Below are 72089 nucleotides of genomic sequence, written 5' to 3' on the forward strand. Positions count from 1 at the left end.
CAGTCGACTCATAACCTGTTTCATTTGAATTTTGTTACTGTGGGTCTGAACAGGTCGAGTGGTCGCTGATTTCACTCATTTTTCTGTTGTGTATTTTTTATAAAAGTTTGGCTGTGTTTTCACTTGGTCCATACATCATATATATATATATATATATATATATATATATATATATATATATATATATATATATATATATATATATATATATATATATATATATATATATATATATATATATATATATATATATATATATATATATATATATATATATATTCTTGAGTCTCATTTTCATCTGGGTAACAAGAAAAGTGAAAGATATACAATAAAGTCCCTCTTCATCTTCATTCTTCATTGCATCTTTCAACAACTACACATAACAACGTTTGTTGATCATAGTGCATTTTTGTGGTGATAACGTCCAAATAGGAATGTGTATATTGGTTTGGTAGAGGTTTTTAGTGGGTGTTTCTTGAATAAAATTTTAGGGTTTTGTCCTCCAAGATTTTGGGTTTTTTTTGCATAAATCTTTGCTTCATGGATTCAACCGAGTGAAAGGTTTGAAGAACGGTGAATTCATAATTGGTAACCGGAGGATTCTAAAGAAAGTTTTGGGTTCAAGCGTGTCGTGATCAAAATCATTCGAGCTAGAGTTTTGGAGAACTTGGAGTTCTTGCAATAAGGTAGCTACAATCGGAGATTTATTCGGAATGTTTGAAGCATTTAGTTCAACTCCAACCAAGGGGAGAGAAGTGAATAGGATCTATAACAACACTTAGGTTTACTTGGTGGTGATTATTTATTCTCTTGTATAAAATTTGCAATTGATAATAAGTATCTCAATTCGAGTTTTTGAATTGGGGGCAGATGTACCCGAAGCTAAGACGAAAGGGGAACTGCCTAAGCAAATTTGGTGTTGTTCTCTCTTTTTATAACTCTTTAATTTATGCATAAATTGAATCTTGTGTGAAACTAATTGGTAACTTCATCTCGCTTAATTGTTGTGCATTAAAGTTGTTTGATAAATTGTTGCAATCAATTTGGTTGTAACTAAGGAAAATTCTACACAATCAATTCTAGTGAAATTAAGACTTGGTGTAGTATGCACACCAAGTGTTTGCTAAAATTAACTTCACACAAGTTTATCAATATTTTTCTTGTTTTCTCATTGTTTTAATTCATCATTGGTGGTAGCTATATCAAGGATTTGTGTATTTGATCGATTTAATAAGATTGTTATTGATTAGCTTTATCTTAGTCATTCCATTAGGTTTCACGCATATCCGATCTTTCCAGTAACTGATCATTTAGACGATCATGGTCTAGGGAGCTTTCGCAACCTTTGAAAATAATTTTAAAAATCGCCATTTTTTTTAAATACGTGATCTATTCAACCCCCCTTCTAGATCTGTACTATCGTCTAACATGTACCTCACCCGACACTAGTATGAAAAATAAGGAATATAGTGAATATGTTGATTCTCATGGGCCCAATTATGATGGATAGTTAATAAGCGCATGCTCCAATACATCACAAAACTCTAGATGATGTTGTCTTTAAAAGGACCCCTCAGAATAAATGAAGAAGTTACTCTGAGGTTCAAACTCAGAGAGAAACAATTGAAACAATCTTGTGTGGAAGTAAGATGAATAAAGAGTGGAAAATTTCTCTTCCATTCTTTTTTTGTAGAAAGAAGCAGTATCTTGCATGACAAAACACATCTCTTGTTGATTGCATATTTCAAGAAGATGAAGAAGTTACTCTTAGGTTTTCATTTCTTTTTCATTATGTGCTTAAGAATGTTTAGCTTAGGAACTAGTATTGATGTATTTACTGAGCTCATCATGAGCTAAACTCTCTTATGTTGAGCAATGTGAAGTTAATATGAATTAAAATATTTTGTGTCAAAAATGATCTTCCTAACATTAATGGTGTTTTTGAATCTTCAGACGTGTCAATAATTATGAAATAAACTAGAAACAATATTCCCTCAACCCTAACCAAGACATCTTCAAGCACTCCATATGGATATGTGATCAAACGATCAGCCAGTGTCAAATCATATATGTTTTGGTTCACCACACTTTAACTTTCTCATCATGGATAACGACATCAGATTGATGCTAGCACCTAAATGACATAATTCATAATTAATGGTTATTAAACTAATGGAGAAAGGAATAGCGAACCTACCTGGATCAGTGAGTTTTAGTGGAATCTTCCTCTAGATGATTGTATGACACTCTTCCTCCAAATCAATGTTTTCATCTTGCTTTAACTTCCGCTTTCATGAACTTAGCATAAACAGGCATTCGTTCAAGGGCTTCACAAAATGGAATATTGACATGTATCTTGTTCAAAATTTCCATAAACCTTTTAAATTAACTCACTTCATTTTCTTTTTTAGGTGTCTTCTTCAGAAACAAATAAGGTGGTTTGATGTAATCGGGTAGCCTGGGGTTGGACCCATTAAGGATTTGGTTTTTGGGTTTTTTGAGTGGTGAATTTTTATCAATGAATTGGTCAAGGGTGTACAATTTACTTTCATCCTCACTCTCAAGCTCATTTTTTTCTCCCTCAAAAGTATTCTTAACCACTATTCCTTTTCCTTTCTTGTTTTCAACTTCACTCAATTTTTTCTTCTCCATACTAATGACTGCTTCGTTAGGCACCACCCTATTTCTCAACTTAATGGCGTTGCATGTTTCATTTTTCGGGTTATCTACTGTATTATCTATAAATCCTCCACTTGAACTCGACAATTCTTCCTTTTGTCGAGACAATTGACCAACTTGCATCTCTAAGTTTTTGATGGATGCTTCGGTGTTCTTATTCATCAGGATCTGATTTTGTGCCATCTCTTGCTGAGTTTTAGCCATGTTCTCTTATGCCTTACTTACTCACGCAAAACTTTCTTGAGTACTCCTCATGAAATTATACAATATCTCTTCAATAGGGGATGGTTTGTATTGAGGCACTTGAGGAACTTGTTGAACACCTTGATTAGCATTCAAATTCTGATTGTTGTTCTACTTGAAGTTTAGATGATCTTTACAACCCGGATTGTAGGTGTTTAAATAAGGATTATTCTTATGAAAATTAGCATACCGAACTTTTGCACTCTCAACCTCTATAGTACAATTACCATTTTCATGTTCTCCATCATATAAATCACAATGAATTATCTAAATCTGACTCGCATTAGCTTTGACTAGTTGGGCTGCGACTAACTATTTAGTATGTGCTTCTATCCGAGTCGAAAAAGTTATGGTCGAATCAACTACATGAATACGTTTTTGCTTCGCAGTGCGCCCGCTTGAACGATACTCGTTCTGACACATGTTCTCAATCAATGTTTTTAACTCTTTGTCAATCTTTAATCTCAATGTACCTCCAACCGAGAATCGAGAAGAATTCATGTTTGTGTTCTCAATCCATCGATGAAGTGTGTCATCTGTTATGTGGAGCTCATGTTATGATTCGAACAGTTTTAGGGTAGCCACTTGAATATTTCTCATGCATTAGATAGTGACTTTGACTCTTCTTGATCAAAACTGGTAATTGCACTTTATCTTCCCACAAACTGAGCATTAGAATAATATCTTTCAATAAACTTGTCTCCGAGCTCTTTCCAAGTATGGATAGTGCCATTTGGAGTGCACTACAACCAATCCTTCGCGTGACCTATCAAGAAAAAACCAAACAAATATAATTCTACCTAAACATCGATGATTTCATCGGCCAAATTGCACATCAAGCAAGTCTCGTAGAATTTAGCGAGATGCTCCTAAGTGTTGGTTCTAGTGTTGGCAGCAATTTTGGTAAAACCTAGAGTGTTCACAAGATGTCACATGTGTTGTCTTAACATAAAATATCATGTACCTGCTGGATGTTTAAAATGTAATTATGCAGGATTGTTCCAGGATGTCAGACCCGATGTCATGACATCTGTATACAGAACATTCAGTCTGAATGTTATGTATTATGTGATTGCGTTTTTAATGCAAATCTAGGTATGATTGAAGATATGATTTACACGCACATTCAACATTAATTATAACCAGATTTACTTATTTTCCAAAGAGATCTAATCAGCTGTCATGAGAAGATTTGAATGGAAAATAGTTTTAGGGTTTTATGATGTCCAAGCCCAGCCAAATGCTTCTATAAAAAGGACATGGAAAACCTGATTTTATACACAAGAAATAAGAAACGAAATATTGAGAGAGAATAAGGGTTTTAGTCTTGTATGGTCGTGTGATTTGTAAGCCATTCAATTCATCCATAGATGATTGAATTGGTCTGATTTTTGAGTTGTAATTTGTCACTCAAAGCTTTTAAGCATGAGTGTGTGTCTACTTGATTGAAGTTGTTAAGTAAGATCAAGTGTGTGTCTTTGAAGAGTGTCTTCTTTTCATTGTAATTCTTGTTTATATCACTGGTGTGATTGAGGGGGAGTGAGTGTGATCTCATATCTAAGAGTTCTTAGGTAGAAGTCACACGGGTAGAGATTTGGTGAAAAAGACTGTAACTTGTGTTGTTTACTGAGAGTCTTTGAACTGATTCTATTTTAGTGGATTTCCTTTCTGGCTTGGTAGCCCCCAGACGTAGATGAGTTTGCACCAAACTGGGTTAACAATTGCTTGTGTCTCTTGCATTATTGTTCTTTATCTTTTATCTTGTTTGTATTGTTCAGATATTAGTGTCGTGACATTACCTTCGATATCTCATATCTGATACCAGAATTTCAATTGGTATCAGAGCAGGCATCCTGCTCTAGTTCTGGGTGAGATCTAGGGACGATACTTTCTCGTACTATGGAGAGAGATGGAGGATCTGTTCACAGACCACCTATTTTGGATGGATCCAACTATGAGTACTAGAAACCTCGAATGGTAGCTTTTCTAAAATCTCTGGATAATAAGGCTTGAAAGGCTGTGTTAACAGGCTGGGAACATTCAGTTGTTACCAAGGATGGAGAAGCTACTACTGATAAGAAGGCTGAAGAACAATGGACCAAGGAGGAGGATGACTTAGCCCTTGGGAACTCTAAAGAATTGAATTCTATATTCAATGGAGTAGATAAGACTGTCTTCAGATTGGTAAACAACTGTGAAGTGGCTAAAGATGCTTGGGACATTCTTAAAACCACTCATGAAGGCACCTCTAGAGTGAAGATGTCTAGACTGCAGCTGCTCACTACCAAGTTTGAAAATTTAAGGATGAAAGAAGATGAAAATATTCATGAATTTCATATGAATATACTTGAAATTTCTAATGCCTCAGGAGCCCTGGGTGAGAAGATGTCAGATGAAAAATTAGTGAGGAAAATACTCAGGTCACTCCCTAAGAGATTTTCCATGAAAGTGACATCCATAGAGGAGTCTCAAGACATTTCCAATATGAGAGTTGATGAGCTAATTGGATCCCTTCAAACATTTGAGATGGGAATGTGCGATGGATCTGAAAAGAAAGGCAAAAGCATAGCCTTCATGTCAAACACTGAGGAGGAAGAGGAGGAAAGTGGTCAAGATATTAATGAAGATCTGGAAAATGATGTTGCAATGTTGGGAAGACAGTTCAACAGACTTATGAAAAAGATGGATGTAAGATCTAAGGCTAATGTCAAGAACATCGCATCTGACATCAGTAAATCCAACAATGCTGGAAGAAGAACAAGGTCAGATGAAAAGCCCAAAGAAGGAAAAGGAGTTCAGTGCCATGAATGTGATGGGTATGGACACATTAGAACTGAATGTGGGACCTACCTCAAGAAACAGAAGAGGAGTCTTGCTGCCACTTGGTCTGATGAAAGTGAAACAGAAGAGTCTGTAAATCGTGTGACTGCCTTGACTAGAAGATGGGGTTCTGATGAAGATTCAAGTGATGATGAAGTAACCTTTGAAGAGTTGGCCACTACCTATAGAGAGTTGTTCACAGAAGTGCAGAAGTGTGTCAACAAGTTGAAAGCCAGAAGAAAGTGATAGCACAGCTGGAGAATGAGAAGGCAGAACATTTGGAAACCATCTCCAAGTTGAAGACTAAAGCAGTATTCTTGAATTCTAAACTAGATGAGATGACCAAGTATGTAAGAATGCTGAACAATGGATCTGACACCTTATACAAAATTCTCCAGACTGGACAAATAACAGGAGACAAGTCTGGCATTGGGTTCAATGAATCTAAACCTGAGTGCAACCACACTGGTAGAAAATCAAAGCTCAAACCCAAGTGCAGTCACACTGGGAGCAAACCAGAGATGTCATGTCATATGTCACAACATCATAAAGGAAGACAGCAGAAAGGGAAAAATCAAAGATGGAGATGTCACTACTGTGGAAAATTTGGCTACATAAAACTATTCTGCTATAAGTTGTATGGCTATCCTAGTCCCTCTCATCATCCTAAACCCAAACATCACAAACCTGTCAACAAAAAACAATGGGTTCCTAGGACTGATGTTACAAGTCTAATAGCTCACACTTCCTTATGAGTTTCAGCCAAAGAAGATTGGTATTTTGACAGTGGGTGCTCCAGACACATGACTGGAAACAAAAACCTGTTAACTGGCCTTCATCCTCATGCCACCAGTTATGTAACCTTTGGTGATGGAGCAAAGGGTGAAATTAACGGAATTGGTAAGCTCAACTTCCCTGGAGTTCCTAATCTTGACAATGTTCTACTTGTTAAATGACTGACTGCAAACCTGATAAGCATCAGTCAACTATGTGACCAAGGTCTAACTCTAAACTTCACCAAAACTGAATGTCTGATTACTAACAAAGAAAATGAAGTGATCATGAAAGGAGTCAGGTCTAAAGACAACTGCTACATGCGGAGCTCTCAAGAAACTGGTTATTCTTCAATGTGTACTTTAGCCAAAGAAGAAGAAGTGAAGATATGGCATTAAAGATTGGGCCATCTGCATCTTAAAGGTATGAAGAGGATTATATCTGTTGAAGCTATTAGAGGAATTCCCAACCTGAAAATTGATGAAGGAAAAGTCTGTGGGGAATGTCAGATTGGAAAACAGACAAGGATGTCACTCCCGAAGCTCAGACATGACACCACTTCCAAAGTATTGGAACTCCTCCATATGGATTTGATGGGACCCATGCAGGTGGAAAGCCTTGGTGGGAAGAAGTATGCATATGTAGTGGTGGAAAGGAAAAATAGAACCCTTCAAGAAACAACAAGAGCTATGATTCATGCTAAGAAATTGCCCTACCACTTTTGGGCTGAAGCTATGAGCACAGTCTGCTATGTTCACAACAGAGTAACCTTGAAGAAAGGGACTCCTGCTACCTTATATGAAGTCTGGAAAGGGAGAAGACCTACAGTCAAATACTTCCATATGTTTGGTAGTAAATGCTATATCTTGATTGATCGTGAGCAAAGAAGGAAGATGGATCCCAAAAGTGATGAAGGAATATTTATGGGCTACTCAACAAACAACAGAGCGTATAGAGTCTTTAATTCCAAAACAAAAGTAATGATGGAATTTATCAATGTTGTGGTTGATGATTAACAGACTGATGTCACAGACGATGTTGAGACATCTCCAACTGATCCCCCAGTTGATTTTTTCAGACAAAAATAATGAGACTGAACCTCCTCAAGCTGAACCTGAAGATGACAAAATCAGTAAGGGACCCTCCATCAGGATTCAGAATGATCATCTCAAAGATCTTTGTCTCAAACTTCAAAGAGAAAAGGAAAGTCAAGTTATCAAAATTACAACTAGATCAAGGGAAGTGATCTCACATGGTTGCTTTGTGTCCAAGATTGAGCCTAGGAATGTCAAGGAAGCCTTGACTGATGAGTTCTGGATCAATGCCATGCAGGAGGAGTTAGGTCAATTCAAGAGGAATGAAGTATGGGAACTGGTTCCTAGACCTGAAGGAATAAATGTCATAGGTACAAAGTGGGTGTATAAGAATAAATTTGATGAACATGGGGTGGTTACTAAAAACAAAGCAAGATTAGTAGCACAAGGATATACTCAAGTTGAAGGAGTAGATTTTGATGAAACATTTGCTCTTGTAGCTCGCCTTGAGTCCATTAGACTATTGCTTGGAGTGGCATGTATTCTGAAATTCAAACTGTTCCAAATGGATGTAAAAAGTGCCTTCTTGAATGGCTACTTAAATGAGGAAGTATATGTTGAACAGCCTAAAGGATTCACAGATCCAAATCTTCCAAAGCATGTGTACCGATTGAAGAAAGCACTCTATGGTTTGAAGCAAGCTCCTAGGGCTTGGTATGAGAGACTCACAGTGTTCCTCACTAACAATGGATACAGGAAATGAGGTATTGACAAGACCCTATTTGTGAAGAATGAAGGAGGAAAACTCATGGTGGCACAAATATATGTAGATGATATTGTGTTTGGTGGGATGTCAGATCAGATGGTCGAACATTTTGTTAGACAAATGCAATCTGAGTTTGAGATGAGCCTTGTTGGAGAGCTGACCTACTTTCTTGGGCTACAAGTCAAGCAGATGGAAGATTCTATCTTTCTATCTCAAAGAAAATATGCCAAGAACATTGTTAATAAGTTTGGCATGGAGAATGCAAGTCATAAAAGGACACCTGCTCCTACACATTTGAAAGTCTCCAAAGATGAAAATGGTGTTAGTGTAGATCAAATTATATACAGAAGCATGATAGGAAGTCTGCTATATCTCACAGCAAGCAGACCTGACATTGCATTTGCTGTAGGTGTTTGTGCTAGATATCAAGCTGAACCAAAAGTCAGTCACATAAACCAAGTGAAGAGAATACTGAAATATCTCAATGACACCAGTGACTATGGGATGTTATATACTCATGGATCTGGATCTATGTTGACTGGTTACCGTGATGCTGACTGGGCTGGATGTGCTGATGATAGGAAAAGCACATCAGGAGGATGTTTATTCTTGGGGAACAATTTGATATCAGGGTTTAGCAAGAAACAAAATTGTGTGTCCCTATTCACTACTAAAGCTGAATACATAGTAGCGGGAAGTAGTTGTTCTCAACTGGTTTGGATGAAACAAATGTTGACTGAATACAATGTCACACAAGATGTCATGACATTGTACTGTGACAACCTGAGTGCTATAAATATTTCTAAAAATCCTATTCAGCACAGTAGGACAAAGCACATTGATATTCGTCATCACTTCATTAGAGAACTTGTGGAAGAGAAAATCATAGCACTGGAGCATGTTACTACTGAAATGCAATTAGCTGACATATTTACAAAGGCTTTGGATGCTAATCAGTTTGAATGTTTAAGAGGGAAATTGGGGATTTGTATCCATGAGAATTTATATCAATTAATATGGAGTGGAAAAGGTAATAAAAATATTGTCTGCCCACTTAAAAGAAAGTTCCCCATTTATGGAAAATCATTACCAAATATTGGAACTACCATCTATACCATTTTCACACTCAACCTCAGCATAACCACTTCCATCTTCATCAAACTGTATCAATCATCTCTTCTAGGGCAACAAAAATATTTTCACAAGTTCAACAAAATGTCACAACATCCGTCTTCTTCTGGTTCAAAACCCACTCACAAAGCAAGGACTCCCTCCATGGATTTTCTGGATAAAGATGTTTTAGAAGTTATTCCTCTTTCAGTAATCCCAAGAGACGCCCCTGGTCCATCTTCCACGGAAGGAAACACTCAAGGTAACAATTCTGACAACCCTCCTCCTAAGGATGACATGCATTATACAGATCATGTCATTAGGAATCTGGTCACAAAGATCCTAAATGAAGGACACTCAGTCAAGGGAGTTTCGACTCCTCTGTCTAGAAGGGACCCCTCACCGGAGGTGGAACCTCAAAATGAGAAAGATGATAATTCATCTAGGTCGGAGAAAGATATTGCTGCTGAGGGACTGTGTTCTCTAAGATAAACCTTGCCTAGTAAGAAACCTATAGATGCTTCTCAATCTAATAAGCATGACACTGCTTAGAAAGTGATTGATTTGGAAGAAGAAAGCTCAGATGAGGAAGATGACACCTTACTTCATCACTCGGAGCCAAGTGTTGCAAAGAGAATGAAGACCAGGAAAAGGAGGTATGTGGCTGAGATGATGACAGCCAGAACTAGTAAGAAGGCTGCTGCTGTAGGTCCTTCAAAATCATGGAGTAAAGTGGAAGTCAAGAAGAGAAAGGTCAGAGAAAGTTCTGACTCTGAAGATGATGTCGAAGACGATGTCCCAGACATCTCTCCTGTTAAAAAGCAAAGTGTTAGAAAATCTCCAACTAAGGTTGCTGTTGTGCATTTAGATAACATTTCCTTTCATTTGGAAGATGGTGCAGCCAAGTGGAAATTTGTTATACAGAAGAGAGTTGTTGTGGAAAGGGAGCTAGGGAAGGAGGCTGTGGAAGTGAAGGAGGTTATGGAATTAATCAAGTCTGTTGGTTTGATGAAAACAGTTAGTGCATTGCCCTAATGTTTTGAAGGTCTGGTGAAGGAGTTTGTGGTAAACATCCCAGAGGATATTTCTGACAAGAATAGCAAAGAATTTTGCAAGGTGTTTGTGAGAGGAAGGTGTGTAAGGTTCTCCCCAACTGTAATCAATAAGTTCCTATGGAGAGGAACAGAAGGAGATGTTGAATTAGAGGTTACAGACAATGAAGTCTGTAGGACAATCACTGTTGCTCAAGTCAAGGAATGGCCAAGCAAAAAGCATCTATCAGCTGGCAAATTAACTGTAAAATATGCTAATTTGCAAATTAACTGCAAATTAACTGTAAAACCACATCTCAACAATCTCTAATGTTCTTGGAAGGCTAATATATGCTATTGGAACCAAGCTCAACTTTGATTGTGGAAGGTTCATGTTTGAACAAATTGTTAGACATGCTTCCACTAATGCAGTGAAGCTGCCAATTGCCTTTCCCTCAATCATTTGTGGAATAATTTTAAGCCAACAACCTGATATTTTAAGCACAAGTGATATCCCCAGTAGAAGGAAGCCTCCATTGTCAATTCATTACAAGTTATTTGAAGGAAGTCATGTCAATGACATTGTCATGACATCTGCAATGAAGAAGCCAACCTCTCAAGGTGGCCTGATTGCTCAATTAAAAGAAACCCGTAAGGCGTTGGAAACTGGGATTAGGGTGGCTAAGGCTAGGAAAGAGGCTTTAGAGGTTCTCATTAGTAGCTTGGTGTAAGAAGAGATGGATAAGGTTGGTGAAGCCAAGGAAACAGATGCTCACACCTCAAGTGAGAAGTCTAATTCTCAAGATCAATCTAGTGGCAGTTCTGGATCTGAAGGTGAAGAAGATGCTACCTCCTCAGACTAAGTTGTGATATTGATGGTCCCCCTGTTATAATGTTGTGTGTTCTGGATGCTTGGATGCTTGGATGATTTGATGTTTTTCTGTTTGATGTTTGTAGTTTTTTTTGCAGTCCTTTTTGATGCCATGATGTAATTTTTGGGATCTTTATGAGTTCTCTGGATTTCTGATTATCTCAGCTAATGTAGCTGTGTATAATTATGGTTTTGTACCACCTGACATTTATGTTTTAACATTTTATATGTTATAACATCCTTTGTGACATTCTCAGCTGGACTGATTGACATTTATTTTGTCTAATTGGTCACTTTGGTCTATTTTGACTAAAAAGGGGGAGAAGTTAATATGTGGAGAGCTGCAGTTAATGTGTGGAGATGTGGAGATCTGCAGTTAGTATGTGCTGAAGTAGCTAGCTAGGCTAAACAGGTGACAACTGATGTTGAACAGAATAATATTTTGTGTTGTTACAGATGTTGAAGGAGATTTCAGAATGTGATTTTGAATGTTACAGATGTTGAAGGAGATGTTAGAGTGTGACTCTGAATGTTACAGGTGCAGTTGTTGTTGAAGGAGATGTCTGTGTTGAACAGACTTAGGGGGAGAAGAAGCACCCATGTGTTTAATGTGTGTATTACTAGTTGCTATTATAGCTAGTAATTGTGTGTTTATTGCTTCTGCTGCTGCTTAACTGCTGATATGCATTTACTCTTGTGAACAAATGGACTGATATATGTTTTAGCCAAAATTTGCCAAAGGGGGAGCTTGTTGGTTCTAGTGTTGGCAGCAATTTTGGTAAAACCTAGAGTGTTCACAAGATGTCACATGTGTTGTCTTAACATAAGATATCATGTACCTGCTGGATGTTTAAAATGTAATTATGCAGGATTGTTCCAGTATGTCAGACCCGATGTCATGACATCTGTATACAGAACATTCAGTCTGAATATTATGTATTATGTGATTGCGTTTTTAATGCAAATCTATGTATGATTGAAGATATGATTTACACACACATTCAATCATTAATTGCAACTAGATTTACTTATTTTCCAAAGAGATCTAATCAACTGTAATGAGAAGATTTGAATGGAAAATAGTTTTAGGGTTTTATGATGTCCAAGCCCAGCCAAATGCTTCTATAAAAAGGACATGGAAAACCTGATTTTATACACAATAAATAAGGAACAAAATATTGAGAGAGAATAAGGGTTTTAGTCTTGTGTGGTCGTGTGATTTTTAAGCCATTCAATTCATCCATAGATGATTGAATTGGTCTGATTTTTGAGTTGTAATTTGTCACTCAAAGCTTTTAAGAATGAGTGTGTGTCTACTTGATTGAAGCTGTTAAGTAAGATCAAGTGTGTGTCTTTGAAGAGTGTCTTCTTTTCATTGTAATTCTTGTTTATATCACTGGTGTGATTGAGGGGGAGTGAGTGGGATCTCATATCTAAGAGTTCTTAGGTAGAAGTCACACGGGTAGAGATTAGGTGAAAAAGACTGTAACTTGTGTTGTTTACTGAGAGTCTTTGAACTGATTCTATTTTAGTGGATTTCCTTCCTGGCTTGGTAGCCCCCACATGTAGGTGAGTTTGCACCGAACTGGGTTAACAATTGCTTGTGTCTCTTGGATTATTTTTCTTTATCTTTTATCCTGTTTGTATTGTTCAGATATTAGTGTTGTGACATTACCTTCGACATCTCATATTTGATACCAGAATTTCACTAAGGATCTTTGATTTCTTGCACGTTGAACCTGTTCTCCTTCAAACATGTGAGTACAAAATTTTTAATGTCAAAAGTAACTAGATTAGCTGGTTGAAACCCTAAACAAATATGTCTCGATTCGGTCCTCCTGTAATAGTCTCCCAGCATTTGACATTGTGGAATGACTATCTCTACTTCCTCTTCTTCTACTTCATCGATAACATTTAGTGCTTCTCATTTTTTCTATGAATTGTGCGTGTTGTCCTTTCGATTTTAGGATCAATCGGTATCAACGTTGAATCAGTACCTTGTATAAATAAACAAGAAATACCTTAATAACACCGCACCAAAAAGAATAGTAAAAAATAGCAGCACCGCACCAAACAGTGAGGACCCTGTCTTTACTATATGTTTGGGGGTATGGCAACTTCCGTCATGACTTTAGTCAACTATCTCATATTAATCATTATTTTTATGTTTTAGTTTTTAATGTCTTTAATGTTTCAAGTTTAGTAATGAAATTTAAGTTTTTATGTTTGCCTAAATGTTTGTTTTTAATAATTTAATATAAAAAAAAACATATCCATCATCATCTCAAAAATAGCATAATTTCTAAAAATTTAGGAGATTTCTAATTGGACATCTGACAATTCTGGAAATAGGGTATTGATAAGAACCAATGCACCCAATTGTGGCTTAATGATAAACCCTGTCATGCCAATAGAAGTTAGAAAAGTAGGTATCCTCTTAATAAGTTTGAATTGTTCTAAAGTATGAAATAAGATTTATTGTAGGACTTAGTTTAGGGGAGGAAAACACTTGTAACTAAGGCTAGCATAATGATTTGCTTCATTTACTAAAAAATTACAAAGAAACACATAAAAGTGTGTAAAGAGAATGAAAAATGCCAAAGAGCATTATAAATAAAGTTCATGTGCTCGAAACTGGAGTAACAGTGGATGTCTTCACCAATAGTAACATGTTGGACTTATTACAAGTGAGATCCAATAGGTGAAAAGGTGGAGCATCTAGCAAAACCTATTAAGAAAAGTGATGCAAGTAGAATCCTCAAATTCAAAATGAACTAAAAAGCCAAAGCAAAAAAGCAATCTAGTTAATCCCCTCAACTGAAATTGAAAAAAAATGAAATCTTTGACCATATGATAGAATAATCAAACTAGGATTTAGGCTAATTATCTTGACTGGAGACTTCTTACATGACAAGTAGCATCATGAATCACACACACATACACTAACAAGACTAAAATGTGAAAGACCAAGTTGTTCCAATTTTTGGATGTCATCCTTTTATAGAAATTTTGGGTTATAGGAAATGCACTGCTAGAGTAAGAGATGGAAGGAAGTAAAAAAAATTATGATATTCTATGTCGCATCACCTGAGGACAGGTAATGGTTCAAGTTTGGGGTGTGATGACGCATATAATGTGAGATTTTTAAGCCCTTAACACTTGAAATTGTATTGCTTTATTTGAGTTTAAATTGAGTACTAAGTTGAGTTTTTCCTATGTTTTGATTTCCTTTTCATTACGTGATTAAGAATTTTTAGTTTAGGAACTAGTATTGATATAAGTACTGAGCTCATCATGAGCTAAACTCTTTTGTATTGAGTGTAGCGGTAAATTCATGACCATTAAGTTATGGATAAACTTAATGTCAATAAAACCAGAGTCGACACCGCGCTTTTATTATTTCCAAAGGAAAAGGGAAAAGTACAAACAAAACCCAAAGACAAGAAGATTTCAAATCAAAACTAATAAACTGACAGAGATTACAGGTAAAGGGGTTGGTTACACAGAGGGAAGGTGTTAGCACCCAAAGTATCCTAGGTACTCCTATGGAGCCTTTTTTTTATGTGTGTATGTGTTTTGGTATAAATATGTTTGAAACAAATAGAGTGTGGGGATCAGAAAAGAATCCATTAATTATATTTTAATGTTTGACAAGACCTTCGGACTTGTGCCTACGTACCAACATAAAAATGAGGGATCAAAACCTCGTAGTTCGTGGTATCGATTTCAAAATAAGTGGATTATTTTTAACAAAAGTTTAAATTTAAAAGAGGCACAAAGGGCCCAAAAGTTTGAATGAGTGTTAGTTCTTTTTGTCTTTTGAAATTTTAAGTCAATATGATTAGGTTCATTTACAAGTTTGATTTAAGAAAAGAGTTATAAAAATACAATGGCATAAGGCCAAAGTTTCTAATTTGAAATAAGGTCTAAGTTTTGAAATCACAAACAAAGAATTTTTTTGAAAAGGGGGAGAGATTTTGAAATTTAAGAAGTGGGAGGAGATGAAGATACTAATACTAAGCATAAAATTAAAAGTTAAGAGTTGAAAAGATCTGACCAATGGGATGCAATCCAACAGACAAGAATGTCATATAGAAAAACCGCTTTCCCTTTGGACTTTGAATCAAGCAATAATCAGCAAGCAATTAGAAATGTGAAGATCAAGGCATCAAATAAAGATGACCACATCCAAGCAAGCAGATCCATAGCTGACAGCCTTCTCATGTATCAGATGAAATACTTCTTGATTTTTGCTCAGAATAAGGTGTAGCATGAGACCAAAATTACAGTTTCATCAAGATCATGTAGCAGATGAATTCAAGTGGATCCCAATACTTGCATCATTTGAAAGCTCAAATCACAATAATTGGGTCTCAGATATGTTGGCATTGGCCAAGTCCTTTCGCTCATGGAATGTTGCCTAATTCTAAGTCCAAAGCTCAGATCAAACCCAACAGTCCACACAAACATTTTTTAGGGGTTTTGTTGTTTATTCAGTATTTTAAGGTCCTAAGACCACAAACACAAACAAAATACACAACCAAATATATACAATCACAATAAATTGCTCAAATGAGCAAAGTGAAAAATGACATAAACATAAACAAATTAGAATGCTATGTAAATGACAAATGAATGGTAAATGACTTGAATTTTAAATTTCATAAAGTAAGTGACTTGAATTTAAGTATTAATATAAGTTAGTCAAATGTCAGTTGATTAGATGTTAGTGATGTTTTGATTTTCAATTGATTAAGTCATTCTTTGGAGAACACTCAATCATCTATTCACAAGCATGGATCCTTGAACCAAGACATCTTCCAAATGAAAGAAAAAAGGCCAAGTTTCCACATAATACCATGAAAGATGGGAGGCTTACAATCTCACTTATTAGAATGCTATGTTTTCAGGGTCAAATTTAGCTCTATGTTAAGGCATCGTACTTGGACTTATGTAAAAGTCACAACAATCTGAGGTCGGGCAATAAAAATTTAGGTGCTAATGCATGTTAGAGATTTGGTATAATGGACCAAACTCCTAAAACATACCACACACTGAAAGAAAAGATCAAAAGGATGGACCTATCTCATTCATACTTGTATTGGTTCATCTAACACAAGGTTATTTATGAACCAATTAGCCTTAGGATATTGAGATTTCATTGGTCAATGAAAGGGATGGGAAAGAATGGGATTGAAGATGAAAGAGGGAGGGGAGATGAGAGAAACACAAATTGGTAATGGGAGGAATTTTATCAAATTAAAATCATTCATTCATTTTGGAAGATGAAATGTGCATTTCATCAATCCCCTAAATCCAATGATTTTAACTTAACAAAAGTCAAATTAACCTTGACAAAGGCCCAAACACATAGTCAAACATCACAAGTCAATAAAATTAGCTCAAAATAATTTCAATACAAATAATCAATTAAAAATCAAATTAAAAATGCATTTAAATTAAATTTAGTTTGGTCAAAACCTAAAACCTCTTCAAAACACCAAATAAATGGCCAAGAGATTTATCCTAGGTCAAACAAGGTCAAAGGACCTTAGACAAAAAATTTCCTGATTTTTGAAAAGTCAGAAGTATTTTTAAACAATTAAAAATATGCACAAAAACAATTAATTCATGAAAAATATCAAAATTAATCTAAAAAATAATTTTAACTCAGAAAATGAAAGAGGAAATTATTTAAAGATTTTTGGTGAAAGTCCCATATCTTTTGGATTAAAAATGAAATTAATATGAATTAAACAAAATAACATAATTAAATGGAAAATCAGAAAATATGGAAAATCAGGGGCCATCAGATCTTCCTCATTAATTGAGGTGGCAGATCTGATGGTCACGCGTGTGCGTTCCACCAAAGACCAAGTCAAACGTGCTGCAGGAATGGTAATCCAAACCAAAGGATGAGATTAAAATGTTTAAACAAGATCTGATGGCTGAGAGGCGTGACAACACACCACCGGAGCTAGGGCTCCGGTCTTCTTCTCCGGTGGACCTCACCGGACTGGTCCACCATCAACCATCACTAAAATAAAAAACAAGGACATGGATTCAAAGAAAAAATGCTCAGGAGCTCGAATCTGGCATCAATTTTCTCAAATTCTAAGTATATAAAAAGATACAGGGATTTGAATTTTGAGGATCATGAACTGAGTTGCTTCGATTTGACCTCAAAGCAACTCAATCTTCTTGCCTACATTGGTAGGATTTCAGCCAACCAAAAATCACAAAGAATAGTGAAGAATTGAGGGAGAATCGAAGAGATGAAAATTCTGAGAAATTACCTTCGAGGGAGCTTCAACCTTGCTTGATCTTGATTCCAATTGTGCTTGGCTTTGTTTCAGAGGCTTGTAGGAAGTGATTAGAATCAAGAAATGGCCTAGACTGTTGGAGTTTTAATCTCAACAAAATGAGATTTGAAGCTCGATTTTCAAATAAAAACCTTCAAGATTATCCTTTAATGGTGAGGGTTTGTATTGCAGGTTCAATGCTTGGGCATGAGGTCCTTAATTTTGAGCAATGAGGGTTGTATTTATAGCCAAAGATATTCATTTCCACACACTTCTAAAAATTGTCAATTTTAGTAATTCACCTTGCATGCTTGCTTGCATGATTGCAGGTTCAAAGCTTGGGCATGAGGTCCTTAATTCTGAGCAACGAGGGTTGTATTTATAGCCAAAGAGATTCATTTCCACACACTTCCAAAAATTTCCAATTTTAGTAATTCACCTTGCATGCTTGCATGGGCATGTGAAAATCATCCAAATGGTACCTCACATTGCACCCATGTGCAAGTCCTTCATTCTTTGGCCAAATAAGGCGATCTTGGACTTTTTAGAAAGGTGAGATCAAGGGGAACAACTTTAATATTTAACACTTTTTCATTTGAAGCTTGGATCATGATGAATTTTGAGGTGAAAGTTTGGGAAATCAAACATATTTAAAAAAATTCTAAGTCCCAAGTAAAATGTTCACTTCTTCCACCTTGAATAACTTTTTCTATGGACTTCAAATGAAAAAAGTTACTTCATCAAAGTTGTAGATATTTCAAACCTTTTAAATTTGGTCACAAATTTTACCTCATTTGGATTTGGCATAAAGGAGTTATTCATTTTAGAAGTTGAGAAAAATCATTTGTTCAATGGTATTGGCCCAAAATGACCTATAATCTTTCCTCGTGGAAAATGCATTTGAAAGTTGAATTTCAACTCACTCCAAACATCAAAGTTGAAGTAGAAATTTTTAATTTGATCATGGAATGATAATGGCTTTAATCTCATAATAATTGAGCAAGTTATGGTCTTGAGAAGTTGACCTCCTAACTAGGGTTCAGACAAAATGACCTATAATCTTTCACCATAAAAGATGACTTTACAAGAAAAACTATCTCTTGAGAAGTTGTTTGGAATGTCATTTTGAGTATATTTTATCTTGGAATCATTTTCATATGACAAAAATTATAGGAGATAGGGTCTAGGGAACCCCGGTTTTGACTAGTTGACTTTCTCTAGTCAACCACCATGAACCATCTTGCTAGCTTGATATTCTCTTGACTTTTGGGACTCATGGAGGATCATACATGTGTAGGATGATGTAATATGAAGTACCCCTTGAAATACTTGATCAAATGTTGAAGAAACTTGTTGAAGAAGTCACACAAGATACCCAGATGAATTAGGGTTTCCAAGGCAAACAAACTCCAAACTCTTGATGATTTCTTGATCAAAATGTCATGTGAAGATCATGGGGATCCACATATGATGCCTAAAACCAATGTGAACCATTTCTTGATTGAACTCCTTGCATTGAGAGTGCAAACCCTAGATGTGAGCTTGATAGAACATAGGTGAGCACACACTACCTACAAAAGAGTTAAACTATACATTGACATATTTTTGGTATTTTAGTTAGTAAATAATGAAAAACAAAGTATGATACAATCAATAGTTCTTGGTGATCTCTCCTAATGCAAACCCAATTAATGAGGGGTAAGGAGGCTACCAAGGTGTGATCCCAATGCTAATGCATATGATGAGATAGCATGAGGGATCTTAGGGTCAAAATTGGGGTCTTACAGCTGCCCCTATTTAAGGACATTCTAGCTGAGGAGATGGAGGTTTAAATATTCGTATCGACTCATTAGAATTGACTTAAATAACAACATATATAAACAAATTTTGGTCCCTAAGAGACCTCATGATGCATATGATATGAATGTTAAAAGGAATCTCTGTGGGGGGAAATATTGCCACAAAGAAAAAGAATCTAGAGAGACTGAAAGTCCACAGGAGCATAATGCATTCCATAAGCAAACTCACTGGGAGACAGAGACTCTAGGGATAAGAAGTTGTGCATAGGCCAAGCTACGACTTAAAACTGCTAGAGACACAAGGGGATTCCATAAAAATAAATCAATGGAAGGACTCGGTCGGGGATAAAGAGGAATCTGCGGGGGAAACAGGTAGATCAGAACAGAACTAAAATACCTGAACCAAACTCAACTGGGAAAGCATGAACTTCAACACAGGAGCACCAGAAATATATCATCTATTACCAGTTACTGGGTCGGAAGATAACATAATCCGACAAAGAGGCATCTGTTACCAGTTAGAGTAAACATATCAAGGATAACTCGCTGGGGAAAATGAGGTGTGTTCGTTACCGGTTACTAGGTAAGGACAAACTGTTAGGGAAAATATCAAATAGGATTTACAACTACCGGTTACTGGGAAGAAGACCAAAGAAAGAGAATATTTGTCACTGGTTAAAGTGAACATATCAAGGATAGACTCAAGGGGAGAATATTTGTCATCGGTTAAGATGAACATATCAAGGATATACTGCCAGGGAAAAGTAGGAATTATATCTACCAGTTACTGGATAGAATACCGAAAAGAGAATATATGTCATCGGTTAAGATGAACATATCAAAGATAGACTCAGCAGGGGAAAGAAGGATTTACAACTACCGGTTACTGGGCAGAAGACTGCAAAGGGGAGAAAATCTGTCATCGGTCAAGATGAACATATCAAGGATTAACTCTCTATGGAATGAAATAGGGATTACAACTACCTTTTTACTGGGTAGAAAACCAAAGAGGAGAATATCCATCATCGGTTAAGATGAACATATCAAGGATAGACTCAAAAGGAAGAATATCCTTCATCAGTCAAGATGAACATATCAAGGATAAACTACTTGGGGAAACGTAAAACGAATCCACTGGGGAAAATAATAGGAAGTAGATTTTACTATTACCGGGTATTGGGCAAAAGTAAGGTACTCACAAACCGGAAAAAAAAAAAGAATATTACTAGTTTCTGGGTAATAGACTTTCGGGGGACCAAAAGTATCCATCTAGGTAAGAGCTAGAAATAAAGAATCAAATAAAGACTCGTCCAGATGAGAACATAACTCAGGGGGAGCGGTTCCATCCAGAAAATCAACTAGGGAGGAAGCTGAAATAATAATCGTCCATGAGGAAATAACTCAGTGGGGAATGAGAAAGGTTAAATTCTTTCTACTTAAGGGGCTGACACTCTATCATTGAGGGAGGACAGATGCATCAAATCTGTACGGATAATATAATATCACCATAGCAGAGGATCAGAAAATAAGGAATCAAATGTAATAACAATGCATAATGAAATATCTGATGTATGAATGTATATGTATATATGATTGATGATTATGCTGACAAACAATCACAAAGGATACAAATGTCACTGATCTGAATCATCGCTATAACACTCGGTTAACTCGACAGGATGGAAGCATCGACTGGAGAAAAAAACTGGGGATGAATATAAATCATCCATCCCTGAATATCTCACGCCCTACTAAGGAAGGAGAAAATATCTGTTGAGGACCTGGCTTATCAACTCTGCGGGGAATTTTAGGTCAACATCATATCAAATGGGAGACAACCTTGTAGAGGACCAAAAATACTGCTCAAGAATCAGTGTTGGCGGGGGATCAGGAGTGAATTCCGCTGGGGACTTGCGGGAAACAAAACTATGTGCCGAATCTGTGCAAATTGTTGAGAATATACGCTTACAACTCAGATAGGGAGGTGATTAACCAACTCGGTTGGGGCGACTGATTTGTTGTTGGCGAGGAAAAAGTGATCAAACCAATCACTTGGGGAAGACCAACTCAGTTGGGGCGACTGATTTGCTGTTGATACTCCTTAAATTGATTGCTTTTATTATTTTAAGAAAAATGATTTTATTTTTTCAAAATTTCAAAATTATCATCATAAAAATTCAATTCTATTTAGCTGAAAAAATGAATAAGAGTAGAAACAATTGGATAAAAATCCCAACTTTATTTAATAGAATGGTAGTCTGTAAATGACAAGTCCCCACAGATCTTTACAAAAGTTGAAAAATGATAATTTACATGGAAAATGGCTACATTGAATACAATGATCACTAATCCTTTTACCAACTTCAATATCCATTGTGCTGTTGGCTTAGGTTGAGGATGAATCATAGTCGACTGACTTACTCAAAATTACTCTCAAGACTGGAGATCAACCGAATGCAGTTACTTGCCATAATCCCTAATTTTTGCATAGATTGCCCCATGGTAGGGTACTCAATCTATCGGGATAAATTTCTATTTTATGTCTCTAATTTTTGCCTGGATCGCCCTTTCGGGTTTTTAATCCACGAGACGCTCATTTTTGCCTAAGTCGCTCTTTCGGGTTTTCAAATTAGCGAGCTGTTCTTTTCTTTTTAGGCGAAGTATTTCTTGACTGCATCGGCATTCACAAGACGTGTGAACTTTTCACCATCCAGGTAGAAATTGTCAGCTAATCTCCTCAAAGTCTTCTTATCTTTCAAAGATGCCCCAGGCGGGTAAATCTGACTTTGGAGCAAACACTTGATATCAAAATACCATGGCTTCTTATCCTTGACTTCCTCGACAGCAAACACATGAGTCGGCCTATCAAGACGCTTCATAGTCAAATTGGGAACTTCATTCTAGAATTTCACCATGATCATTGAAGCCAACATTTCAAGAGCATCTATCATCCGATTTTCATCTCGAGGGATATGATGAAACTCAACCTTTGTAAAGAAAGTTGAAATCCTCCTCGCATAATCTATGTACGGTATCAAATCGGGTTGATTCATATCTCATTCACCTTGGATCTGATTCACAACCAAAGCTGAATCTCCATAGACGTCAAGATATTTGATTCTGAGATTGATGGCCTCTTCAAGCCCCATAATGCAAGCTTCATACTCAGCCATGTTGTTTGTACACTTGAAAGTCAATCTAGTTATAAACGGAAAATGAGTTCCTTGAGGAGTAATGATCACTGCCCCAATGTCATTACCATAAGAATTAAAAGCTCCATCAAATACCATGCCCCAACTGGAACCAAGTTCTGGCCCTTCTTCAAGCAATGGTTCATCGCAATCTTTCATTTTCAAGTACAAGATCTCTTCGTCAAGAAAATCATATTGTACGGACTGATAATCTTCAATTGGTTGGTGAGCTAATTGGTCATCCAAAACACTACCTTTGATATCTTTTTGAGATCGGTATTCGATATCATACTCGGATAACAACATCTGCCAACGGGAAATCCTCCCAGTTAAAGTAGGCTTCTCAAAAATATACTTGATTAGATCCATTTTGGATATCAACCAAGTAGTATGATTTAAAATATACTGAAGCAGACGCTTAGCAGCCCAAGCCAATGTGCAACAAGTCTTTTCAAGCATAGAATAACGAGTCTCACAATCGGTGAATTTCTTGCTGAGGTAGTAAATAGCATATTCTTTCTTTCCATTTTCATCTTGCTGACCAAGAACATAACCCATACTTTCATCAAACACAATCAAATACATGATCAACAACCTTCCTTCAACAGACAGAGACGGAATCGGAGGCTCAAGCAGATACTCTTTGATACTGTCAAAAGCTTTCTAGCAATCCTCGGTCCAATCACAAGACTGATCTTTCCGAAGAAGCTTGAATATAGGCGCACACGTGGCATTCATATGCGATATAAATCTCGAAATGTAATTCAAGTGGCCGAGAAAACCTCTGACTTGCTTCTCAGTTTTGGGCGCATGCATTTCTTGTATTGCTTTGACCTTGGCAGGATCAACTTCAATACCTTTCTCATTGACAATAAAGCCCAACAACCTACTAGAACGAACACCAAACATACATTTATTGGGATTCAAGCGGAGTTTGTACTTCCTCAAATGCTGAAATAGCTTCATTAAATGCTCAACATGTTCTTATTCATCACTTGATTTAGCAATCATATCATCAACATAAACCTCGATCTCTTTATGCATCATATCATGAAAAAGAGTGGTCATTACTCTCTGGTATGTTGCACCAACATTCTTTAAACCGAAAGGCATCACTCTATAACAGAATGTTCCCCATAGCGTAATGAATGTGGTTTTCTCCATATCTTCGGGTGCCATCTTGGTTTGATTATAACTGGAAAATCCATCCATAAATGAAAAAACTTTGAATTTAGATGTATTGTCTACCAACATATCAATGTGTGGCAGAGGGAAATCATCTTTCGGACTAGCTTTGTGCAAATATCTATAATCAACACACATACATACTTTTCCATCCTTCTTCGGAACAGGCACAATATTGGCCACCCACTGCAGATATTCGGAGGTAACAAGAAAACTATAATCAATCTGCTTCTCCACTTCTTCTTTGATCTTCACTGCCATATCGGCATGAGTTCTCCTCAACTTCTGCTTGATTAGCGGGCATTCTGGCTTCAACGGCAATCTATGCTCCACAATATCAGAATCCAAACCAGACATGTCTTGATAGGACCAAGCAAACACATTTGGATACTGTCGAAGAAGATCAATCAACCCCTTCTTAACTTCTGGACATATCTGAGACCCAATCTTGACATCCTTTACATCATCTGCAGAACCCAAGTTGACTAGCTCAATCTGCTCTTCGAACGAGTGAATGGCTTTTTCCTCATGCTTAAGTAGACGAGATAATTCATCAGATACCTCTTCATCAGTCTCTTCCTCAACCTTAAACACAGGGAAATCAAAGTTTGGAGAGGGAGTAGGAACATTGTATTCAATAGGTTTGGGAATCAACCTACATAATGATTTGATATTTTGATTTTAGAGAAGTGATTTGTGACCAAATATTATGCAGATGGACAATTATTATTTATTTATTTATGTTTTTTATGATTACCATTTTCAGAAAGGCAAAAAGTAAAAATGAAACATCATATATGTGGATGAATAGAATTGCCTTTTATTAATGATAATTGAAAATGCCTAACAATGTTCACTTCTCCCTTAGGCATAGGAGAAGGATTTTTCTCAAAACATGAAAACAAATTACTTATAGCGGTGAACGATAACAAGAATATCAACAGCAACCCAATTATTGCAAGTCTCGCCATGCGTCACAAAGTTGGCACAGTCTTCGTCTTTATCACCCTCAATCACAGCAGTTGAGTGTTGTTCATTACCATGGATGAACCCTCCATTGCGGAAACTCGGTTGCACATCTTCAGCATTGACATTGAATGGCCCTTGTTGAGATCCCAATCCGGCCCTACTCTTATTCTCGGTAACTTCTACCATGCGGCCCCACTGATCAATGCAGCCAACCTCAATAGCTTTCTGAGCATCCTTGAAAGAAGACATGGGTGCCCCAGCTTTCTTCACTTCAGCAATGGACAAGGCTTGGAACGGAGTCCCAACCTCCTCCTTAGCTTCAACATAAGAAAAGGATGACATATGGCTCACTAAAAGCGCCTTCTCTCCACCAACAACGACAAACTTTCCGTTCTTCACGAATTTAAGCTTTTGGTGCAGAGTAGATGTCACAGCTCCAGCTTCATGAATCCATGGCCTTCCCAATAAACAGCTATAGGCTGGGTGGATATCCATTACTTGAAAAGTAATTTGAAAATCACTACCTATCTTGACTGGAAGGTCCACTTCTCCAATGACGGTTTTGCGAGAACCATCAGACGCTTTGACAATTATGCCATTATACCTCATCGGGGCGGCTTGGTAGGAAAGTCTGGACAGAGTTGATTTTGGAAGCACGTTCAAAGAAGAACCAGTATCAACTAACACATTGGATAATGCATCCTCCTTACAATTCATCAAAATATGTAGCGCCAGATTGTGATTTCTACCTTCCTCAAGAAGTTCTTCATCACAAAAGCTCAAGTTATTGCAAGAAGTAATGTTAGCCACAATGTGGTCAAACTGATCCACAGTAACATCGTGCTCAATGTAGGCTTGTTCCAACACTTTCTGCAATGCTTCTCTGTGTGCTTCAGAATTCATCAACAGAGACAGCACTGAAATCTTTGATGGAGTTCGGAGCAGCTGCTCCACCACATTAAACTCACTCCTCTTAATCAATCTTAATACCTCATCATCATCATTAGGCTTCAGCTTGCTAGATTCACCAGACTGACATACTGGAGCACTAACTAGATTCACCACAGGCACATCCACCTTCTTAATGACTGCAACCTCTTCTACCTCCATCGGAAAGACCGGACCGAAGACACGACCACTATGGGTCACCTTTGCGATATCAGCTATATTCACCACAGAATTTGCCACAGGAAACGAGACCTCTTGACCATTCTCCACCATGGTGGCATTATACTGATAGGGAACAGCTTTATCGGATGCATATGGGACAGGGCCCTCTAACCGTATTACCAACGGTGATACCGATCTATTGACGTTGTTGCTACTGCTGCTATGAAATTGAATTACTACCCGCTCAGGGGTCTTGAACACTGGAACTATCACATTGACATCATCTATATCCCTTGAATGGCAAATTTGGATAAGCCCTTCATCCATCAACCTTTAAATATCCCTCTTGACAATGACACATCCTCGAGGGTTCACACTGCATATCACACAATCATCATGGTCATGCTCACAATCATTGACCAAATAAATATCTCTATGAATTGCAACCAAAGACTGTCTGATATGGCGAACATTATAAACTTTATACTCTCCAGAACAACCATCTACCATGTTGACTAAAGCATTACCATGAGCGGCCAACGGATTGGCTTTCACATTCAGTGCACGGTCCTCAAAGGACACCATCCCACTCTTTACAAGCTTTTGTACCTCATATTTTAACGGGTAGTTGTTCTCAATGTCGTGGCTAGGAGCTCCCTGGTGAAAGGCGCAACGGAGTTCAGGTTTGTACCACCATGGAAGTGGCTCTGGAATTTGAGGTGGATTTCTGGGTTGAAGTAAGTTCTTGACAACCAAGGATGGATACAGTTCGACATACGACATAGGAATAGGGTCAAAAGAGACCTTCTTCCTCTCGATGTTATGTTGTTGATTATTGTTGTTGTTGTTGTAATTGGTTCTATGTTGCGGTTGTTGTTGACATGGTTGTTGCTGAATTGAAATAGGTTGATTGTTGGAATTATTGGAAAACACTAGAATTACTGATGAAACTTGATGTTGATGCTGATGTGTTTGAGTATTTCTTCTTACATGAGGCCTCCACTGTCTCCCCACAGATACTGAGTTGGTTTCCTCTTCCTTCCTTTTGGCAAAACCACTCTCATACTTCTTACTGGATGATACCTCTTCCTTAGACATATGTCCTTCACGGACTCCCTCTTCTAACCTCATCCCCATGTTTACCATCTCGGTAAAGTCACTGGGGGCACTGGCAATCATACATTCGTAATAAAACAAACCCAGAGTCTTCAAGAAAATCTTCGTCATTTCCTTCTCTTCCAATGGAGGATTAATCTGAGCAGCAAGTTCCCTCCATCTTTGAGCATATTCTTTAAACGTCTCTTTATCCTTCTGAGACATATACCTTAGTTGGTCTCTATCAGGCGCCATATCCACATTATACTTGTACTGCTTCACAAAAGCTTCACCCAAATCGTTGAACGTGCGAACACTTGCATTATCTAGCCCCATATACCATCTTAGAGCAGCTCCAGTCAAACTGTCCTGAAAGTAGTGAATCAATAACTGATCATTATTAGTTTGAGTTGACATTTTCCTAGCGTACATAACAAGGTGGCTAAGTGGACAAGTATTTCCCTTATACTTTTCAAAGTCAGGGACTTTGAACTTCATTGGGATCTTCACATTTGGTACCAAGCAGAGTTCAACAACACTCTTACCAAACATGTCTTTTCCTCTCAAAGTTGTCAACTCCTTGCGCAACTCAAGGAACTGATCCTTCATTTCATCCATCTTCTCAAAAACATCTGGGCCCTCAGACGGCTCAGAATGGTAAATGGTGACCTCAACACGAGGCAAGGTATGAACAACTAGAGGTGGCACAGACATGACCGGGCTAGATGTCGGCATAGAAGCAAAGGTGGGTGAAAACCCTTCACGCATGAAATTTGGTGGCATTCCCCACGGGAATCCAACAGGCATAGTTGGACCGATTTGAGTAGCAGCAACAGGAATGGTCGAGGTAGCAACCTCGGAGATGACAATCCTCTGGGGAGGAGTTGCGGGAGTTGGTGAAGACTGATTTTGCGCAGCAAGAACAGACTCCGTCATGGCAGTCAGGCGGAAAATCTCATCCTTCATCTCTCTGTTCTCTTATTCCAAATGCTCCATAATTCTGGGTTGATTGGCACGAGTGTTGTATCGGTGAGTCAGCTTGGCTGAAGCGTAGAAGAATAACCGATAAGACATCTGGCAAAAGAAAACCTATTATGCAAATGATGCATGAAATGCAATGTTTTTTATTGTTTTAATTTCAAGGAACATGTTGTTTCATTTGCAAACATATAATAATAATAATAACAATTTGATTGATCATAAAAATCTCTTTTATTCACAAAATTTGGATGGATTACACTGAGTACAATTTCAGAAACCAAAGTACAAATACAAGAGAAAAGGAAACTAATCATACTAAGGATCCCTTAGCAACAATGTCAGGCGATCTGGCTGTAGGCGTGTACTTCCTTCGGACGCGTCGGATCTCTGACTCGAAAGATGTCTTCATCTGAGCCTTCTCAAGGACAAGCTTATCAACAATCTTCTTCCAAGCACTAGAAGGCTGAGGCACACTAGAGGAAGGTGGATCCTCTGGCTCTCTCTGTCTCTTCACTTCTCGGTCTTTAAGAAGTTCAATAAGTGCATCTTTGTCCTTTGACTCAAGCTGCAACTCCTCATGCTTTTGGCTCAAAGCATGGAACCGCTCTTCCCACATCTCTCTCTCTCTCTTGCTTCATCTTGATAAGTGTGTCTTCCAACTCTTATACATCTTGGTTATGGAGAGTTGATGGCTCATCCACAACCAAAGACATAGGTCTCTCACAAGCATACAAGATCTTCAATTCCAAAGCTCTCTTCTTCACCCAAGTAGTGTAAGCTTCCAAAGCTATACAGTTGCACGGACCAAGCTCGGATCTTCCTTTCCTATGCACATTATGCCAGGCATGTATTATCTTCTGCTTCAAATGTTGGGGATCTTTACCCTCTTTATAGAAAAGACCTTATAACTAGGTGTTATTCGGTCTGTCTCTCAAGGGGAACCCAAGTTGACGACGATCCAAAGCAGGGTTGTAGTTAATTCCTCCTTGTGTACCAATGAGGGGCACATTAGAGAATTCACCATAACTGTCAATAATATCCAAGCTACCCAATAGAGAATCATCTCAAACAATATCATCATTAGTGAGAGACATAAGTCTCTGGGACCACCGTAGACATTGGTCGTTCTCCATAAAAGTCGGCGTCTAAGGCAAGTGCGAAATAAACCACTCGTACATGAGAGGAACACAACACACAATAGTCCCACCACCTTTAGAATTCCTCAAATGCAAAGAGAAATACATATCACCTAACAGAGTAGGCACAGGATTCCCAATCAAGAAGATTCTAATGGCGTTAACATCAACAAAACCGTCAATGTTAGGGAACAAAGCTAAACCATAGATGAGCAACACAAAGATGGCTTCAAAAGCATCTACACTACCAACTTGAGCAAAGACAATAGCTTTCCCAAAGAGGAACTCAGAAGTCAACCCAAACATTCCTCCTTTCTTCACCCAATGAGCCTCAATCTCAGACTTTCTCAGATGAAGAGCTTCATCTATGATATGAGATATGGGAATCTCCTCCAATCCACTAAAAGGCACCTTGTTAGATATAAGTATTCCTAAGAGATGGGCATACTCCTCTAACATAGGCATAAGCTGATAATCAGGAAAAGTGAAACAACGGTAGAGAGGGTCATAAAACTGAACTAACACACTCAAGAGTCCTTCAACCACATCAATAGATAACACAGATAGAAGTTTCCCATGATGTTTCTTGAAGTCTAAGGTATCTAATACAAAAGATGATAGCTTCCTAAGGTCTTTCAAATCAGGACATCTGAAACTGTACTTCTTAGTGTTCCTTCGTCCATAGTCCATGGTCTGAAAATATTTGCAAATAAGACCTCGGTTCCTTTAAATTTATTTTTCTGTGATGAATGTCATGATGCGCATGGATGCATGAATGCAACAGTCAAAAACAAGGGATCACACACAAGGAAAACACAAATAAAGGTCAAGGGATGAATCAAGTCATTGTCAAGATCAATCATCCATTTTGGTGGATTATGGTTTTCACCTTATCAACACCCAAGTTCCATTGATATTGACAAGACTTCATTGGATCAACCAAGAATCAAAGGGTTTGTTGCGAGTTACGAGCATGGAGTCAGGTTAAGAACCATCCCAAAGGAGTGTACTAAGGATAAAAAAACTTGTAGATCATGTTCTAAAAAGTTCCCAAAGTCTTAATTCCATCTATTGGATATTACAGGTTAGGATGACTGACTCATCAACCCATAATATTCTCAAGAGAAACTCGTCTGAGTGCAGTATCGCGTAACAAATGTTATCAAGTCTAAACCTGAACAGTCTCCGCACTACGTCCTAAATAGGCCAAGTTGGGTTAAATGTTCTACGATCATCAACTTCTCGGACCCCAAATCAGAGAAAGTAATGCCTAACCATAAATGACTTGTGTGACATCAATAGCTTCAAAAGGGTCTCCACTGAGTAGATGGGTTTCAAGCCAACTTGTTAAGGACTACTCCACACAAGTTGAACATGACTATACCATCCTCATATCTTAACTGCACTCAAGTTCGGATTAGAACTTATCTCACCACTCAGAGATCACCAAGCATAACAAGCAGATTATATCACACAAACAAGCATACAAACATCAAATATACAATTATATACACATAAAAAAAGTAGGCTAAAACCACTGAAGACTACTCCCCAGCAAAGTCGCCACTTAATTTCTGTAACGGTAAATTCATGACCATTAAGCTATGGATAAACTTAATGTCAATAAAACCAGAGTCACCACCGCACTTTTATTGTTTCCAAAGGAAAAGGGAAAAGTACAAACAAAACTCAAAGATAAGAACTTTTCAAATCAAAACTAATAAAATGCCAGAGATTATAGGTAAGGGGGTTGGTTACCCAGAGGGAAGGTGTTAGCACCCAAAGTGTCTGAGGTACTCCTAGGGAGCCCTTTTTTTATGTGTGTATGTGTTTTGGTATAAAGATGTTTAAAACAAATAGAGTGTGGGGATGAGAAAAGAATTCATTTATCATATTTTTGTGTTTGTGTAAGACCCCAATTTTGACCCTAAGATCCCTCATGGCATCATATCATTGCACATTGCATTTGCCTCAAGGATCATAGCATCTTGGCTCCTTACCCTTGGGTTGGGACCTGTGTGAGTTGGTCTGAGACCACCAAGCATGCTTGAATTGTATATTATTACTTTTCTTATTTTGTTTACTAACCAAAAGCACAAAAATATGTCACTAACTTTGTTTGTTTTGAAGCTTGAGCAATCATGTGATCCAAGGCTCCTAGGAGGCTCATATGCCCATTGAAGTGGCCAGATGAAAGTGAAAGCAAGCATGACCATGGTTCACAAAGTTCTAAATCATCATATATTCCTCCCAAGTATCTCAATTTGTCAATTTGATCAAGATAAACCAAAGGACTTGAGGATTGTTTCCCAAGGAAACCCTAATTCAACTGTGCATTGACTATGCCTTGCTCATGAAGCAACCTCAACCCATGATCAAATACAACCAAGGGAAGTTCTTTCATTCATCATTTTATGCATATTTTAGCCTATGTGAGTATCATCAATCATTAATTCATCAAGATTTGAAGTTTGGACTTGAGAAGTTGATAAGTCAATTCATCTAACTATTGTGAAATCCACTGAGACCTAACTTTTTATGTATTTGTCAAATGAAGATGACCCCAAGAGAAAACATGTTCTTAAGAACCATATGAACAACTTTCATGTTCATAAAAAATCCATTTTAAACTTGGAAGGTCATCATTCATTTCAAAACGTTATAGGTCGTTTTGACTAAAACCCTAATTTTGGGTCAACTTCCCAAGGACCTAAATCCTTAATTTTTTATTATTTTGAGGTGAGACCAAGTGAATTGGAAATTTTAAGATGTATACTTCAATTGTTATGTTGTACAAAATTTCATAATCCTAAAATAAACACATGTGATAATACAAAACATTATAGGTCACTTTGGACCAAAGTCATTGAAATGTGAAAAAGTCCAACTTCAAGTGCCCATAACTTTCTCATAAAAAATCCAAATGATGCAAACTATAAGTCCTAATTGATTGTATTGAAAATATCTACAACTTTGATGTTGAAGGTTTTGTCATTTAAAGCTTGCATCATTGAAACAGAAGGGCTTGAAGTTGGTCCATTTTGGCAAAATTTCCATATACATGTTTTGTACATTGAACTTCATGGCCTGTTTTCAATAATTTCCCAACTCCAAATGGATTTTTGTTCAACATAACATTTGTTCCTTATGTCAAGACCTTTCCAACCATTACCCACATGCATATGTTTCAATTTTGAAAGTGGCATTTTCGAAGAGGGGATGTTTTGGTTCCAATTATGCATAGCATGATTAATCTTCTTGCACACTCCATTGCATGGCTATCTGCACGTCCAAACCTGATCCATGTGACTTCAGCATGCAAAACCAGTTGCTTTTGGGCCTCCCATGCGCCTGTACAGGCCCATGCATGGAGGACCCAAGCTCATGCACACACAAGTATTTCCTTGCTTGCATCATCTTTACCTATAAATAGAAGGCTCCATTCACTTCAAACTTCAACCTAAAGGCACCTGAAGTTCTGCAGAAGTGAAATCCCAAACCTCCATTAAAGGAATTTTGATTTTTCTCTCATTTTTTCAAGTTCAATTTTCAACTTCATTGGTTGATCTTTGAACTTCAATTCCTTAGCCTTGCTTCCTTGCTACCTCAAGACCAAGCTGCACTGAAGAATTGGATCAGATCGTGCCATTGAAAGTTGCACTTCAAAGGTTGTTATTCAAACTGTTTTGGTTCGAATCTCTCTTAATATTGATCATTTCTTGCATTGGTTGGTACCTCTGAAGTCCTCATGTGAGAGGCAATTGGTTTATACTTTTAATTTTGTGAACTGAGTAAGTTCAGTATGAACACCATAATTTTTCATCTCAGATTTCTCTCTCTATAGAGATCTTGAGTGGAACCAAGGGTGCAGGGGTGATGTACATCACCCCAACTTTCTAATGATGTATAGATCGTGCATTTTTGTTAAGGTTTAAAAACCTACAATTCTGGCCAGAACAGTGAAGCTCACCGGAGAAGACGGTGGTTTCCACCACCGTCCCCACGTGGCTGAGTTCCTGGCCCTTGGATTCACATCCTAAGATCTAATCTTGGCCATGCATTGTTATGACTTATTTTAATACCACATCTGATGTTGTTGACTGGAGCCTACCATGAGCGCGCACTATACAACCTTCTGATCAGCCACGTCATTTAATGAGCCTTGATCAGACGCTCCATGATTTTTCTAATTTCTGAATTTCTATTTTAATTTCTTTATTTCCATTTTATTTTAAAAATTCATAACTTCTTTATTTGGAATCACAAAAATATGGGACCAATTGCAAAAAAAAATCTCTTAAATTCTAGTTTCTAAAAATGATTTTTAATTATTTTTGTGATTCCATTTAATATTTTTTGTGAATTATTTCTTTTCTGGTTATTTTTAATTCATTTAAAATACTTTCCAATATTCAAAAGCCAAAAATATTTTCTTAACATCTTTGAATGATGATGAATCTATGAAAAATATTCTCATCAATTTCTTAATTGATTTGAGAGTTTAGTTCAATTATGTTATTTTTCTTCATTTTTAATTGTTTAAAATTAGTTTCTGTTTTCAAAAAATGATAAAAAAAATTGTCAAACCTTGTTTGACCATGTTGAACTTATGATGATCCAATTGGACTTTGCCAGGTTGATTTGAATTGGATTTGAAGTTTGACCTTTATTTGTTTATTTTAATTCAAGTATTATTTTAATTCCAAAAAATACCAAAAATATTTTTATTGTTTCTTGACTTCTAAGCTTCGTCTCACTTCTGTTTACCATTGATTGATGTTGATTCCATTCATATTTGGTCAATATGTTTTGCTTATGTCATTTGAATTTCAATCATGTACATTCCATTTCTTCTTCTTCTTCTTCTTCTTCTTTTCTTTTTGATCAATGAGTTAATGATTGGTGGTTAGCCTTGACATATGAGGGGCTTAACCTTCTTTGATCCAAATCAAATTCATCTTGATCAAAGATCAAGTGAATTGCTTTGCATTAGAGATAGGTTGCTTCTTGGTCAAGAAAAAAACCTAAATCCATACAAGATCATTCTTCTTTTCTTTTGGCATGGCAAGTTGTACGAGCTTGGCTTACTAGTCATGGTCTCTAACTTGTGCTTGTTTTGTTTTGTTTGTGTGAACCCAATGCAAATGGAGAAAAGACTTAGATTTAGGACCTTACCTATGCTAATGGAGTTTCAAGAGCAACTAGGCCTCATGCCTTTAGAATGCTAAAAAAATGTTGAAGAGCAACTAGGCCTCATGCCTTTAGAATGCTTAATCTTGAAGATGACATTGAAAGGATCCTAATTCTAAACTCACTTTTGTCCATTCTTTTACTGCATTGTGGAACTTTTTGATTTGTGTGTTCTTGTGTGCTAGGGATCCTAAAATTGAGCCAATTAGAAGAGCCATTGTCATGGACATCCAAGATAAGAGATACAAAAGCCAATTGGAACACTCCTAGGAGCTTGATTGAATATTTGCTTGATTGCTTGAGTTATTTGCTTATTGCTTGCTAATTCCAAAGGAAAGGGAGCAACTTGGATCATCTTTATGATTTCAAGAAGGGAACTCCAAGTGGTTTTATTTCTCTTCCCTCATCTTTGCATGTTAGGACCTAGCCCTTCTCTTCTTCTCTCCACTCTAACCCAAGCCAAACTTTTTGTGCAAACATCAACATTGTTTTCAAAATTAGAAACCTAGGCACTATGCCTTTGATTTTTTTAAACTCTTTTCATAACACTTATTTTGAATTGAATCTTAAGTCAACTTTGACCTTACTTTGTGAATACTTTTCATTTGTAAATACAACTCACTCAATTGTTTTTGTGGTTCCAATGGCCACTTTTGCCAAAGCTTTTCATAAACATTAGCTATTAGGTTTGAGTTATCATAGAGGTTGATATAATACTCACCTGTATCCTTAGTGATGGACTATAAGTCTTCCATGCTTATTATAGGGTTAACCCCTCACTAGCATGTTGAAGCTCTCCTTACATGGTGGATTTGTGGTTTTAGGTTGAGTTTTCTCCCTTTGATAACAAAAGACCTTAAGGCTTTTGACCAATTAATTCACCAACTTCTTTTGAGATTTTTACCCCGAACTACGAGGTTTTGGTCCTACCTTTTTAAGATGGTACGTAGGCAATGGGTTTATCCATTCAAACACAAAATTGTAAATAACTTGTATATTCTTTTCTCATCTCCCTAATCATGTTTGCACAAATATCTTTTCACAAATACCAACCTACCCTACAAAATTTGTAAAAAGGGCTCCATTAGAGTACTAAGGATGTTTTGGGTGCTTAAAACCTTCCCATTGCATAACCAACCCCTTTACCCAGGTCTATGACATTTTTATTAGTTTTTGATTTGATAAAACTTCTCGGTTTTTGTTCGCTTTCTAACATTCCTTTGTATAAATAGAAGTGCGGTGGCGACTCGAATTGTATGATTTACTTTGATTTAGTCAACAAATCTAAAGGTAACGAATACCCCGCTATAGAAAAGTGGCGACTCTGCTGGGGACAATTTGCCTAGTGGGTTTTGCCTACCTTTTACCTTTGTTGTATTGTATGTTTATATTTATTTGTGACATATTCTTGTGCAAATTTGGGATAATTGTATTGTTTGTAATGTATGAATTTCTTGATATATCAATTGCTTGTGTGCTTGGTGGGCTCTTGTGAGATGAGTTCTATACCCGAACTCGAGTGTACTTATGATAGGAGAATGGCATAGTCTTGTTGACTTGTGTGGAGTTATTCCTTAGCAAGTTGACATGCAAGCCCCCTCACTTGGTGGAGGTTATGTTGGGATCAATAATGTCACACGAGTAGTCGTGGCTAGGCATTACTCTTTCCAACATATGCTTTAGAAGCCAAGGACCTTAGATTACCTAGCCCATCTTGGCCTATTTTAGGACGTAGTGCGAAGGTCGTTCAAGTGTAAGATTTGATACGATTGTTACGCGATACTACACTCATAAGAGTCTCTCTTGAGAATATTTTTGGAATACGAGTAGTCGTTTATCCGATAATATCCGAAAGATGGGATGATGACTATGGGAACCTCTTATAGAACATGATTGTTAGGTTTAACCATAGTACACTCCCTTTGGGTGGTTCTTAACTGAGACTCCATGCTCGTGACTTGCAACAAACCCCTTGATTCGCGGTTGATCCGTTCTCGTATATCCTTAATATCAATGGAACTTGGGTGTTGATAAGGTGTAAAACCATAATCCACGAAAATGGAGGATTGATATTAAGGATGACTTGATCCATCCCGTGACCTTTGTGTGGTGTGATTTGCTTGATCCTTGAGTGTGATTGTTGCATTCATGCATTCATACACATCCATATCATCAATAATGAGAAAATTTCAAGGAACTTAAGAGGTCTATTTGCAAATTTTCAGACATGGATAAGCAAAGAAGGAATACGAAGAAGTACAATTTCAGACAACCCGACTTGAAAGAGTTAAGGATTTTGACATCCTATGTATTAGATCCCTTGGAGTTCAAAGCTCGCCATGGGAAGCTTCTGTCTATTCTTGCTAGTCAGGTGGATAAAGGTCTGATGAGTGTGTTGGTGCAGTTCTATGATCCCTTGTACTGTTGCTTCACATTTCCAGATTTCCAGCTTTTGCCTACGCTTGAGGAGTATGCCTATCTTGTGGGTATACCTATCCTAGATCAGTTACCGTTCAGTGGCTCGGAGAGAGTTCCTTCTTCCCAAGAGATTGCTGATCTGTTGCATATAGATGAATCTATTGTTGGTGCTCATATGACTACCAAAGGTGGAATTCGAGGTCTCCCATCTGATTTCCTCATTGCTCAAGCTACTATGTTTGGGAAGGCCATGAGTGAGGACGCCTTTGAAGCCATATTTGTACTTCTCATCTATGGGCTAGTGTTATTTCCCAACATCGACAATTTTGTGGATGTGAACGCTATTAGGATTTTTTCTACTCTTAATCTTGTTCCTACTTTGTTGGGTGACACTTATTTCTCTTTGCATATGAGGAATGCAAAGGGTGGAGGTACCACTGTGTGATGTTTGCCTCTGTTGTACAAGTGGTTTATTTCGCACTTGCCACAGACGCTCGCCTTCAAGGAGAACAAAGGATGTCTACGGTGGTCTACGAGACTTATGTCTCTCACTAATGATGATATCTTTTGGTATAACCGTGTATATGATGGTGTGCAGATTATTGACTCTTGTGGTCAATTCTCCAATGTGCCTCTTCTTGGTACATGTGGTGGGATTAACTACAACCCTGTTTTGGCACGTCGTCAGCTTGGGTTCCCCTTAAAGGATAAACCTAATAACATTTTGTTAGAATGTGTGTTCTTTCAAGAGGGTAAAGATCCCTAAGACTTGAAGGGAGGGATGGTCCGCGCTTGGCGCAAGATTCATAGGAAGGGAAGGAAAGAGCTTGGTCCGAAGAATTGTATTGCTTTGGAACCCTACACCTCGTGGGTAAGGAAGAGAGCTTCTGAGTACCGCATGCCCTATGATTACCCAAGACCTACACCTATGGTTATGGTTGGGCCTTCAACCCTCCCTAACCAAGGAGTAGAGGAGTTGAGAGATGAAGACCATTCGCGTGCTTGGGTCCGTGAGCGAGAGGAGCTACTTCAGCAGCTTAGAGATAAGGATGCTTTGATAGAGTTTCTGGAGCATCAGGTTATCGACGAGCCTGATGATGTGGTTACTTCTCTTCTTCCTCAGTCATCCAGGTTTTGGAAGAGGAAGTATGATTGACTCACCAAGGAGAAGGCGGATATGGAGGCTGCCTATGTGACTCGAGAGCTTTGGACGATTGTTTCTAGGGTTCCATAGGATGTTCATTTTCCTTCTCTCTTGTATTGTATTTGGTTACCAAGACTGTACTTCTTTGGTGTAAATTTTTTCCAGATATTATTGATATGATTATTCCACATATGTCTAAATGATTAATATTTGCAAATAGATCTCTAAAAAGTTCCTCTGATTAAAAATAAAATCATATGCACAAGCATTACATTCATCATGTACATAAGCAGGTCTTGTTCCAGGGCTTCTTGTTCAGTGGTCTAACTCTGTGTTCTTCATTTATTTTGAAGACAAGCTGACGCATCGGTAATATATTAGAGCCAACTCATCAAAGCTAATGGATCACCTCGAACAAGAGAATAGAGAACTCAAGGAGGAAGTGGCAAGATTGACTGCCCTGATGGAGTCATTCTTGGCCGCCCAAAGCCAGTCTTCTCCAACGCCTTCAACTCCTCCCCAGAGGACGGTCATTTCAGAGGTTGCTTCCTCTACCATGCCTGCTGCCAGTGCTCACTTCGCTCCGTCTGCTATGCCATCCGGGTTTCCCTGGGGGATGCCCGCTAGTTTTGTTCCAGAGGGTCTTGCCCCTACATTTGATTCTCTGCTGGCATCTAGCACGGTCCTTGTTGTGCCACCTCCAGTCGTGCATACTTTGTCAAGAGTTGATGACACCATTTACCATTCTGAGGGCCCAGATGTGTACGAGAAAATGGACGCTATGAATGATCAATTCCTTGAGCTGCGCAAGGAACTTAAAACTCTCAGAGGGAAGGACCTCTTTGGCAAATCTGCTGCTGAGCTATGCCTCGTGCCTAATGTCAAAATTCCTATCAAATTCAAAGTGCCTGACTTTGAAAAGTACAAAGGAAACACTTGCCCGCTCAGCCATCTTGTGATGTATGCACGCAAGATGTCGACTCAGACCGACAACGATCAACTCCTGATCTACTACTTCCAGGACAGCCTGTCCGGTGCCGCATTGAGATGGTACATGGGTCTGGATAGTGTGAATATTCTCTCTTTCAACGACCTTGGCGAAGCTTTCGTCAAGCAGTACAAGTACAACGTTGATATGGCTCCCGATAGGGACCAACTGAGGGCTATGTCCCAGAAGGAGAAAGAAACATTCAAGGAGTACGCCCAGAGGTGGCGAGAATTGGCTGCACAGATTGTGCCCCCGCTCGAAGAGAAAGAAATGACGAAGATCTTTCTCAAGACTTTAAGCTCTTTCTACTACGAGCGGATGATTGCTAGCGCTCCTTCTGACTTCACCGAGATGGTGAACATGGGGATGCGACTAGAAGAGGGAGTCAGGGAAGGGCGCCTGACCAGAGAAGAAGGATCTTTTGCCAAACGTTATGGGGCATTTGCCAAGAAGAAAGATGGAGAGGCACATGTCGTGTCCTCCCATATTAAACCAAGAAGACCCTCTGTAAAGAGGAAGACTGTGCGTCCCGCCAGTAACAAGCACCAGGTGGCTCATATAGCACCTGCATTTAGAGAAAATCAACATTATCAACATCAGAACCAACAGAACCAGCAACAGCAACATCAACAGTATCAGTAGCAACAACATCGTCCGCAACAGCAGGCCTACCAGCCTCGAAACAACAATCAAACCAGCACAAGCTATGATATGAAGAGGGTCACTTTTGATCATATTCCAATGACTTATGCAGAGCTATATCCTTCACTGATTGAAAGGAAGTTGATTACTCCACGAGACCCACCTGCTATACCAACCAACCCTCAATGGTGGTATAAGCCCGAGCTTCACTGTGTTTATCATTCCGGTGCTCCCGGACATGATGTGGAGAATTGTTACCCTCTCAAGACCAAGGTTCAAGACCTTGTTAGAAGCGGTATTTTGTTTTTCGAGGACGTAGGTCCTAACGTGAAGAAGAACCCATTGCCCGAGCATGGGAAATCTGCTGTTAATATGGTTCAAGGTTGCCCTGGAAAATACAAGGTCAGATATGTCAGCCATATCAGACAATCATTGGTCGAGATGCATAGACTGTTATATGGATACAGTCATTACGAGCATGACCATGACAGTTGTCGTGTATGCACTGTCAATGAGAGAGGATGTCGTCAAGTCAGGAAAGACATCCAAGAAATGTTGGATCAGGGTGTGATCGAGATACTTCAGAATCGTGACGAGGACGAAGTTAATGTTATATCCCCTGTGTTCAAAATACCTGAGCCTGTTGTTGTCAGATACGATGGCAGCAAGCAGAAGGCTTCTCCTACTCTCATCATTAAGCCAGTTGGCCCTGTTCCATACTCTTCTGACAAGGCTATTCCCTATCGATATAATGCGGTTGCATTGGAAGATGGGAAGGAGGTGCCTCTGCCCTCCACCTCTGTGACAAATATTGCTGATGTCAATGGTTTGACCCGCAGTGGACGTGTTTTCTCGGCGCCACCGAAACCCCAGGCTGACACCAGAAGAGTTGATGTTGTTGATAGTGTTGCCCATCCTGTGGGGACTTCTTCTATTTCTCCGAATTCGGCACTTGCTTTTGATAAACATGTCGCTGTTGTTAGATATCTTGTCCCTGCTGGCCAGAATGGAATGTTCAGAGAGGACTGTGATGAGATGCTGAGGCTCATCAAGAAGAGCGAGTATAATGTTGTAGATCAGCTGCTACAAACGCCTTCAAAGATATTTGTATTTTCTTTGTTGATGAACTCTGAGCCACACCGAGAAGCTTTGCAGAAGGTATTGGACGTGGCGTACGTAGATCACGACGTCGCCATTGAACAGTTTGATAGCATTGTTGCAAACATTACTGCTTGTAACAACCTGAGTTTCTGCGATGCTGATCTTATCGAGGAGGGAAAAGACCACAATTTGGCACTTCACATTTCAATGAACTGCAAGGATGATGCCTTGTCTAACGTGCTGGTAGACACAGGATCATCGCTGAATGTGTTGCCAAAATCCACTTTGGCGAAACTTTCATATCAAGGGCCTCCCATGAGGCAGAGTGGAGTGGTCGTCAAAGCTTTTGATGGATCCCGAAAGACAGTGATTGGTGAGGTTGAACTCCCAATCAAGATAGGACCTAGTAATTTCCAGATCACTTTCCAGGTCATGGATATCCACCCATCATATAGTTGTTTGTTGGGCAGACCATGGATTCACGAAGCGGGCGCCGTGACATCCGCCCTACACCAAAAGTTAAAGTTCGTCAAGAACAAGAAGTTGGTGGTGGTAGGGGGAGAGAAGGCTCTATTCGTAAGCCATTTGTCTTCCTTTTCTTACATTGATGTTGAGGATGAGGTTGGGATGTCGTTCCAAGCCTTGTCTATTGATGAGCCTTCTAAGAAAGGAACTTCTTCATTTGCGTCCTACAATGATGCGAAGTTGGCCATTGAGCATGGCGCAACTACTGGTTTAGGACAAATGATTAAGCTGGAAGACAATAAATCTCGGGCTGGCATAGGGTACTCTTCAGGCACTTTCAACAAGCATGGGTTGTTTCATAGTGGTGGTTTCATCCACACGGTCGAAGACCAAGAAGCTGCTGCCATAGTGGAGGATGATGCAGAGGAAGATTCTGGCAACTTTGTCATCCCTAGAGGAGTCTGCAATAATTGGGTCGTTGTTGATGTTCCAACAGTTGTCCATAAGTCCACGTAATGTTCATTTTTGTTTAAAAACCCTTCTCCCATGCCAAAAGGAGAAGTGATGACATTGTTGGCGCATAAATACAATGATATTCATTCAATAATTACATGTTAAATGTTTGTTTTTTCCAAATTATTTTCACTTTTTGCTTTTTGTATGAAATTGGTGATCACAAAAAACCCTAAAAAGAGAATAAAATCAATCTTTTCATCTGCATAATGATTTGCCTTGTTTGAATTCTAAAATCTCTTTTATATCCAAAATCATTATGCAGGTTGATCAAACCCATTGAACATAATGATCCAACACCATCTCCCAACTTTGAGTTCCCTGTATTTGAGGCCGAAGAAGATGATGTTGAAGAGATTTCTGATGAGATAACCCGTCTTCTTGAGCACGAAGAGAACATCATTAAGCCACATCTTGAGAATCTTGAAACAGTCAACTTGGGATCTGAGGATTGTGTTCGCGAGGTGAAGATTGGGGCACTCCTGGAAGAGTCTATGTAGAAGGGGTTGATTGAGTTACTACGAGAATATGTCGACGTATTTGCCTGGTCATATGAAGACATGCCTGGTCTAGATACTAATATCGTGCAACATTTCCTACCTTTAAAGCCTGAGTGTGTGTGTCGCAACCTGAAAAATACAGTGCGCGAAAAAACAACCGGCGAAAGAAAATGACAGAAGAGTCGCCACCGTGCGTTATTCATCCCAAAGGAGGGAAAGGAAACGCTCGAAGTAAACCTGAAAAAGGAAAGGACAAGACGGGGTCTTGCAACCAAATCTTGGGTTCGGGAGTCGGTTATACGAAGGGAAGGTATTAGCACCCCTACACATCCGTAGTACTCTACGGGATCCACTTTTGTAGTTCTTGTCTAAAGGGTGTGAGTTTATCTTGTGTTGTTTACCCAAAAAAAAGGGTTAAATGAAAATGACTCGCGCGGATGTCGCATCCACTGCATACGCATCTCATCTGAATATGAGAATCAGAGTCTTCGTAGCTCGGCTGACCCATGGGTTGGGGGGATGTGCGCTCGCTAAGACATCGCGTCTTATGCCTACGTATCTCATCTGGTTTGATAATAATTAGGGCGTCCTCTACCCCTGCCTCTGCCGGCATACACAACGCTTGCCTCGCCTTCTTTTCTTCGCTGACCGTTACCAGCAAATGTTCTCTTGGGACCTGATGAGTTGGAAGCACTATTGTCTTGAATTTGGCCCATCTTCAAAAGACTCTCGATTCTTTCTCCAGCAATTACTATCTCTGCAAAGCTGATTAACGGGCAAGCATCCAATCTCTCAATATAATTGCCTTGAAGAGTGTTCATGAACATGTCTGCCATCTCCCTTTCAGGCATAGGGGGTTGGACGGACGCAGCAATCTGTCTCCAACGCTGAGCATACTCTCTAAAGGTTTCCTTGGCAGTCTGAGACATACCTTGCAACAAGGTCCGATTTGGAGCCATGTCCAAGTTGTATTGATATTGCTTGACAAAAGCCTCTGCCAAGTCTTTCCAGCTCTTGATGGTAGTACGAGACAAATGAGAATACCATTCACGAGAAGCTCCAGTTAGACTGTCTTCAAAATAGTACATCCACAGCTTTTCATCTTCCGTGTGAGCTCCCAACCTTCCCAGATAAGATTGGAGATGAGTGTGTGGGCAAGAAGCCCCGTTGTATTTCTCAAAAGTAGGGGGTTTGAACTTGTGAGGAATCCTTACTCCCTGAACCAGACCAAGATTTGTGACATCAAAGCCTAAGGAATTTTGAGACTCCAAAGATTTGAGCTTCTCAGCAAGCTCATCCATACGGCGAGTGGTCTCGAGGGCCTCGTCGTGCAAAGAAAATTGATCATACTGATAATCTTCAGTAACGGGGCGCCCGTTAATCCGAATTCATTGATTCACATTGTACCTTCCGCCAATACCATTTCCAACATTCCCTGTGTTGCCAACATTACCCGGGTTTCCATCAGCATTTGCGTTACCCGCGTTACCAGTGTTCACAGGGTTATCAGCGTTCCCAGGGTTACCAGGGTTTCCCTCAGCATTTGGTATCTCCACCTCCGGATCGGGTCTCGGTTGCTCAACCAATTCCCTCAGCTTTTCCTGGCCTTCTGCCATACCAGTCATCAATGTCATGAACTGATCCATCCTTTCACGCATATCAGCCAGCTCTTTCTGTACTTGGTCCATCGCTAGCTGCGGACGATTTTCCTTTGTCGGGTACCTGTGGACTCGCTTGGGACCAATAACTGCCTGATACAGGGAACAAACATTAGACACTGCGGTGACACCTGCAAAACAGACAAGGGTTAATATGCATGGTATGCGATGCACTGCTTGTTCAGTTTTAAGGCACCCCCGTTTTGAAAGGGAATACCCTGCAAATGAATAAGCATGAGATGTTGGATGCAAATATGCAGATGATGTTATGCAATGCAAAGGCATGTCAATCAGAATTGATGGATCCGCTTGAACATCTGAAAGGTTGCACTGCCTGGAGAGAAATTCACTGAGGAATATAATACAAGACCAAAACTCTGCTCCAGAAAACCGGGTTGGTTGGAGGTTAAGGTTTCCTGAATTTAGCCCGCCCCTCACTGGTAGGTTCTAAGAACAGAAGTTCGTCAGCTTCAGCCCTTCAGTCGCGAATAATACGTTTACCACTGAAGGTTTGGTATTATTACGGGACAAAAGACCTCCATTGACTCCCCTCAACAGGACATCCTAATAGCAAGTTCCCAGTCTTGGGATCCTCAGATTGAGCAGCGAGAATGCGCCCACCAGAGCTAACATAATCACGTCTCGGAGGAGAGGCCTCGACTGAGTTCTCGGGAAATGGTCACCAGAATCGACGATTTCTAGAGGAACATCCTGCCGTTACGGAACACCCGTAAGACATAATATATCCAAAAGAAACCTCGTCTGGGTGTGGTTCTTCACGAACGACTTAACGTAGCAACACGCCACGCAAGCCTCATGATTATCCACTCTAAAACCTGTGTGTACACTCAAGCCTGGGTAATGGGCTTATCTCTCATAGAACACCCCATCCCAACAAACAAACAAACAGATCCAACAGATACAACAGATGCATGCAAGTAGGTAAGCAAATAAATGTACAAAAGCATGAACACCCAATAAACAAGAAATCACACAAGCTATGAGGGACTCGCTTATGGAAGATGGACCAGCAAGAGGTCAACTTCTTAGTGTCCCCAGCAGAGTCGCCAGCTGTCGCAACCTGAAAAATATAGTGCGCGAAAAAACAACCGGGGAAAGAAAACGACAGAAGAGTCGCCACCGTGCGTTATTCATCCCAAAGGAGGGAAAGGAAACGCTCGAAGTAAACCTGAAAAAGGAAAGGACAAGACGGGGTCTTGCAACCAAATCTTGGGTTCGGGAGTCGGTTATGCGAAGGAAAGGTATTAGCACCCCTACGCATCCGTAGTACTCTACGGGATCCACTTTTGTAGTTCTTGTCTAAAGGGTGTGAGTTTATCTTGTGCTGTTTACCAAAAAAAAGGGTTAAATGAAAATGACTCGCGCGGATGTCGCATCCACTGCATACGTATCTCATCTGAATATGAGAATCAGAGTCTTCGTAGCTCGGCTGACCCATGGGTTGGGGGGATGTGCGCTCGCTAAGACATCGCGTCTTATGCCTACGTATCTCATCTGGCCTGAGAATCAGAGCAAAACGTAGTTCGGCTAACTATGGGGTTATGGATTGGGTTTTGGACGAACGACGTCACTACGCAATCTACCGGATGCTCGACCTTTGGAGACTTACTCGCCTGTAGTAGAAGGAGTTAACGTGTTGCTTTGGGTTTTAGGGTTTGGGATGCTCAAGGGCAAAAAGGCAGTCCTTGACGAAGGAACCGCGCTACCTGCAGGGATACGAACACATACAAAACAAACATGTATGAAGTAAATGTGCCAACAAGGGGCTCAGAAGTAAATAAACAAAAGAAAACAAATGCCTCCTATCGAGGTCTTTCAGCTAAGAAAGCGTTAAAATGCGGAAAAGAGGTAAAAGTACCACACGGATAAAGATCCGAAGTAACAGCAATTAGAGGAGTAAGAAACCCAGGGATCTCCCAAGCTAATGCCATCAAAGAAAGGTGAGTCAGCACAGGTAATCGGAATGAAACCTCCAGAGGGTATCCCACAAATAAAGTGGGAAACCACGCAAGTTATCCCTGCAAAAGTCATGTGCCTTCACAAAAACTCAACAAAAGGGTTAGTGAAACAAGATAGGGTAACCAAGAGTTGCCCCCAAATCAAAATGTAACCACATGAATCATGCCCTTTCAATTCACAAAAAGCTCACAAAAAGCAACCAAGGGTAGGAGGCCTAAACCTCTTGTTAAACATATGCATCAAAAGGGTATCAAATTCACCCATAATACCTCATACATTCAGAAAATTCAAATTGAAAGCATAGAGATGATGGATATAGGGCAAACCTGACTGGAGAGCTTGATTGAAATTGAGTTGCACCCGTGAGGTTTACAAAACAATCTTTAGGGTTTATGTGAGGCAGAGGTGATTCTGTGCAGTTGAGTTCCCTTCAGGGTTTGGAGGCTGCTCTGAGTTCTCTGTCAGGTTTCTCTCCAGGTTTTATCCAGGGTTTTGTTTCAAGGAAACCTCAGAGTATTTTGCTTCTCTTCCTTTTTCTGTCTGATCTCCCTCTTTTATAACCTGATTTTCATGGCTTTGTGGGCTCAAATGAGAGAGGTCCAAGTCCAAGTTTTTCTATTATATTTTATTTATTTTATTATTATTATTTTTATTTATTTATTTATTGTAAAAAATTATTTATTTATTTATTTATTTTTATTATTTTTTATTTTATTTTATTTCGTTTTTTTTTTCCTAAAAGTTTCTTGGATCTAATTCTGATTGACATGATGAAATGCAATATGAAATGCTAAATGAATGCATGAATGAGGAGGGCAAATTTTGGGGTGTTACAGCTGCCCCTATTCAATCATCAGCTAACCCGAGTAGGATGAAAGCGAACAGCTTATCAGACAAACGGGGTGAGTTGTGCTTGAATACCAAAGACAGACCGAAAATTTGCGCTCCGAGAACACCACAAAAACGCGGAAATACACCGCGCTGTTTATTTTTCTTCCGATCCTCTGGCTGGATCTGAATCAGTCTTCTGGCTTAATCTGGAGTTTCGATCCTCTGGCTGAACCTATACTCAATTTAGTCCTCTGGTTGGATATTAGTTTTGATCCTCGGGCTGGATACGATTTTGATCTTCTGGCTAGATCTTCTTCGATCTTCTGGCTAGATCTCCTTCGTTTCGATTCTCTGGCTGAATCTATTTCCTTTGATTCTCTGGCTGAATCTACTTCGATCTTCTGGCTAGATCTGAATTGTTTCGATTCTCTGGCTGAATCTATTTCCGGTCTTCGGGCTAGACTTGACTTCGATCTTCTGGCTAGATCTTCTTCGATCTTCTGGCTAGATCTTCTTCGATCTTCTGGCTAGATCTCCTTTGTTTCGATTCTCTGGCTGAATCTACTTCGATCTTCTGGCTAGATCTGGATTGTTTTGATGATAAATTCCCATCATTAGGATCCCGCATCTGAGGCATGCGCTGGTTGACCCTCTTTTGAAATCTACACCCAACCTTCATATTAGATATGCAGCTTCGAGAATATTCCACTTTTGGGCTTCGTACATATTCTTCGGGCTAGAACATGTTGTAACGACTCCTCAATTAGACTTGGGCTTGCTGGGGAAATAAAGCTTGTAGGCGACTTCACTAGGGAATCTTCAAATTGAGCCTTAGGCTGGCTTACTGGAACCCGATTCTCAGGCTGAATCTTCGAAATGACCCTCAGGCTGGATCACTGGAACACGATTCTCAAGCTGAATCTTCAAAACGACCCTCAGGCTGGATCACTGGAAGACGATTCTCAGGCTGAATCTTCAAAATGAACCTCAGGCCGGATCACTGGAACACGATTCTCAGGCTGAATCTTCGAAATGAACCTCAGGCCGGATCACTGGAAAACGATTCTCAGGCTGAATCTTCGAAATGACCCTCAGGCTGGATCACTGGAAAACGATTCTCAGGCTGAATCTTCAAAACGACCCTCAGGCTGGATCACTCACGCTTGATCCTCTGGCTGGATCTCATGACCTTGGTTGTAAAGTAATTCTTCAGTCTGCTTGGAAGAACCTGTTTATCAGCTTATGTGTATGCTTGATATGATATGCATGCAAATGCAAATGTTATGCATGGTGTAAAAAGAAATCTGCTTGGGGAAGCAAACTCCGGTAGGGAACAGATCGCTGTATCAATCCTTGAATGCTCTGTGGGGAATGATCCGTCTGCCGGGACCAATGAGCCACCAAAAATAAATTGGCTGCTTGAAAAGTTGACCTTGCGGGGGGAGTATCAACTATGGAAACTTTGTTCGGCGAGGCTCTGTGAGGAGAGTCTGTGGGGAAAACACTTCCTGGGGAAATGTCGTAGGAAACGACCTTTGCTGGGGATATGAACTTGCTAATCTCCCTCAAGCTGGGGATTAACAAATCTGTTAAAAATAATCTGCTGGGGAATGAGATGAACACTGGGAACACCACCCTCTCATCTGTTGGTTATGCAACCACTCCGCTATTGCTATGAAGATACAGTTTGACACTGTCAATTCCGTTGGGGATATATAGTCTGGATACTGTCAACTCTGCTGGGGAACATGCTCTATTGAGGAGAGACTTTGTCAACCGCTTGGGGATGAGGATTCATGACTTGGCATCCGGTTCCTGTGACCTGCAACCAAAAATACACGTATGCCTCGGGGGAATTACTCGGTTTGAATTCACCGTCCGGGATTAAGCACATTCAAAGCAATTTTAAATGTTTTCCTGTGCAAATCATCTGCAAAAGCCACCATTATGTTCATATGCAATATGTTTTATCAAAAATTCGGACATTTTTGCAAACAAACTGATAAATGAAAAATAAAGAGGCTCTTTAACTGAATTATTCGACTCTTACTGGGGAGAAAATTTGTGCCAGGAATAGGTGAGGGTATCAGGAAGCTGATCCCTGAAAAGAGGTGATCGCTATAAAAAGAGAACTATCCTAATGGCAATGGGGATACGGGGTCCTACCGAGTTTCGACTCTGCTATGGCTCGTATGTCCTCAAGACGCTCTGCTCATCTTGCTTTCTGAAGTGGATGATTAGTCGATCTTTAACCTTCGAAGATTGCTGGATTGAATGAAACGGTGATATAACACTAATGAACTCAGACCACAGTCATTCGCTTATTCCCTAACTTTTGCCTGGATCGCCCCCTTTTCGGGTTTTCAATCCACCGGGATACCCATTTTTGCCTGAGCCGCCCTTTTGGGTTTTCGACTCACCGGGTGTACTCTTTTTTATATCCCTAATTTTTGCCCGAACCTCTTTATTCTTTTTTTCTTTGGTTCGTCGGGATGCCCTTTTTTTGCCTGGACTATTCTTTTTATCGTCCAGCGGGTCTATTTTATGCGAAGTATTTTTTTTTTAACTGCGTCTGAGTTAATAGGGGACGGGAATCCTTCGCCATCCATGGTTGTTAGCATCAAAGCTCCGCCATAGAAAATCCTTTTAACCACGTACGGACCCTCATAGTTCGGTGTCCATTTGCCCCTGTGATCTGTGTTGGGAGGAAGAAATCTTTTGAGTACCAATTCACCGACTTGATACCCCCGAGGGCGCACTTTCTGACCAAATGCTTTCTTCATTCGTCTCTGACCGAGATACGTCAATTCTGGGTACGTAGTTCCAGCATAGCACCTTAATCATCGAAGACAAGGTAAACAAAGCATCAGCAAATTGGTTTTCTTCAAAAGAAAGTCAACGATCTTCTCGTGTAGTCTCTGTAAGGAGCCAGATGAGGCTGAGGTGTATACCATTTCCCGTTGGTTTGATTGATGACCAAAGTTGAATCCCCGTATACATCCAGGGTTTTAATCTGTATATTGACGGCTTCCTCAAGTCTTAGGATACAAGCTTCGTATTCGACTTTATTGTTGGTGCAGGGAAAAGTTATTCTGGCACCAAATGGCATATGAACCCCCTTCCGGTGTGATCAACACTACACCAACTCCGCGACCATTGACGTGGACCGCCCCATCAAACATCATAACCCATTTGGATTCAGGGTCAGGCCCCTCCTCCGGGAGTGGTTCCTCTCAATCTTTCGATTTGAGAAACATGATGTCCTCATCAGGAAAGTCAAACCTCATAGGTTGGTAATCATCAATCGGTTGCTCTGCAAGATAGTCTGACAAGACACTTCCCTTGATGGCTTTTTGTTAAGTGTATTGGATGTCATACTCTGTCAGTATCATTTGTCACCTAGTAACCTTTCCGGTAAGTGCTGGCTTTTCAAAAATATACTTGACTGGATCCATTTTTGATATCAATAGAGTCGTGTGACTCAACATATACTGTCTTAGTCGGCGAGCAGCCCATGCCAAAGCGCGGCAAGTTTTCTCGAGCAATGAGTATCTTTGTTCACAGTCGGTAAACTTTTGCAAAGGTAGTATATTGCATGCTCTTTTCGACCTGACTCGTCATGCTGACCGAGCACACAACCCATTGACCTTTCTAACACAGTCAAGTACATGATCAACGGTCTTTCCTCTCGGCCTGTAGACTTGCCCCGATCTTGATCTCTTTCTTGTCGTCTGCGGTACCGATGTTGACGGTCTCAATCACCTCCTGATAAGGTGTAATAGCTCGGTCCTCCTGTTTCAACAATCTAGCTAACCCTTCAGGCAATTCACAATCTTCCTCAACCCCTTCTTCGGCTTAATAGATAGGATTGTCGAAGTCATACTTGGCCATAACAGTGTCATTAGTAGTGAGATCCGGGTGGTCAGCTCTGCATGATGGAGGATCATGCTTTACCTTAGAATGAGAGATTTTTTTTTGGAAAGAAAGAAAAAACGAAAAAAGAAACATTGCCATTTTTTTTGTAAAAGTAAAAAAACTGAAAGAAAGAGAACACAAAATTGTTTGCAAAAGCCGTCCTTTATTGATGATAAAAATAATTGCGAAATGTAACTAAATGGATGGCCCTACAAATGAGTCGTTACACCTTGGGCAAAAGTGTAAGACTTTATTATGCATGTAATAAAGGAAAACAATAAAAATCACTCTTTCAGTAGAGTAAACCGGACGGTTTTTTCAGACGACCAATTGTCGAGCTTTTCTCCCGGGACACACGGGCGAATCCAGCTATCTAAGTCACAGTCGCTGTCAGCCTTGTCTTCATCTGCAGCATTGACGATGTGGGGAGAAACCAAACCCCCGCTGGAGAGAGTACCGGTTTCATTCTTCTGAGATCCCAGAGCATACCCCAATCCAAACTTGTCTTCTTTGATGACTGGCTCCACAAATTTGCCCCAGCCTTGGGCATTACCAGCTTTAACCACTTCGACAGCTTGCTTGTATGAAGAGATAGAAGTCCCGACCTTCTCAAACTCATGTGAAAAGACAGCTTCGGGCGCGACCTCATTGATGTTTATGGCATCGAAGCCCTGACACAGCATCTCGTGCATCTCGCCGTCCATCTCTACATACTTAAATGTAGACAGGTGGCTAACAAAAATATCCTCTTCACCACAGACAGTGACGACCTGACCTTCTAGTTCATATTTGAGCTTCTGGTGGAGGGTAGAAGTAACAGCACCGGCAACATGAATCCAAGGCCGACCTAGCAGACAGCTGTAGGCAGGCTGGATATCCATCACATAAAAGGTGCTCTTGAACACCTGTGGTCCAATCTTAACTGGCAACTCAACTTCGCCAAAGATAGCTCTCTTAGAGCCATCAAAAGCCCTCACAACTAAGTTACTTGGCCCCAGGATGGTGTCATCGCAATCCAACTTCGTTAAGGCTTTCTTTGGAAGAACATTCAGAGAAGAGCCTGTATCAACCAAAACATGGGAAAGCATCACCCCTTTGCACTCCATTGTGATATGCAAGGCTTTGTTGTGATTCCTGCCCTCAGATGTCAGGTCATTATCGGTGAAACCTAGCCCCCGGCTAGCGTTTACATTGGAAACTACCGACTCCAGTTGGTTAACAGTTATCTCCGGTGGAACATAGGCCATATTCAGTACTTTCAACAAGGCTGCTCTGTGCGCCTCAGAGCACAGCAATAGTGACATAATGGAGATCTTTGAGGGTATCTGATTTAGCTGGTCGACTACCTTGTAGTCATTTTTCTTGATAATCCTCATAAACTCATCCACTTCTTTCTCGAATGCGGTCTTAGGAGGATCTTCCTCAGTAGTAACCTCTTCGGCGGCCATCTGTTTCCCTTTAGCCTTGGCAGCTGCCTCGGCTTCAGTATTCGCGCGTAATGTTGATGGTGCAAATAGGCGTCCACTGCGAGTGAAGCCACCAACCCCTCCAACATTGTCTACAGCGGAGCTACCAATGTCAATGTCTTCTTCGTTAACTTTCTGCCCCTGGCAGTAGATATCAGCCCCATAATGCCACGGGATAGCACTGTCTTTCTCATATGGAACGGGTCCTGGTATTGTGATGGTGATCGGACCAACCAAAGTCGGTTGAGGGCTGTCAGAGTAAATTGCAACTGGTGCTGAACTTTCGATGTTCACCGCTGCTGGTTCTGTACTTTCTGGGAAATATATTGTTGTCGGAGCGAGTCTCTTGGGAACATATATTTCTTCAGGAGTGAAATAAAACGTCACCGTCGATACATCATTCTTCACTTGACGGGCCTGAACGAACTGAAGACAACCTTCATCTATCAGTTGCTGAATACCCCTTCTCAAACTGTCACATCCGTTTTCGGCAGCTTGACAATTTCTGCATTCTTCCCCACAGCCCGGAAAAATCTGTCCTTTCAGAAGTCGGTCTTTAACCACCGATAACGAAGTCTTCACCTTAGTCACATCAGAAACCAAATTCAAAGTTTCCCCACTATCAACAACATTAATCCTCTACCCGCCGTGAGCCGGCATCGGGTTCTGGATAACATTAGGCACCGGAGCAAAATTGATAGCCTGGGCATCTCTCAAATCTTGTACCTTTAACTGGAGAGCCTTGCAATTATCTGTAGTATGGCCAGGTGCGTTGGAGTGAAAAGCACATCTGGCATTGACATCATAACCTCTAGGCAAATCATTGGGATCGATTGGTGGGGCCAGAGTTCTCAACGTAACCAGATTCATGTCAATCAGCTTGGGAAGTAATAATGAATAAGGCATTGGGATTGGCTCGATGACCCGGTCTGTCTGCCTTGGACGTTGTTGATAGTGTCTCTCCTGACCCGGATTACCTCCTTGTTGTTGATTGTTGTACCTGGGTTGTTGTTGCGGATGATATTGCGGTTGAGGAACAGGTGTTGGAATAGTGACTGCGGCCACTTGATCTTGATAATAATTAGGGCGTCCTCTACCCCTGCCTCTGCCGGCATACACAACGCTTGCCTCGCCTTCTTTTCTTCGCTGACCGTTACCAGCAAATGTTCTCTTGGGACCTGATGAGTTGGAAGCACTATTGTCTTGAATTTGGCCCATCTTCAACAGACTCTCGATTCTTTCTCCAGCAATTACTATCTCTGCAAAGCTGATTGACGGGCAAGCATCCAATCTCTCAATATAATTGCCTTGAAGAGTGTTCATGAACATGTCCGCCATCTCCCTTTCAGGCATAGGGGGTTGGACGGACGCAGCAATCTGTCTCCAACGCTGAGCATACTCTCTAAAGGTTTCCTTGGTAGTCTGAGACATACCTTGCAACAAGGTCCGATTTGGAGCCATGTCCAAGTTGTATTGATATTGCTTGACAAAAGCCTCTGCCAAGTCTTTCCAGCTCTTGATGGTAGTACGAGACAAATGAGAATACCATTCACGAGAAGCTCCAGTTAGACTGTCTTCAAAATAGTACATCCACAGCTTTTCATCTTCCGTGTGAGCTCCCAACCTTCCCAGATAAGATTGGAGATGAGTGCGTGGGCAAGAAGCCCCGTTGTATTTCTCAAAAGTAGGGGGTTTGAACTTGTGAGGAATCCTTACTCCCTGAACCAGACCAAGATTTGTGACATCAAAGCCTAAGGAATTTTGAGACTCCAAAGATTTGAGCTTCTCATCAAGCTCATCCATACGGCGAGTGGTCTCGAGGGCCTCGTCTTGCAAAGAAAATTGATCATACTGATAATCTTCAGTAACGGGGCGCCCGTTAATCCGAATTCATTGATTCACATTGTACCTTCCGCCAATACCATTTCCAACATTCCCTGTGTTACCAACATTACCCGGGTTTCCATCAGCATTTGCGTTACCCGCGTTACCAATGTTCACAGGGTTATCAGCGTTCCCAGGGTTACCAGGGTTTCCCTCAGCATTTGGTATCTCCACCTCCGGATCGGGTCTCGGTTGCTCAACCAATTCCCTCAGCTTTTCCTGGCCTTCTGCCATACCAGTCATCAATGTCATGAACTGATCCATCCTTTCACGCATATCAGCCAGCTCTTTCTGTACTTGGTCCATCGCTAGCTGCGGACGATTTTCCTTTGTCGGGTACCTGTGGACTCGCTTGGGACCAATAACTGCCTGATACAGGGAACAAACATTAGACACTGCGGTGACACCTGCAAAACAGACAAGGGTTAATAGGCATGGTATGCGATGCACTGCTTGTTCAGTTTTAAGGCACCCCCGTTTTGAAAGGGAATACCCTGCAAATGAATAAGCATGAGATGTTGGATGCAAATATGCAGATGATGTTATGCAATGCAAAGGCATGTCAATCAGAATTGATAGATCCGCTTGAACATCTGAAAGGTTGCACTGCCTAGAGAGAAATTCACTGAGGAATATAATACAAGAGCAAAACTCTGCTCCAGAAAACCGGGTTGGTTGGAGGTTAAGGTTTCCTGAATTTAGCCCGCCCCTCACTGGTAGGTTCTAAGAACAGAAGTTCGTCAGCTTCAGCCCTTCAGTCGCGAATAATACGTTTACCACTGAAGGTTTGGTATTATTACGGGACAAAAAACCTCCATTGACTCCCCTCAACAGGACATCCTAATAGCAAGTTCCCAGTCTTGGGATCCTCAGATTGAGCAGCGAGAATGCGCCCACCAGAGCTAACATAATCACGTCTCGGAGGAGAGGCCTCGACTGAGTTCTCGGGAAATGGTCACCAGAGTCGACGATTTCTAGAGGAACATCCTGCCGTTACGGAACACCCGTAAGACATAATATATCCAAAAGAAACCTCGTCTGGGTGTGGTTCTTCACGAACGACTTAACGTAGCAACACGCCACGCAAGCCTCATGATTATCCACTCTAAAACCTGTGTGTACACTCAAGCCTGGGTAATGGGCTTATCTCTCATAGAACACCCCATCCCAACAAACAAACAAACAGATCCAACAGATACAACAGATGCATGCAAGTAGGTAAGCAAATAAATGTACAAAAGCATGAACACCCAATAAACAAGAAATCACACAAGCTATGAGGGACTCGCTTAGGGAAGATGGACCAGCAAGAGGTCAACTTCTTAGTGTCCCCAGCAGAGTCGCCAGCTGTCGCAACCTGAAAAATATAGTGCGCGAAAAAACAATCGGGGAAAGAAAATGACAGAAGAGTCGCCACCGTGCGTTATTCATCCCAAAGGAGGGAAAGGAAACGCTCGAAGTAAACCTGAAAAAGGAAAGGACAAGACGGGGTCTTGCAACCAAATCTTGGGTTCGGGAGTCGGTTATGCGAAGGGAAGGTATTAGCACCCCTACGCATCCGTAGTACTCTACGGGATCCACTTTTGTAGTTCTTGTCTAAAGGGTGTGAGTTTATCTTGTGCTGTTTACCAAAAAAAAAGGGTTAAATGAAAATGACTCGCGCGGATGTCGCATCCACTGCATACGTATCTCATCTGAATATGAGAATCAGAGTCTTCGTAGCTCAGCTGACCCATGGGTTGGGGGGATGTGCGCTCGCTAAGACATCGCGTCTTATGCCTACGTATCTCATCTGGCCTGAGAATCAGAGCAAAACGTAGTTCGGCTAACTATGGGGTTATGGATTGGGTTTTGGACGAACGACGTCACTACGCAATCTACCGGATGCTCGACCTTTGGAGACTTACTCGCCTGTAGTAGAAGGAGTTAACGTGTTGCTTTGGGTTTTAGGGTTTGGGATGCTCAAGGGCAAAAAGGCAGTCCTTGACGAAGGAACCGCGCTACCTGCAGGGATACGAACACATACAAAACAAACATGTATGAAGTAAATGTGCCAACAAGGGGCTCAGAAGTAAATAAACAAAAGAAAACAAATGCCTCCTATCGAGGTCTTTCAGCTAAGAAAGCGTTAAAATGCGGAAAAGAGGTAAAAGTACCACACGGATAAAGATCCGAAGTAACAGCAATTAGAGGAGTAAGAAACCCAGGGATCTCCCAAGCTAATGCCATCAAAGAAAGGTGAGTCAGCACAGGTAATCGGAATGAAACCTCCAGAGGGTATCCCACAAATAAAGTGGGAAACCACGCAAGTTATCCCTGCAAAAGTCATGTGCCTTCACAAAAACTCAACAAAAGGGTTAGTGAAACAAGATAGGGTAACCAAGAGTTGCCCCTAAATCAAAATGTAACCACGTGAATCATGCCCTTTCAATTCACAAAAAGCTCACAAAAAGCAACCAAGGGTAGGAGGCCTAAACCTCTTGTTAAACATATGCATCAAAAGGGTATCAAATTCACCCATAATACCTCATACATTCAGAAAATTCAAATTGAAAGCATAGAGATGATGGATATAGGGCAAACCTGACTGGAGAGCTTGATTGAAATTGAGTTGCACCCGTGAGGTTTACAAAACAATCTTTAGGGTTTATGTGAGGCAGAGGTGATTCTGTGCAGTTGAGTTCCCTTCAGGGTTTGGAGGCTGCTCTGAGTTCTCTGTCAGGTTTCTCTCCAGGTTTTATCCAGGGTTTTGTTTCAAGGAAACCTCAGAGTATTTTGCTTCTCTTCCTTTTTCTGTCTGATCTCCCTCTTTTATAACCTGATTTTCATGGCTTTGTGGGCTCAAATGAGAGAGGTCCAAGTCCAAGTTTTTCTATTATATTTTATTTATTTATTTATTATTATTTTTATTTATTTATTTATTTTTGTAAAAAATTTTTTTTTTTTTTTATTATTATTTTTTTTTCGTTTTTTTTTTTTTTTTCGTTTTTTTTTTTCTAAAAGTTTCTTGGATCTAATTCTGATTGGCATGATGAAATGCAATATGAAATGCTAAATGAATGCATGAATGAGGAGGGCAAATTTTGGGGTGTTACAGTGTGCCTGTGAAGCAGAAGCTCAGAAGAACTCATCCTGATATGGTAGTGAAGATCAAAGAAGAAGTTCAGAAGCAAATTGATGCGGGGTTTCTGGTGACTTCTACATATCCTCAATGGGTGGCCAATATTGTGTCGTTGCCTAAGAAAGATGGAAAAGTCTGAATATGTGTGGACTATAGAGACTTGAATAAAGCTAGTCTGAAAGATGATTTTCCTCTACCATATATTGATATGTTGGTAGATAATACAGCTAAATTCAATGTCTTCTCATTTATGGACAGATTTTCCGGATATAACCAAATCAAAATGGCACCCGAGGATATGGAGAAGACAGCATTCATCACGCCTTGGGGAACATTATGTTATCGAGTGATGCCCTTCGGTTTGAAGAACGCCGAAGCCACGTATCAATGCGCTATGACTACCTTGTTTCATGATATGATGCACAAGGAGATCGAGGTATATATTGATGATATGATTGCGAAGTCGAAAACGGAAGTTGAACGTGTAGAACACTTGCTAAAGCTTTTTCAGCGTTTGAGAAAGTACAAACTTCGTCTGAATCGTAACAAGTGTACATTTGGAGTCCGTTCCGGCAAGTTATTGGGTTTTATTGTCAGTGAAAGAGGTATTGAAGTTGATCCTGCCAAGGTCAAAGCAATACAAGAGATGCATGCGCCCAAAACTGAAAAGCAAGTCTGAGGTTTTCTTGGCCGCTTGAATTATATTTCCAGATTCATATCCCACATGTGCGCCAATATTCAAGCTCCTCCGGAAAGATCAGCGTCATGATTGGACCGAGGATTGCCAGAAGGCCTTTGACAGCATCAAAGAGTATCTGTTCGAGCCTCCGATTCGATCTCCGCCTGTGGAAGAGAGACCCTTGATTATGTATCTGACTGTTCTTGAAGACTCTATGGGTTGTGTACTGGGTCAGCAAGACGAATCAGGGAAGAAAGAGTATGTTATATATTATCTGAGTAAGAAATTCACTGATTGTGAGTCTCGATACTCAATGCTTGAGAAGACATGTTGTGCTTTGGCTTGGGCCGCTAAGCGTTTACGCCAGTATATGCTGAATCATACCACTTGGTTGATATCTAAAATGGATCCAATCAAGTATATATTTGAGAAGCCTGCTTTAAATGGGAGGATTGCCCGTTGGCAGATGTTGTCATCTGAATATGACATTGAGTATCGAGCTCAGAAAGTTATTAAAGGTAGTATCTTGGCTGACCACTTGGCACATCAACCAATTGAGTACTATCAGTCTGTTCAGTACGACTTTCCTGATGAGGAGATTCTGTATTTGAAGATGAAATATTGCGATGAGCCTACGCTCGATGAAGGGCCAGAGCCTGGTTCCCGATGGAGCATGGTGTTTGATGGCGCTGTAAATCAATATGGAAATGGTATTGGGGCAGTGATTATTACTCCTCAGGGCACACATTTTCCTTTTACAGCAAGGCTAACTTTCAAATGCACGAATAATATGGAGGAATATGAGGCCTGTATTATGGGTTTAGAAGAGTGTATTGATCTTAGGATCAAACATCTCGATATTTATGGTGATTCGGCCCTTATTGTTAATCAGATTAAGGGTGAATGGGAGATGAATCAGCCTGGCCTCATCTCATACAGAGATTATGCGAGGAGGATTTCAACGTTCTTTACTGAAGTTGACTTCCATCATATTCCTCGAGATGAGAATCGGATGGCAGATGCTCTTGCTACGCTTGCTTCGATGATTATGGTGAAGTTCTGGAATGAAGTTCCCAATATCATTATGATGCGCTTGGATAGATCAGCTCATGTATTTGCAGTAGAAGAAGTGAAAGATGATAAGCCATGGTATTATAATATCAAATGTTTTCTTCAGAGTCAGATTTACCCGCCTGGGGCATCTGTTAAAGATAAGAAGACTTTGAGGAGATTATCTGGCAATTTCTACCTCAATGGAGATGTGCTTTACAAGAGGAATTTTCACATGATTCTGCTCAGATGCGTGGATAGACATGAAGCAGACCTATTGATGACTGAAGTCCATGAGGGTTCATTTGGTACTCATTCCAATGGACATGCCATGGCAAAGAAGATGTTGAAAGCAGACTACTATTGGCTGACAATGGAGTCTGACTGCTGCAAATATATGAAGAAATGTCATAAGTGTCAGATTTATGCGGATAAGATTCATATTCCCCCGACACTTCTGAATGTGATTTCATCAACATGGCCTTTCTCTATGTGGGGAATTGACATGATTGGCATGAGAGAGCCAAAGGCGTCTAATGGTCACAGATTTATTCTCGTAGCAATTGATTACTTCACCAAGTGGGTTGAAGCGGCATCATATGCAAACGTGACCAGACAGGTGGTTGTGAAGTTTATCAAGAATCAACTCATATGCCGTTATGGTGTGCCAGACAAGATCATTACTGATAATGGATCTAACTTGAACAACAAGATGATGAAAGAGCTGTGTAGTGAGTTCAAGATTGCACATCATAATTCTTCTCCTTATAGACCCAAGATGAATTCGGCTGTTGAAGCTGCTAATAAGAACATCAAGAAGATTATCCAGAAGATGGTTGTTACGTACAAGGATTGGCATGAGATGCTGCCATTTGCTTTGCATGGTTATCGTACATCTGTCCGCACTTCAACAGGGGCAACCCCTTTCTCCCTTGTATATGGCATGGAGGTTGTGCTCCCCGTGGAGGTTGAGATTCCATCAATGAGGGTCTTGATGGAAGCCAAGTTGACTGAGGCTAAATGGGTTCAGAGTCGTTATGACCAGCTGAATTTAATAGAAGAGAAGAGATTGACTACCATGTGCCATGGTCTGTTATATCAACAAAGGATGAAGAAAGCCTTTGATAAGAAGGTCAAGCCTCGTGTATTCCGAGAGGGTGACCTTGTGCTCAAGAAAGTCTTGTCTTTCGCGCCTGATTCCAGGGGCAAGTGGACTCCGAACTATGAAGGTCCATATGTTGTTAAGAGAGCCTTTTCAGGCGGTGCTTTGATACTTACAACTATGGATGGGGAGGATTTCACTCGTCCTGTGAATTCAGATGCAGTCAAGAAATACTTTTCCTAAAATAAAAACAGAATAGCTCGCTAAGTTGAAAACTCGAAAGGGCGGCTTAGGCAAAAATGAGCGTCTCGGTGGATTGAAAACCCGAAAAGGCGATCCAGGCAAAAGTTAGAGACATAAAAAAATGATATATACATCCCGCTAGATTGAGTACCCCACCCTGGGGCAATCTAGGCAAAAATTAGGGATTTGGCAAGTAACTGCATCTTGATAAGACTTTGTTCTGCAAGCCGTCCTCTGTCAGAGAATTTCGCTCAGTCATCGTCAACTGAAGCTTCAAATACATTGGATTCAGAGTTGATGGAGAAATGGTCATTATGTTCAATGTAGCCTTTTTCCAATATATATCACCAGTTTCAAATTTGTAAAGATCCATGGAGTCTTGCCATTTGTAGACTACCATCCCATCAAATAAATTTGAGCCTTTATCCAATTCTTTGCACTCTTATTTGTTTCTGTTCAACAAATATTTGCATGTTTTAATTGATAGATATCATTGTTTTAAACAAATAAAGTTTTTTTATAAACGGTTTTTAAACAAAGTGAACATTCACAATGACTCAGAGGATAATTGGAAGATCTTTAGTGCTCTCCCAAGGATAGTATGATTTCCAAAAGGGTAAGACATTTGTTCATATTCCTAGCATATCTGTTGTCCTCTTCATCATCTTTCAGGTTGTCTCCTCAATGAGCGCAGGAAGGTAATACTCCACCAAGATCCCCTGAGAGTCTGAAGTTTGGTCTCGGTCTTCTAGCTCCCCAGTGAGTATGGATCTAGCATATGTGTTTTATCAATTATATGGTTGTCATCCCTTGTGCGGATTGACTTAAAATCCCTTATAGATTGATAAATTGACATGTTATCTTGTAGCTTATCCCCAGCGGATTCGCATACATTGATCTCCAGCAGGTTTGCCTCCTGTTCATCCTCAGCAGGGTTGCTGACATTAGACTTCCTCAGTTTGGTCACCAGCAGGTTATTTCCAGTTGATCGCCTACAGATAGTTTCCTCATAGCAGAGCGGGTGATGAAAATGTTGATTTTTTATCCCCAGTGGAGCGGTGTTTCTCTTCCCCTCGGCAAAGATTGTTTCTCTAGCAGTATGAGGAAATGTGATGGTTATTGGAACTTTTGTTTGGTGGTTTTTCCCCGCAGAATTTCTTATCTTTCCTTGGTTTTTCCCCAGTAGAGTTACTTCTACGGTGGATCTTATCCGTGTTTAGTTCCCCCAGCTAAGGCTCTACCTGATCCTATATTTTGCGTTGGAACTTCTGAGGAGGACGTGTTGTCTTCTTCCCCAGCAGAGTGACTGGTTCTCCTTCTCCACAGCAGAGATGTTTCCTTCCGTGGTTAGAAGAGAATGTTGTTTTGATGTGCTTCTGTTTAGTGGTTGTTCCCTACAGAATTCCACATCACCCCTTGATAAGATCCCCAGTAGATTTCTTCTCTAGCTGATCTTACCCTTGTCTCTGCATACTGCTGGAAGATTCCCAGCTTTAGTGGTTGCGACCCTTTGCTTATTCCCAACAGCGGTCTCTAATCCCCGGTGATCCTGCTTGTTTTCCTAGCAGTGGCCTTTGTCCTTGGCAGCGACTTCGCTTGATCCTTAGCAGTGATTAGTTTCCTGGTATTGGTTGCCTCCACCAGATTGGATCTTCCCCTGTGGGCTTGGCTTTCTCTTTTGAGATGTAGTACCGGATGTCTGTCCATTAATTCTCAGACCTATTTGTGTTAGATATGCCTGTTTGTCAGCATTAATCATACATAAACCATGCATATACATGCATAATTATAACATTCAGATATTCATGTTGCATTCTTTGCCATATATCTTTGTTTGTTATCTCCTGCTATTTGGTGAAATATTTCCCCAAGCAGATGTTTGTGTCTGATCTCTCCATATAGAGTCAGCCCTGTAGGCAAAAAATGTTTATCTTTTCTTCCACATCCCCACTGAGTTATGTCCTCGTGGATGATTATTGTTTCAGTTTCCTCCCTAAATATGTATTGGGATGGAATTTCTTCCCTGAGATATATCCTCATTGGGTTGAGTTTTGCTTCATTGTGTCTCTCTAGTTTGTTCCTAGACTGACTACTCTTGTTACTTCCTCTACCGTGGCCTTCTACCCAGTACCCGGTAGTTATAAGTCCTATTTCTGTGGTTTTCTACCCGGTAACCGGTAGTTGTAAACCCCATTTTGTCCCCTTGCAGAGTTAACCCTTGATTGTTGTTCATCCTAACCGATGACGGTTACTCTCTTCTGTGGTTTTCTACCCAGTACCTGGTAGATGTAATCCCCTCCTTGTTGGTTATCTTTATCCAATATTCGGTATTGATATTCTTTCGTTTTGAGTATATCTCCCAGTAACCGGTGATATATCTCTTGGATAGTTTCTCTGATTAAGTAATTTATCCCTAGCGAGTCATCTTTCATTTACCCTTGTTTGGTAACGATTTTTTCTCCCCTTGATTGGTCATCATTTTATACCCAGTAGCCGGTATCTTGATGTCCTTTCTTTTCGGTCGATTTATCCTTTATAAACCCAGTGACTGGTTGTGGATAATCTTCCATGCGAGTATGTTATCTACGTTCTGACGGTAATAGATAATATATCTCATGCGCTCTTCAGTCGAAGTCTTTTTCTTCCCCAGTCGAGTAAGACTCGTATTTCCTTATGGAATCGAATGTCCATCCTGTAATATATGAGTGTCTTAAAATATTCCCCAATTCACGCTTGGTTGGTCACCTATTATATGCCCAGTAACCGGTATCCATGGTGTTCCTTCCTTCTGCTCCCTATTATGACTTTTTTGTCCCTTGTGGAATCAGATTTTCCTGAGTTGAAATATACCTTTTAAGGTCTTCCTCAGATGTTTTGGATGATTGATATCTCTCACCCTTATATCGGTCTTAAATATTCATTCTCCCCGAGCGTGTTGTTCTCTCACCCTTATACCGGTGTTTTGATCACATGTCTCTTTGAGCTTATTACCCAGTAACCGGTAATACCTCATTTGTTGTTTCCTCAGCTGAGTCCTTTATGGGTATCCCCGCCTGAGTCCCTTAGTGGATTTTCCCCATCCGAGTCCGGATTTTTATCCGGAGTACCCTTTGTGGATACTTTTGTTGTATTTGCATATTCCCCAATACATGTATCTTTGTGTCAGCTCTAGTCTTTCCATTGACTTATATTTTCATGGAATCCCTCTCGTGTCTCCCAGCAAGTTCTAAGTCGTGACCTGCTCGCACATTTTATCCCTTTTTATTCCCCAATAAAGTCCCTAGAGTCTTTGTCCCATTTATGAGTGTATTACTCATATGGATTTTCAGTTTCTCCTGATTTCTTTTTCCTTTGTGGACATATATCCCCACAGAGTATTAATTTTTGCATACATACATTTGCATCATGAGGTCTCTTAGGGACCAAAATTCGTCTCTTTGTTATTATTTAAGCCCATTCTACCTCGTCGAGACGAAGACTTTAACCTTCATATCTCCGGCTAGAATGACCTTAAATAGGGGCATCTGTAAGACCCCAATTTTGACCCTAAGATCCCTCATGGCATCATATCATTGCACATTGCATTTGCCTCAAGGATCATAGCATCTTGGCTCCTTACCCTTGGGTTGGGACTTGTGTGAGTTGGTATGAGACCACCAAGCATGCTTAAATTGTATATTATTTCTTTTCTTATTTTGTTTACTAACCAAAAGCACAAAAATATGTCACTAACTTTGTTTGTTTTGAAGCTTGAGCAATCATGTGATCCAAGGCTCCTAGGAGGCTCTTACGCCCATTGAAGTGGCCAGATGAAAGTGAAAGCAAGCATGACCATGGTTCACAAAGTTCCTAATCATCATATATGCCTCCCAAGTATCTCAATTTGTCAATTTGATCAAGATAAACCAAAGGGCTTGAGGATTGTTTCCCAAGGAAACCCTAATTCAATTGTGCATTGACTATGCCTTGCTCATGAAGCAACCTCATCCCATGATCAAATAAAATCAAGGTAAGTTCTTTCATTCATCATTTTATGCATATTTGAGCCTATGTGAGTATCCTCAATCATTAATTCATCAATATTTGAAGTTTGGACTTGAGAAGTTGATCAGTCAATTCATCTTACTATTGTGAAATCCACTGAGACCTAACTTTTGATGGGTTTGTCAAATGAAGATTACCCCAAGAGAAACAATGTTCTTAAGAACCATATGAACAACTTTCATTTTCATCAAAAATCCATTTGAAACTTGGAAGGTCATCATTCATTTCAAAACATTATAGGTCATTTTGACTGAAACCCTAATTTTGGGTCAACTTCCCAAGGACCTAACTCCTTCATTTTTTATGATTTAGAGGTGAGACCAAGTGCATTGGAAAGTTTAAGATGTATAATTCAATTTTTATGTTGGACAAAATTTCATAATCCTAAAATAAACACATGTGATAATACAAAACATTATAGGTCACTTTGGACCAAAGTCATTGAAATGTGAAAAAGTCCAACTTCAAGTGCCCATAACTTTCTCATCAAAAATCAAAATGATGCAAAATTTGAGTCAAAATTGACTTTATTGAAAAGATCTACGACTCAGATGTTGAAGGTTTTGTCATTTGAGGCTTGCATCATTGAAACAGAAGGGCTTGAAGTTGGTCCATTTTGGCAAAATTTCCATATACATGTTTTGTACATTGAACTTCATGGCCTGTTTTCAATATTTTCCCAACTCCAAATGGATTTTTGTTCAACATAACATTTGTTCCTTATGTCAAGACCTCTCCAACCATTACCCACATGCCTATATTTCAATTTTGCAAGTGGCATTTTCGAAGAGGAGAAGTTTTGGTTCCAATTATGCATAACATGATTAATCTTCTTGCACACTCCATTGCATGGCTATCTGCACGTCCAAACCTGATCCATGTGACTTCAGCATGCAAAACCAGTTGCTTTTGGGCCTCCTATGCGCCTGTACAGGCCCATGCATGGAGGACCCAAGCTCATGCACACACGAGTATTTCCTTGCTTGCATCATATTTGCCTATAAAGAGAAGGCTCCATTCACTTCAAACTTCAACCTAAAGGCGCTTGAAGTTCTGCAGAAGTGAAATCCCAAACCTTCGTTAAAGGAATTTTGATTTTTCTCTCATTTTTTCAAGTTCAATTTTCAACTTCATTGGTTGATTTTTGAACTTCAATTCCTTAGCCTTGCTACCTCAAGACCACGCTGCACTGAAGAATTGGATCAGATCATGCCATTGAAAGCTGCACTTCAAAGGTTGTTATTCAAACTGTTTTGGTTCGAATCTCTCTTAATATTGATCATTTCTTGCATTGGTTGGTACCTCTAAAGTCCTCATGTGAGAGGCAATTGGTTTATGCTTTTAATTTTGTGAACTGAGTAAGTTCAGTTTGAACACCATAATTTTCCATCTTAGATTTCTCTTTCTGTAGAGATCTTGAGTGGAAACCAAGGGTACAGGGGTGATGTTTCTAATGATGTATAGATCGTGCATTTTTGTTAAGGTTTAAAAACCTGCAATTCTGGCCGGAACGGTGAAGCTCACCGGAGAAGACGGTGGTTTCCACCACTGTCCCCACGTGGTTGAGTTCCTGGCCCTTGGATTCACATCCTCAGATCTAATCTTGGCCATGCATTGTTATTACTTATTTTAATACCACATCTGATGCTGTTGACTAGAGCCTACCATGAGCGTGCGCTATACAACCTTCTGATCAGCCACGTCATTTAATGAGCCTTGATCAGACGCTCCATGATTTTTCTAATTTCTGAATTTCTATTTTAATTTCTTTATTTCCATTTTATTTTAAAAATTCATAACTTCTTTATTTGGAATCACAAAAATATGGGACCAATTGCAAAAAATTTCTCTTAAATTCTAGTTTCTAAAAATGATTTTTAATTATTTTTGTGATTCCATTTAATATTTTTTGTAAATTATTTCTTTTCTGGTTATTTTTAATTCATTTAAAATACTTTCCAATATTCAAAAATGCCAAAAATATTTTCTTAACATCTTTGAATGATGATGAATCTATGAAAAATATTCTCATCAATTTCTTAAATGATTTGAGATTTATTTGAGATTTTAGTTCAATTATGTTATTTTTCTTCATTTTTAATTGTTTAAAATTAGTTTCTGTTTTCAAAAAATGATGAAATTTTTTGTCAAACCTTGTTTGACCATGTTGAACTTATGATGATCCAATTGGACTTTGCCAGGTTGATTTGAATTGGATTTGAAGTTTGACCTTTATTTTTTTATTTTAATTCAAGTATTATTTTAATTCCAAAAAATACCAAAAATATTTTTATTGTTTCTTGACTTTTAAGCTTCATCTCACTCCTGTTTACCATTGATTGATGTTGATTCCATTCATATTTGGTCAATGTGTTTTGCTTATGTCTTTTGAATTTCAATCATGTACATTCCATTTCTTCTTCTTCTTCTTCTTCTTCTTTTCTTTTTGATCAATGAGTTAATGATTGGTGGTTAGCCTTGACATATGAGGGGCTTAACCTTATTTGATCCAAATTAAATTCATCTTGATCAAAGATTAAGTGAATTGCTTTGCATTAGAGACAGGTTGCTTCTTGGTCAAGCAAAAAACCTAAATCCATACAAGATCATTCTTCTTTTCTTTTGGCATGACAAGTTGTAGGAGCTTGGCTTACTAGTCATGGTCTCTAACTTGTGTTTGTCGCCTATAGTTTTATTGACCGACCTCAAATAGGTGTGACTACTACATTAGTCCACTTACGATTGCTTAATATAGTGCTAAATTGCCTTATGGCACACTAACAATAACTACTAATCACTAACCTTTAATTCAAGCATTTAATTCTTGCAATTTACTTTAATGCAATTTAATTTCTTGCTCATTAATTCATTTGCCTTTGCCCTTTGCTCACTTGAGCTCATGTTTATGTTAATGCAATTTGTCTTTTGCTCACTTGAGCACATTATTGTGTATATACTATTGCCTTGTGCTTGTTTTGTTTTGTTTGTGTGAACCCAATGCAAATGGAGAAAGGACTTAGATTGTGGACCTTACCTATGCTAATGGAGTTTCAAGAGCAACTAGGCCTCATGCCTTTAGAATGCTAAAAAAAATGTTGAAGAGTAACTAGGCCTCATGCCTTTAGAATGCTTAATCTTGAAGATGACATTGAAAGGATCCTAATTCTAAACTCACTTTTGTCCATTCTTTTACTGCATTGTTGAACTTTTTATTTGTGTGTTCTTGTGTGCTAGGGATCCTAAAATTGAGCCAATTAGAAGAGCCATTGTCATGGACATCCAAGATAAGAGATACAAAAGCCAATTGGAAGACTCCTAGGAGCTTGATTGAATATTTGCTTGATTGCTTGAGTTATTTGCTTATTGCTTGCTAATTCCAAAGGAAAGGGAGCAACTTGGATCATCTTTATGATTTCAAGAAGGGAACTCCAAGTGGTTTTATTTCTCTTCCCTCATCTTTGCATGTTTAGGACTTAACCCTTCTCTTCTTCTCTCCACTCTAACCCAAGCCAAACTTTTTGTGCAAACATCAACATTGTTTTCAAAATTAGAAACCTAGGCACTATGCCTTTGATTTTTTTTAAACTCTTTTCATAACACTTATTTTGAATTGAATCTTAAGTCAACTTTGACCTTACTTTGTGAATAATTTTCATTTGTAAATACAACTCACTCAATTGTTTTTGTGGTTCCAATGGCCACTTTTGCCAAAGCTTTTCATAAACATTAGCTATTAGGTTTGAGTTATCATAGAGGTTGATATAATACTCACCTGTATCCTTAGTGATGGACTATAAGTCTTCCATGCTTATTATAGGGTTAACCCCTCACTAGCATGTTGAAGCTCTCCTTACATGGTGGATTTGTGGTTTTAGGTTGAGTTTTCTCCCTTTGATAACAAAATACCTTAAGGCTTTTGACCAATTAATTCACCAACTTCTTTTGAGATTTTTACCCCGAACTACGAGGTTTTGATCCTACCTTTTTAAGATGGTACGTAGGCAATGGGTTTATCCATTCAAACACAAAATTGTAAATAACTTGTATATTCTTTTCTCATCTCCCTAATCATGTTTGCACAAATATCTTTTCACAAATACCAACCTACCCTACAACATTTGTAAAAAGGGCTCCCTTAGAGTACTAAGGATGTTTTGGGTGCTTAAAACCTTCCCATTACATAACCAACCCCCTTACCCAGGTCTCTGACATTTTTATTAGTTTTTGATTTGATAAAACTTCTCGATTTTTGTTCGCTTTCTAACCTTTCCTTTGGATAAATAGAAGTACGATGGCGACTCGAATTATATGCTTTACTTTTAATTTAGTCAATAAATTTAAAGGTAACGAATACCCCGCTACAGTTTGACAAGACCTTCGGACTTGTGTCTACGTACCAACATAAAAATGAGGGATCAAAATCTCGTAGTTTGTGGTATAAATTTTAAAATAAGTGGATTGTTTTTAACAAAAGTTTAAATTTAAAAGAGGCACAAAGGGCCCAAAAGTTTGAATGAGTGTTAGTTCTTTTTGTCTTTTGAAATTTTAAGTCAATATAATTAGATTCATTTACAAGTTTGATTTAAGAAAAGAGTTTTAAAAATGCAATGGCATAAGGCTAAAGTTTCTAATTTGAAATAAGGTCTAAGTTTTGAAATCACAAACAAAGAAAGTTTTTGAAAGGGGGAGAGATTTTGAAATTTAAGAAGTGGGGGGAGATGAAGAGACTAATCCTAAGCATAAAATTAAAAGTTAAGAGTTGAAAAGATCTGACCAATGAGATATAATCCAACAGACAAGAATGTCATATAGAAAAACCACTTTCCCTTTGGACTTTGAATCAAGCAATAATCAGCAAGCAATTAGAAATATGAAGATCAAGGCATCAAATAAAGATGACCACATCCAAGCAAGCATATCCATAGCTGACAGCCTTCTCATGTATCAGATGAAATACTTCTTGATTTTTGCTTAGAATAAGGTGTAGCATGAGACCAAAATAACAGTTGCATCAAGACCATGTAGCATATGAATTCAAGTGGATCTCAATACTTGCATCAGATGAAAGCTCAAATCATAATAAATGGGTCTCAGAAATGTTGGCATTGGCCAAGTCCTTTTGCTCATGGAATGTTGCCTAATTCTAAGTCCAAAGCTCAGATCAAACCCAACAGTCCACACAAATACTTTTTAGGATTTTTGTTGTTTATTAAGTATTTTAAGGTCCTAAGACCACAAACACAAATAAAATACACAAAAAAATATATACAATCATAATATATGGCTCAAATGAGCAAAGTGAAAAATGACATAAACATAAATAAATTAGAATGCTATGTAAATGACAAATGAATGGTAAATGACTTGAATTTTAAATTGCATAAAGTAAATGACTTGAATTTAAGAGCAATATTGATACAAGTTAGTCAAATGTTAGTTGATTATATGTTAGTGATGTTTTACTTTTCAATCGATTAAGTCATTCTTTGGAGAACACTCAACCATCTATTCACAAGCATGGATCCTTGAACCAAGACATCTTCCAAAGGAAGTAAAAAATTCCAATTTTCCACACAATACCATGAAAGATGAGAGACTTACAATCTCACTTACTAGAATGCTATGTTTTCAGGGTCAAATTTAGCTCTATGTTAAGCAATCGTAATTGGACTTATGTAGAAGTCACAACTATCTGAGGCCGGACAATAAAAATTTAGGTGCTAATTCATGTTAGAGATTTGGTATAATGTACCAAACTCCTAAAACATACCACACACTGAAAGAAAATATCAAAAGGATGAACCTATCTCATCCATACTTGTATTGGTTCATCTAACACAAGGTTATTGATGAACCAATTAGCCTTAGGATATTGAGATTTTATTGGTCAATAAAAGGGATGGGAAAGAATGGATTGAATATGAAGAGGGAGGGGAGATGAGAGAAACACAAATTGGTCATGGGAGGAATTTTATCAAATTAAAATCATTCATTCATTTTGGGAGATGAAATGTACATTTCATCAATCCCCTAAGTCCAATGATTTTAACTCAACAAAAGTCAAATCAGCCTTGACCAAGGCCCAAACATATAGTCAAACATCACAATTCAATAAAAATGAGTCAACATAATTTCTATACAATTAATCAATTAAAAATCAAATTAAAAATGCATTTAAATTCAATTTAGTTTGGCCAAAACCTAAAACCTCTTCAAAACACCAAATAAATGGCCAAGAGATTTATCCTAGGTCAAAAAAAGGTCAAAGGACCTTAGACAAAAAATTTCCTGATTTTTGAAAAGTCAGAAGTATTTTTAAACAATTAAAAATATGCACAAAACAATTAATTCATAAAAAATATCAAAATTAATCCAAAAAATAATTTTAATTCAAAAAATGAAAGAGGGAAATATTTAAAGATTTTTGGTGAAAGTCCCATATTTTTTAGATTAAAAATGAAATTAATATGAATTAAACAAAATAACACAATTAAATGGAAAATCAGAAAATATGGAAAATCTGGGGCCATCAGATCTCCCTCATTAATTGAGGTGGCAGATCTGATGGCAACGCGTGTGCATTCCACCAAAGACCAAGTCAAACACGCTGCAGGAGTGGTAATCAAAAGCAAAGGATGAGATTAAAACGTTTAAACAAGATCTGATGGCTGAGAGGCGTGACAACACACCACCGGAGCTAGGGCTCCAGTCATCTTCTCCGGTGGACCTCACCGGACTGGTCCACCATCAACCATCACTAAAATAAAAAACAAGGACATGGATTTAAAGAAAAAATGCTCAGAAGCTCGAATCTGGCCTCAATTTTCTCCAATTCCAAGTATATAAAAAGATACAGGGATTTGAATTTTGAGGATCATGAACTGAGTTACTTCGATTTGACCTCAAAGCAACTCAATCTTCTTGCCTTCATTGGTAGGACTTGAGCCAACCAAAAATCATAAAGAATAGTGAAGAATTGAGGGAGAATTGAAGAGATGAAAATTCTGAGAAATCGCCTTCGAGGGAGCTTCAACCTTGCTTGATCTTAATTCCAATTGAAGCTCGATTTTCAAATGAAAACCTTCAAGATTATCCTTTAATGGTGAGGGTTTGGATTGCAGGTTCAAAGCTTAGGCATGAGGTCCTTAATTCTGAGCAATGAGGGTTGTATTTATAGTCAAAGAGATTCATTTCCACACACTTCCAAAAATTGCCAATTTTAGTAATTCACCTTGCATGCTTGCATGGGTGTGTGATAGGTCCATCATGTGATGTATTCAGGTCCAAAAATGAGTGAGAATCGTGCTGAAATCATGTCATGTGGTCATGCATTTATGTTTGAAATGTGGAAGTGAAAATCATCCAAATGGTACCTCACATTGCACCCATGGGCAAGTCCTTCATTCTTTGGCCAAATGAGTTGATCATGGACTTTTTAGAAAGGTGAGATCAAGGGGAACAACTTTCATTTTAAACACTTTTTCATTTGAAGCTTGTATCATGATGAATTTTGAGGTGGAAGTTTGGGAAATCAAACATATTTGAAAATTTTCTAAGTCCCAAGTCAAATGTTCACTTCTTCCACCTTGAATAACTTTTTATATGGACTTCAAATGAAAAAAGTTCCTTCCTAAAAGTTGTAGAGCTCTAAACGCTTTTCAAATTGGTCACAAATTTGATATCATTTGGATTTGGCATGAAGGAATTATGCATTTTAGAAGTTGAGGAAAATCACTTGTTCAATGGTATTGACCCAAAATGACCTATAATCTTCCCTCTTGGCACATGTATTTTCAAGTTGAATTTGAACTCCCTCCAAACATAAAAGTTGAATTATACATTTTTAATTTAATCATGGAATTTTAATGGATTTCATCTCATAAGAATTGAGCAAGTTATGATCTTGAGAAGTTGACCTCCTAACTAGGGTTCAGACAAAGTGACCTATAATCTTTCACCATAAAATATGACTTTCCAAGAAAAACTAGATCTTGACTTCAACGTTAAAGTTGTTTGTAATGTCAGTTTAAGTAACTTTGCTCTTGGAATCATTTTCATA

Source organism: Lathyrus oleraceus, chromosome 7 (genome assembly GCF_024323335.1).
Source record: "Lathyrus oleraceus cultivar Zhongwan6 chromosome 7, CAAS_Psat_ZW6_1.0, whole genome shotgun sequence".
Taxonomy (NCBI): domain Eukaryota; kingdom Viridiplantae; phylum Streptophyta; class Magnoliopsida; order Fabales; family Fabaceae; genus Lathyrus; species Lathyrus oleraceus.